This window comes from Arachis hypogaea, chromosome 14 (genome assembly GCF_003086295.3).
Source record: "Arachis hypogaea cultivar Tifrunner chromosome 14, arahy.Tifrunner.gnm2.J5K5, whole genome shotgun sequence".
NCBI lineage: Eukaryota > Viridiplantae > Streptophyta > Magnoliopsida > Fabales > Fabaceae > Arachis > Arachis hypogaea.
Window position 1 is genome coordinate 6,352,396 of NC_092049.1, and position 72,089 is coordinate 6,424,484.

A 72,089-nucleotide genomic window follows, 5' to 3' on the forward strand; every position below is an offset into this window, starting at 1 on the left:
TTATTTTATTTTATTTTTATTTATTTTTATCTTTTATAAGTCAATACTCTATATATATTTAATTTTACTTTCATAATTTAGAATTGCTTGTCTTCTTTTTTTTTTTCTGTCTTTTTCTTTAACAATACATCAAGTATCTTATAATTTGCTATATCTTTTTTTCTTAACAATGGAATGCATGGGGAACCAAAAAGATAGTAAAAATGATTTGCTACTACTTCCTAAGTCATATGAAGAATTTTGTAAAGGGAAAGTATGAGGAGCCAATGGAATATTTATACAATGTATACAATGGAGGTTTAAGGAGTATAAGAGATATAATTATTAGTGTTACATTTTTCTATTAGCTGAAATTTTTGGGATAAGTGGTATCATGACATGGTATTAGAGCATTAGATCCGAAAGCAGTGACGGACCCAGAAAATTTTAAAAGTGGGGGCAAAAATATATCTTAAAATAAATTTCGTTGAACATTGTTAATTATATTAAAAATATAATAGAGATATAAAATTTAAAAAGACTTAATGAACACTTTTATTCTTAAAATACTATTTATTATATATAATTTATAAAAAATATGTTTTTATTTCTAAAATTTAAACTTAAAATATTTTAATTAAATTATAAATAATTTTTCATCATAACTAATTTTATTCTTATGTATTTTTATATATATTTACTAATAAAAGACTGAATCAATTGCCACGTTAGCGCCTATTAATACACTAGCATTTATAATTTGAAACTATAATTGTATATAAATACCATAAAAAAATAAAACTATATATGAAAAATATGTTTATATCAAATAATAAAAACTTAATTTACAATTATTTTTTTTCTTTTTGAAATAATTATTTTTTATATATTTTTTAATTTAATTTTGATATACTGTTAGATTAAAACATTTATACATATATTTAATTATGTATTGTAATTTAAAAATATTTTTTACATTTATCACGTAAATAATTATCTAAAAGAATAAATATAATCAAATAACTATGTAAAAAAATATACATATTTTAATATATCAAAATTAACTTTCATACTTTTAAATAATTGTTCTACTACTCATTATAATTTTTAAATATTAATGACCTCACATTGAATTAGGAAGTTTATTTTTTATAATACTTATGACATAAGATACTTTTTAATCTAAATAGTTATTATAAGCAAGATTATTTAAAAGATAAAATTAAAAAATATTATATCATTTTAAAATAAAGGATATTAATTAATAGATAAATATTATTTTTTTTATCTCAACTAATTTTTTAAGACAAAAAAAATTACTGATAATTTTACTTATATTTAAAAAACAAAGATTTAGTTTGGTAATTAACGAGTTGATTGAATTTAAAAAATTATATTATCACTGTTTATTAATTTTTTTAAGTTAATTTATTTACTTATTTTTAATTTTGATATTAAATTAAATTTAACAAAATAAATATTATTATACGTTAAATTTAATAAAAAATTATTTTTAACATGAATCTCAAAATAAAATTTTATAAATTTTTATGGGACAAAATAAAATATATTGAAACAAATATATTAATTTATATAAAATTATTTTTTTTCTTAAACCTAGTGGGGGCAAGTGCCCCCCTCATCTAATACTTGGGTCCGTCCCTGTCCGAAAGGTTAAGAGTTCGATTCTTGGTGAACCCCAAAATCAGTTTATGGAAAGATGTTTATTATCGCTAGTACTCGGATGATTATTCTAAATAGTATAGGAGATGTTCATTTTGTAACTCATTGTACACATTGTACAAATAGATCCTTTTGTAAAATATTTCCATTAAAAGAAGTTTAGTTAAATATCCCACCTATTAGTGAAAAATTATTAAATCAATATCTATTACTGGATGGTAATAACTTTCATATTCCTGTATTACTGAATTTTTTCAGTTATATGCACTGTATACAATACTTTTTCTACCTAATGATATGTTTCAAGAGCTATTTTCTAAAAGAATTTTATTAGAAGTGCTTAGTGATAACGTCATCCTTAAAGTTGCTAATGATAGTTGCTAGAAGAAGAGATAATGAAGAGGTTAAAAACATCAAGATGACTAGAGGAACAGATAGTGATAATGATTTGCCACTACTTCCTAAATCATACGAAGAATTCTGTGAAAGCTTTTCATTAAAAAAAGTTGAGTTAAATATTTCACCTGTTATTGAAGAATTATTCGAAGATAATCAATATCCATCACTAGATGGTAGTGATTTCTATATTACACAGTGTATTACTGAATTTTTTCAGTTATACTCACTGTATGCAACACTTTTTCTACCTGATGATATGTTTCAAGAGTTATTTTTTGAAAGAATTTTATTAAAAGAGTTTAGTGATAACGTCACCCTTAAAACTGCTAATAAGTCATCAACCAATAATGTTACTCCAAGTGATAAGTTTCGAGAAGAAGAGATAATGAACAAGTTGAAAAATATCAAGTTGTCTTAGCAGAACAGTATTCAGCCCAACAGATATGCTTACTTTAAATTTTTGAAGAAGACGTCGAACAAAGTTATGTCAAAACTAGTTTATATGATAACAAATGAAAATTAAATCTTATTGTTGTCATGGACTAAAGTGAAATAGTAATTTAATACAGGATTCAAACACAAGGTTGCTTCAATCCTACGTAGGTTTAGGCATGTGATGAAGGGGTATATGTGAGAACTTCTACACTCCTTATACCCGGCAATTAAATTAGGTGCAAAATAGATATAACAGTTCAATCATCTTTATATCAATATTTATCTTCTATTTATACTATTTTTTCTTTGAAATAAATACTATTTTCTGTTCGTTACACTAAACCCAATTATACTCATTGCATATTCATTAAAGAAAATTAAAACAACTAATAGCTTTTTAGTTAATTTATTTTTGTGAGAATACAGGAAGGCTAAGAGCAAATTTAGGGAATAAAATAAGATTTGTAAGGAGTTTTAATAAAAGAGAACTTGTAAAGAATTTTTATAGGAGAATTTTATTTTTGTTCATTGAAATTATAGCATAGATGATACTATATATATTTTTGTAGTATTGTAATTGAAACATCATCAAAAAAATAAGAAAGAAAATTAATTCACATCATATTATATAGAGTAATCACATCATATTTTCTCATATTGGCTTTGTTATAGTTAGTGTATTATTGTGGGTAGTGTTCAATTTCATATTACTTTGTATATATCTATTAGAAGTCCAAATTCCACTGCAGACTCAACAATTGATATCAAGAGCTAATATTATATTATTCATGATTTGAGTGGTAAAATTCAAGTTTGAATACAATAGCTTCTACTAATAGAAATGTCAAACTAGGCAAATATGAAATTGATGGTTTCAGTGGCTAAGAGAAGGGGGGTTGAATCTTAGCCCCTTTTTTTGTTGCTTAATACTTGCTGAACTCAGAAGAGACTTTTCTGTTTTAGCTCGTCTCTGGACACGAGACTTTTTGTTTTTGCTCGTCACTTGCCACGAGACTTTTTGTTTTGTCTCGTCACTTGGCACGAGACATTTTGGTTTTTTTTTTTGCTCCTGTGTAGTAGAAAACAGAAATGGAGTTGGAGAGAAGAAAGATTACACCCAGATATATCCTGGTTCAGCTGCTAATTGCAGTGCAGCCTACATCCAGTCTCCATCACAAACATGATGGAATTTCACTATAATCAATCTGATTACAACTTGTAAAGTGCTAACCCAACTTACAAGGGGATTCCCACAGAATCATGAAACACAACATAGATGAAAAAAGGAACTCTAAGACATCTATGGCTTTTTCTTTTAATTTTGCACTCTCTGCCTTTTTCCGCTCTATGGCTTTTTCATTACAAACCTCACTGTTTGCCTTTTTCCATGAGACTCAAGACATGACAAAATTAAACAGAAAAATACAAAACAGAATACATTGAAGGAGAAGAGAAAACTGTTAGCTCAGGTAGCTCTGAGAACACTGTGCCTTGCACTCTCAAATTTTCTCCTTGCCTCAAACAGTGGCTGTCCACCCTTATTATAGAAGAGGGGAGCCTCCACTTATTGAAGCCAAAACCGAACCAACTTCTTCCTCATTCAACAAAACCGGTTCGGCCACATAGAGAGAGAAGAGATAATCATGCAAAACCCAACATGCAATTACCTCTAGTCCTTTCTTGATCATCACCCTTCATCAATCCGAGCTCTCCATCCTTGGCTTGCTCTCCAAGATGAAATTCTGGCCCTTGATGCTTCATGATGATGATGACTTCATCTGCTTCAATCTCTGCCTTCAACCATCACTTCGCCACTCTAGCTACTCCCTGTGGTGGTTGAGCAGAATCAAAGACAAGCCATGCTTCAAGAATCTCCCTTGCTGGCCGAGATCTTCTTCTTCCTTTTTGAGCATGGAAAGCTCAAGATAACCTCACCAAATCTGACCACATTTGGTAAGTATCTTAGCCACAGCTCATTTTTATTTTAGTATGTTTTCTTGCCATCATTAGCTTGATGGTCTTGATGCATGCAGCTTCTTCCTTCTGTTGGTTGAAGAACATTTCTTCCATTATTTCCTGAACAAGGACCGAAGAAAGAAGAAGAAAGAGATGAGAGAGAATGTGAAGTTAAAGTAAAAGTAATTAAATGAAAATGAAACAAGTTGATAGATTGCTTTTTACTTCCCTTGCTTTGAGTAGCGTATAGCATTAATCATAATGATTCCCATCAAATCAAAGTCAAGTTCTCTCTCGTGTTTCCAATGCTAACATATTAAAATTTGAAATCCATTCTTAACAGAGAGATGGAATCCGTTGGAAAGCATGAAGCCATTTAGCTTTCATTTAAACTTGGTTTCGGACCAAGCTTGGAAACTTTCATCAAAAATAGCGTTGGGCTTGGTAACATTAAGTTTTAATCTGGCCCAAATGATAACATTTGCTTTCTTGATGAATATTTGATTCGGATCAGCATGGAAACATTCATCAAAATTCAAATTGGGCTTGGTAGCAATAAAGCTTAATCTGACCCAATAAAATTTTGATTCCTTCAAACTAATTGGGCTTAGTGATACTATTTAAATTCTGGCCCAATAGTAACATTTGCTTTCCTGATAGATTTTTGGATCAAGCATTGTACACAAAGGAAAGCTTTCTTTGGGCTTGCTGTATTTCATTTATTTTCGGCCCAATAAAATCTGCATAACAAAATTATTAATTAAGCAAATATGAGTTAAGATCAAATCAATAATTTTGTAATTAAATATTTTAATAATGTTTGTTCATCATCAAAATTAAATAGGAGTTTTCCAAACTCATCAATCTCCCCCTTGATGACAAACATTATTAAAATTGAAATGGGAAAAATTTAGATATTGAGTAAAGAATACTCCCCTTGAATTTGAATTTCTCCCCCTTTCAAAATGTCACAATGCTCCCCCTTGATGTATGCTTATTTTACCAAGGGAAGCACTAACCTGTAACATTTAAATCAAGCTTCAAGTAACAATGTTATTTAGCATATTTTATGATGCTAAATACTTGATTTATGAGCAGTTTTAATTGATAATCAAAAACTCATTTGATATCATAAACTGATTTACTGCTCAAACTATTTCAAACAAAAAATTTCAAAATTTTTCAAATCCTTTCATGTTAAAGATATCAGAGCAAAACAACATGATGGAAAAGTATTTGAAGTACACATGATCAAAACAAGGCAGTTTTAATGTATTACACAATTTAAAGGAACTGCCAAAAATAAGTTTTCCAAACAACAAGTTTATCAATGATGAATCAACAGCCAGGCATCAAAAGTAAATCAAACATCATTATAAACCAAATGCAGTTCAAGCAGCAACCATAGTGAATGCAACAACATGCATTCTTTGAACAAGGGTGATCATGAATTTTCAATTTTGAAAATTTCATCCCCTGTTCCCCTGTTTCTCCAGCCCCTGTTTCGTTCCAATTTCAATTTTGGAAACACTAAATTTCCTCCCCCTTTTGTCATCATGGGGGCATCTGCACAAAGCATGATCAACACAGCAAAATATTCAAGAGAAAGTAGCAAGTGTATATGACAATATCCTAGAGATTATCCTAGAGCAGGGAGTATCAAGTCATGCTCATACAAAAAAACAGATTGAGCCTAATGAAGCCAATATCAAACAGAGTAAAGAAACAGTCACTAATCATCAGAAAAATTAATTTGTTCTTCAGCATCTCTGTCACTATCATCTCCCAAATCTTCTTTAAAATGTTCCATCATCAGATTAACCCTTTCTTTGCAATTGTTCCAAGCTTTCTCACTTTCATAAGCTTGTTTGCGGGCTTCTTTATGGGATTTATACATCAAATCTGCCATGTTTGAAAGTTCTCCCAAAATCTGTTTGATGGACTTAATTGTTTTGGAAGATTCTGGCCTGCCTTCATACTCACTATCCGATGCAGCAGATTTTCGCCCTTTGGTGTCCTTAGTTGCTCCTCCTCCTCTAATTGAAGACACCTTGTTTTCTACAGCCTCATTCAACAAATCAACTTTAAAGTACTCAAATATTCTAGTTAAAAACATACCATAAGGCAGGTTAGCCTTTCTAGTGCTTCTAACAGAATCCCACATGTGCCTAATCATAATATAACCAAAGGATATAGGAGTAGAAGTAACCAAAGCAAATAAGATGAGACAGTCAGAAAATGTTACTCGGTTGTGTGAGCCACTTTGGGGAGTCAGAATATGAGTGATGATTCGGTGAAGCAAGGAATTGACCGGTTCTAGAGCTTTATGTGTTGGAATGGTGCCATGCAATCCAGAAAGGTTCTCGCAAATGTGCTTGAGAACAGTTTTGTATGGAACGCCAACTTGTGTGTCCCATTTTTCCACCATGTACGCTCGCGGTCCTTCATCTTTGAACCCAAGGTCCGCTCTAATTGTCTCAGCATCAAGGGCTATTTGAACCCTTTTGACATAGGAATGAAGGGTGCCGTCAATGAGCCGCATATTGGCATAAAACTCTCGAACAAGACCAGGGTAGACTGGTTTCTGGATGAGAAGCAGAGGCTTCCAGTTGAGAAGTTCAAACAGAGAGGAGATATTGATACCCTTGTTGGTGAGATTTTCAAGGCTAACAAGATAGGTTGTGTACAAATGACGCTTCTCCATAACTTCTTTATGAAACTCAAAAGAGGTGCACGAGTTAAATCTGCTTGGATCAAAGTGGGAGTGAGTCTTGCCATACTTGTCTCTGAATTCTATGGATTCCAAGTTTGGAGGTTCAGTAGTGTCATTGAGTGCAAACCCCTGATTCTTTTGGGAGCTTTTTCCAGGAGTAGTTCGTTTCGGTGATGAGGGTGGAGGTGAAGGCATGGGAGAAGTATGAGATTCTTGCTCTTCTTCCTCTTGGGGGTCCTTATTCTTCCTGTTTCGTCCTCTTCCGAAACTCTTTTGGGCCACTACCTTTCTTCTCATGGCTTCAGTTTGTTTGATTGGAGGTGAGGGAGAGGATGAGGAAGTAGAATGTATATGGATGTGAGTGTGAGTTTGGGGTGTTGATGGTTTTTGAGAAAGAAGAATTCTTTCACTCTTTCTTGGCGCGGTTTTCTTTTTCATGGTAATGGGGGAATGAAATATGAAAGGTTGGGGGTGATAACCGAATTGAGAGGGAGAGAGAGACAAGGTGGGTGAACACATTTAATGGGGTTTGGAAAGAGAATATGGAGAGTAATTACCATTAGTGGACGGTTAATGACCATAATGGGTGGTTATTATCCAAAAATGATTTCCCTTTTAACTTTTGAAATCCAAAACTGAAAAGTTGTTGCCTTAAATCAAGGGATTAGATGGATATAGGGATTTGATTTGACAATAACCACTTCCAAGGAGATTTGATGACACAAGAGGAAGATTCTTATTTGTAGAAAGATAACTACCACAATTGTTAAGGTGGGGTCAAGGAATTTTTGGTGGGGCCCATAAAATTTTGAATTCTGCGCTGCCTCCCCCTTGACCACAGCTCTTCCATCATGCCATTATTTTTATCTCGTCCAAACTTACGAGCAAAAACTGAACAGAGTCACAAATTCACAGATTTTTAATAAAATTTAAATCAAACATTCCCAAACTTTTTCTCAAGCTACAGAATCTGTCTTCACAGAGGGGTTTTGTAAAAATATCAGCAATTTGGTCTTCAGATTTTACAAATTGAATATCAATAGTTCCCTTTTGCACATGTTCTCTAATGAAATGATATTTAATTTCAATGTGCTTTGTTCTTGAATGCAAAACAGGATTTTTTGAAATATTTATAGCACTCATATTATCACAAAATAAGGGTATACTATTGATTTTTAATTTGTAATCTTCTAATTGTATTTTTAACCAAATTAATTGAGTGCAACATGCAGATGCGGAAATGTATTCTGCTTCAGCTGTGGATAAAGCTACTGTGGCTTGTTTCTTGCTTGACCACATATTGAGTGAGCTTCCAAGGAAGCAACACATTCCGGATGTGCTTTTTCTATCCACTCTATCTCCCGCATAATCTGCATCACAAAACCCTACTGCACAAAATTCATCAGATTTAGGATACCACAAGCCATAATCACAAGTTCCCTTAATGTATCTAATGATGCGTTTAACAGCCGTAAGATGGGATTCTTTTGGGTGAGATTGAAATCTTGAGCATACACCCACACTTTGAACAATATCCGGTCTAGAGGAGGTAAGGTACATGAGTGAAGCTATCATTCCTCTATACTTTGTTTCATCCACATCTTGACCATCATCATCCTTTTCAAGTTTTGTGTTGGGATGCATTGGTGTACCCATTGCTTTGGAATTTTCTAGGCCAAACTTTTTAATAAGTTCTTTTGCATACTTTCCTTGGTAAATAAAAGTACCACTAGGAGTTTGTTTAATTTGGAGGCCAAGAAAGAAAGTGAGCTCTCCCATTAAACTCATTTCAAACTCACTAGTCATGAGTTTTCCAAACTCTTCACACAAGGAAATGTTGGCCGATCCAAATACAATATCATCAACATAAACTTGAACAAGAAGTATATCATTATTAGATGCTTTAATGAACAAGGTAGTGTCGGTGGTACCCCTTTGAAATTTATTTTCCAACAAGAAGGCACTAAGCCTTTCATACCAAGCTCTTGGAGCTTGTCTAAGACCATAAAGAGCCTTAGTTAATTTGAAAACATGATTTGGAAACTCTTTATGTTCAAAACCGGGGGGTTGTGCCACATACACTTCTCTATCAATAAATCCATTAAGGAAAGCACATTTAACATCCATTTGAAACATTTTGAAACCTTTATGGGCGGCATAGGCAAGAAGCAACCGAATTGCTTCCATTCTAGCTACCGGAGCAAAAGACTCATCAAAATCTATACCCTCTTCTTGATCGTAACCTTGGGCCACTAATCTAGCCTTGTTATGAACAACTTGTCCATCCTCACCAAGTTTATTTTTAAAGACCCACTTAGTACCCGTTACCTTCATACCATCCGAATAAGGTACTAATGTCCAAACCTCATTCTTGTCAAATTGAGCTAGCTCCTCTTGCATGGCCTTGACCCATGATGGATCTTCAAGAGCTTGTTTGACATTGTTGGGCTCCATTTGTGACAAGAAAGCAAAGTTGCTAGGTTCGGTTTGTCTTTTGGTGGAGGATCTTGTTGTTACGCCATGAGAAGGATCACCAATGATGAAATCATGAGGATAACCCCTCATAGACTTCCATTTTCTAGGCTTTCGGACAGGTGTAGAACTTTGATGAACTTCTGGTGGTCTCACTGTTTCAGTTGCTCGTGCCTGTTCAGGAGACAAAATGGAAGTGTCTCCTCCAATCTGACGAGACAGAACCGGGCTGACAGATTCTTCATTCTGGACAGATTTGGGATTTTCTTTGCTTGTTCCATCCTCTTCACAATCTGAATCAATATCCTTCACAATACTGGGAATTAAGTTAGAATCACAAAAAGTAACATGTATGGATTCCTCTATTATCCTATGTTCCTTGAGATAAACTCTATAGGCCTTGCTTGTGGTGGAATATCCAACAAACATTCCTTCATATGATTTTGGATCAAATTTTCCAAGATTTTCCTTATTGTTAAGAACAAAACATTTGCATCCAAAAATATGAAAGTACTTAAGATTTGGAGGGGTTCCTTTCCATAGCTCATAAGGCGTTTTCTTTAACCCTTTTCTAATGATTGTTCTATTCAAAATATAACATGCTGTGTTCATAGCCTCAGCCCATAAGAATTTAGGAATTTCACTCTCACATAACATAGCCCTAGTCATTTCTTGAAGGCTTCTATTCCTTCTTTCAACCACCCCATTTTGTTGGGGGGTTCTAGGGCATGAAAAATTATGAGAAATCCCTAAGTCATCACAGAATTTTTCAAAATCTTGATTTTCAAATTCTCTTCCATGATCACTTCTCAAATGGGCAATTTTCAAATCCTTTTCATTTTGAATTTTCTTACAAAGGGTGGAAAAAGCATGGAAGGCATCATTCTTATGAGTAAGGAAAAGTACCCAACCAAATCTAGAGTAATCATCTACCACCACAAGACCATAATGTTTTCCTCCTAAACTTTGAGTTCTAGTAGGACCAAAAAGATCAATATGTAACATTTCCAATGGCCTTTTGGTTGAGATTCCATCTTTTAATTTAAAAGAGGATTTTACTTGTTTGCCTAATTGACAAGCGTCACAAGTAAGATCCTTATCAAACTTGATGTTTGGGATTCCTCTAACCAAATTTCTTTTGACTAGCTTAGAAATTTGATACATGCTAGCATGTCCCAACTTTCTATGCCAAAGCCATTTTTCAGATTCAAAAGATGTAAAGCATGTTACATTTTGTTCCTTTAAATCCTCAAGAGTTAATCCATACACATTGTTACATCTTTTAGCTTCAAGAAGAACATTCCCAGTTTTTTCACACACAACTAAACAAACAAATTTCTTAAAGATAACTTCAAAACCCAAATCACAAAGTTGACTAACACTAAGCAAATTATGTTTCAAGCCATGTACAAGGAGAACATCATTTATACAAGAAGAAAAGTTTTTACCAACTTTCCCAACAGCCACAATTTTTCCTTTTGCATCATCACCGAAAGTGACAAGTCCTCCATCATAGTCATCAAGCTTTATGAAGAAGGTTGCCTTTCCGGTCATATGCCTAGAGCATCCGCTGTCCATATACCACATATTTTCCTTTCTTTTGGATGCTAGGCACACCTACAAAACAATGCTTAAGTAACCTTAGGTATCCAAATCTTTTTGGATCCTTTTACGTTAAACCATCTTCTATGTCCTAAGCCATTGTAATCAAAAATAATTTTATAAACCTTGTCACCAACCATTCTTTCACCGAAAAAGCATTGAATGGGAAAGTGTCCATTCCGATTGCATAGTCTACAAAACCTTGGAGTTGCCTTTTTGTTAAAGTAGGTGGGATCTTGAAATCTTGTGTCATTAGAAGATGAAGCAATATTTTCAAAATGTGAATTTTCAGATTTATAGAACCCCAACCCAGCCTTATCATAAAGAGATTTTTGACTAGCCAAGATGTGATTTAAACTTTCGGAACTTTGTGTAAACTTGGTCAAGTCTTCCTTAAGTCTTTTAACCTCTTTAAGCAACTCTTCATTTTGCTTAAAACAGTCTACATATGTAAGAACACAATGGTTACTTTCACAGCTCCTAGCTTGGGCTCTTAACTGCTTATTTTCTTCAACAAGATCACAAGCAGTTTCGGCCTCTCTCACTTTTTCTTTTAGAAAACTGTTTTCGGTCTTAAGAATGGTAATTTGCTGTTCAAGTTCTTGATTTTCTAGCAGAAAACATCTTATTTTTTCAGAAAGGTGGTCTATCATAAGATGAAGATTTTCAGTGTTAGGGTTATGAAAGACTACCTGATCTATGTGGTCTGCCATGAGACATGTTTGTGACTTGGTCTCGGTTTCTTCATCATCATCATCAGAATCATTCTCCAAGTCTTCCCATGTGGCCATCAGTCCTTTCTTCTTTCCTTTTTTCGGCTTTTCCTCCTTCTTCAGCTTGGGACAATCAGATTTGAAATGCCCCATTTCCTTGCAATTGTAACAAATTACTTTGCTCAAGTCTTTCTTCATCCTCCTTGAGCTGCTGCCTTTGCCTTTGAGCTTTGCCATTTTTCTGAATTTTTTTACAAACAACACAAACTCATTTTCAGAAGAGTTATCACTGGATTCATCATCCAGAGGGTTAGTCATAGAAGAAAAAGCAATTCCTTTCTTTTTTGAATCTTTTTTCAAATAGGTGTTTTCAAAAGCAAGAAGATTTCCTCTCAAATCATCAAGTGTCATGGAATCTAAGCTACTGCTCTCAGAAATAATTAAAGCTTTAGTTTCCCACTCTTTTGTGAGACATCTCAACACTCTTCTCACTAGCACAGAATCAGAATGTGTAATTCCCAGAGCATCTAAGCCAACAATGATAGCATTGAACCGTTCGAACAGTTCATTAATGGACTCTCCTTCCTTCATTGCAAACATTTCATACTCTCTATTCAACATGTCTGTCCGAGTCTTCTTCACAATGGTGGTTCCTTCATGGGTGATTTGCAATTTATCCCAGATTTCCTTTGCCGTTGTGCATCTTGATACCCGTCGGTACTCCTCGAAGCTTATAGCACAGTTGAGCAGATTTATTGCCTTGGCATTTAATTCTACCTTCTTCCTATCTTCTTCTGTCCATCTTGCTTCTGGTTTAAGAGAGACAACTCCTTCGGCACTTGTAACAGTTGGATATTGTGGTCCTTCCAAGATGATTTTCCATAGTCTGTAATCCACTGCTTGTACAAATATCTTCATCCTCTCCTTCCAATAGGTATAATTTTTTCCATTGAAAAGAGGGGGTCTGTTGCTTGATTGACCTTCAGTTAGATTATAAGACACCATATTTGCACCACTGTTTTCTGTCATGAGGATCTTTGCTCCAAGCTGCAAAGCTTGATCTCTTTGAGACCAAGCTCTGATACCAATTGATGGTTTCAGTGGCTAAGAGAAGGGGGGGTTGAATCTTAGCCCCCTTTTTTTGTTGCTTAATACTTGCTGAACTCAGAAGAGACTTTTCTGTTTTAGCTCGTCTCTGGACACGAGACTTTTTGTTTTTGCTCGTCACTTGCCACGAGACTTTTTGTTTTGTCTCGTCACTTGGCACGAGACATTTTGGTTTTTTTTTGCTCCTGTGCAGTAGAAAACAGAAATGGAGTTGGAGAGAAGAAAGATTACACCCAGATATATCCTAGTTCAGCTGCTAAGTGCAGTGCAGCCTACATCCAGTCTCCATCACAAACATGATGGAATTTCACTATAATCAATCTGATTACAACTTGTAAAGTGCTAACCCAACTTAGTAACTTAAAAGGGGATTCCCACAGAATCATGAAACACAACATAGATGAACAAAGGAACTCTAAGACATCTATGGCTTTTTCTTTTAATTTTGCACTCTCTGCCTTTTTCCGCTCTATGGCTTTTTCATTACATACCTCATTGTTTGCCTTTTTCCATGAGACTCAAGACATGACAAAATTAAACAGAAAAATACAAAACAGAATACATTGAAGGAGAAGAGAAAACTGTTAGCTCAGGTAGCTCTGAGAACACTGTGCCTTGCACTCTCAAATTTTTTCCTTGCTTCAAACAGTGGCTGTCCACCCTTATTATAGAAGAGGGGAGCCTCCACTTATTGAAGCCAAAACCGAACCAACTTCTTCCTCCTTCAACAAAACCGGTTCGGCCACATAGAGAGAGAAGAGATAATCATGCAAAACCCAACATGCAATTACCTCTAGTCCTTTCTTGATCATCACCCTTCATCAATCCGAGCTCTCCATCCTTGGCTTGCTCTCCAAGATGAAATTCTGGCCCTTGATGCTTCATGATGATGATGACTTCATCTGCTTCAATCTCTGCCTTCAACCATCACTTCGCCACTCTAGCTACTCCCTGTGGTGGTTGAGCAGAATCAAAGACAAGCCATGCTTCAAGAATCTCCCTTGCTGGCCGAGATCTTCTTCTTCCTTTTTGAGCATGGAAAGCTCAAGATAACCTCACCAAATCTCACCACATTTGGTAAGTATCTTAGCCACAGCTCATTTTTATTTTAGTATGTTTTCTTGCCATCATTAGCTTGATGGTCTTGATGCATGCAGCTTCTTCCTTCTGTTGGTTGAAGAACATTTCTTCCATTATTTCCTGGACAAGGACCGAAGAAAGAAGAAGAAAGAGATGAGAGAGAATGTGAAGTTAAAGTAAAAGCAATTAAATGAAAATGAAACAAGTTGATAGATTGCTTTTTACTTCCCTTGCTTTGAGTAGCGTATAACATTAATCATAATGATTCCCATCAAATCAAAGTCAAGTTCTCTCTCATGTTTCCAATGCTAACATATTAAAATTTGAAATCCATTCTTAACAGAGAGATGGAATCCATTGGAAAGCATGAAGCCATTTAGCTTTCATTTAAACTTGGTTTCGGACCAAGCTTGGAAACTTTCATCAAAAATAGCGTTGGGCTTGGTAACATTAAGTTTTAATCTGACCCAAATGATAACATTTGCTTTCTTGATGAATATTTGATTCGGATCAGCATGGAAACATTCATCAAAATTCAAATTGGGCTTGGTAGCAATAAAGCTTAATCTGACCCAATAAAATTTTGATTCCTTCAAACTAATTGGGCTTAGTGATACTATTTAAATTCTGGCCCAATAGTAATATTTGCTTTCCTGATAGATTTTTGGATCAAGCATTGTACACAAAGGAAAGCTTTCTTTGGGCTTGCTGTATTTCATTTATTTTCGGCCCAATAAAATCTACATAACAAAATTATTAATTAAGCAAATATGAGTTAAGATCAAATCAATAATTTTGTAATTAAATATTTTAATAATATTTGTTCATCATCAAAATTAAATAGGAGTTTTCCAAACTCATCAGAAATTGAGAAGTTTAATGGGAAAAATAATTTTTTCTACTGGAGGATGCAGATGAAAAATTTGCTTATATCACAAAAATTGCACAAGGCACTGGCGGAAAAAGAGAAAAAGCCAGAGGATATGAAGGATGAGGATTGGGAAGAATTAGATCTTGAACCGCGAGTTGCAATAATCTTATGCCTTGAGAGGGATGTTGCTTTCTTGGTGAATGAAGAAGCAACTGCAGCATGCGTCTGGTTAAAGTTAGAGAGTAACTTCATGACAAAGACTCTAACTAACAAGATCTACTTAAAATCTAAATTGTGTACATGTAAGATGGAGGAAGGCACCTTAATTCAAGAATGTATCAATAAATTTAATAGGATTATATCAAACTTAAAGGATATAGATGTGAAGATTGAAGATGAGGATCAGGCACTCATATTATTACTTTCATTACTGAAGTCCTATGAAAATTTGGTGCAGACTTTGATGCTGGTGGGTGACACTCTGACCATGGATGGGACGAGGACATCACTTTTGGCGGATGATCTACGTAAGGTTGCTACGAGTATAATGTCATCTTCAAATGGAAGAGAGTATAATGATCAAGTACAAGGATTGTTTGCCGTTAGAAGGAGGAGTAATGAAAGAGCAAAAGGTAAGCGTAGAAAGTCTAGCTAAAATCTAGACCTCACGCGGAGAGAACATACTTTAAATGTGGTGAGCCTGAACATTTTAAAGCAAATTATCCAAATAAGAAGATAAATTCTAAGAAACAGAATAATGACAACTCAAAAGAAAACAAGAAGCAACTTACGTCTCAAATGATGATGAAGATTGTTACTATGTAATAGATGATTCTTACGAGATATCCAGTAAGTGGATGCTTGATTCTGGAGATAGGGGTGTTCAAGGGTTCGATGAAATCGAGTTTGATGTGGCTCAAACTCGACCCGGAATATATACCGAACCTATTTGTTAGACACAAACCCGACCCTAGACCCGATGAAACCTAAACACTTTCGGACCACGATTATACTGGGTAAAAATCGGGCCGTTAACATTACATTACCTTGAAATCTTCTTGTAAGCTAGCATGTGAAAATATCCAAATTTCCAAGACTCCAACCATTATTTGACACGGTAAAATTCACTTAGAAAAATATAACAAGAACCAACTCTTTTCTAAAATTAAAGTATAACCACAATCAATACTAATATTATCTAATAACACCAAATATTTAAATCAATACAAATAATACAATATTATGCATTAGTCTAAAGTCTTATGCATTTTAAACATAAAACATTAACTTATAGTTTTATAATGACTAATAACACAAAATATTAAGGTTTACAATACTTAAATTTCACATAAGAATAGCCATCATCCATCACTAATAACACAAAATATTAATTGTGTATGATGATCGGGCCACCGGCCCGGGTTCGGGTGACCTGAGATATGGGCCAAACCGACTCGAAATAATGACCGAGTCTATTTTTTAGACCCTTACCCAACCCTAGACCCGGTGAAATTACACCAAATTAGCTCCTAAAATGTTTGGAGCCGAACCGGGCCATGCACACCCCTATCTGGAGCTTCTCACCATATGTGTCTAAATAGGAAGTGGCCTACTACCTATCAAAGCACTAATGACGGCACAGTTTTGATGGACAACAATCATGCTTGTAAAATTGTAGGGGTAGGTACTATAAGAATCAAGATGCATGATGGAGTTGTAAGAACATTGAAGAATGTGTGAAGCATATTCCTGACTTGCGAAAAAATCTGATCTCTATAGGTTTGTTAGAGAAAAATGGTTGCAAAATTGTTGCTGAAAATGGAATTTTAAAAGTTGTTCGTGGTTCTTTGGTCATGATGAAGGGGGTTCATCATGGTAATCTTTATCCTCTTTTGAGACAACTGTTACAGTTGAGCAAGTAGTTGAAATCGGTGGAAGTAAAGACCAAACAGACTGCACGAGAATTTGGCACATGCGGCTTGGGCATATGTCAGAAAAGGGTATATCATTGCTTAGTGGAAAAGGTTTGCTGAAAAATATGAAGAAACCACAAATTGAGTTTTGTGAACACTGTGTATATGAAAAGGCACACAGGGTAAAATTTTCTACAAGCAAACACAAAAGCAGAGGGTTGTTAGACTACGTGCATATTGATATTTGGCGGCTGAAGTTACTTCCAAGGGTGGTTCAAGGTACTTTGTTACGTTTGTTGATGATTGTTCAAGGTATGCTTGGGTTTACTTCCTCAAGCATAAGAATGAGGTATTCGACACTATTAAGCGGTGGAGAGCAATGGTTGAAAACAGAACACGTGGGAAGCTAAAAAATCTGCGATCTGATAATGGCACAGAGTATACGGATAGAGCTTTCAAGGAGTTCTGTGATCAGGAAAGGATTGTGAGACACTGGACAATTAGACTGCGTTTGTTTTCAGGGACAGGACACTGAAACAGGAACATGGAGACACAAAATCGTGTTTGACAGATGAGACATAGATAGAGACATTGTGTCCAGAGACACTAACAAAAGACACAACTTATTTTTTATTTTTTTATTATTCTTGTTAATTTTTTATAAATATATTTTTTATTATTATATTTTTCTTCTTAAATTTTTTAAATGAAAAAAATGAAAATAAATTGGATTTTCATAATTTGTTTTAGTTTATCACCAAACAGAATACAAGAACACAAAATTTTGTGTCTCTGTCCTTTATGTCTTGTTCTCAGTGTCTTGTCTTGTCTTCTTCTCAGAAACAAACGCAACCTTAGAAACACATCACAACAGAATGGAGTCGCGAAAAGACTGAATTGTACACTACTTGAGAGAAGGCAATATGTATGCACTCTAATTCTGGGTTAGGCAGAGAATGGTGGGCTGAGTCAGTTGCTATAGCGTGCTACATAGTGAATCGATCTCCACATTCTTCTTTAGATGGAGAAACACCTTGTAAGGTGTGGTCAAGAGAATATGCAGATTATGAGAAACTTAGAGTCTTTGGATGCACGACTTATTATAACAATAAACTTGATGAAAGAGCTAAGAAAGCAATATTTTAATTTTGGGGCATCCAAGAGGGGTTCAAGACTATTGTCTTTGGAGTGTAAGTGATTCTAAGTTTGTAATCAGCAGGGATGTGACCTTTAATGAAAGATCCATGGTAACTTTGTCTAAATTTATGATGCCAGATGATTGTGATGTTGAAAAAATTATAACACTCAAGTGGTGGAGATAGAGTCTAAAAACCAACCAATAGACTCTAGTCATGTTCAGGTGGAGCATCTTAATGCTACTTACGAAGATGAGGAGGACAATGAACTTGATCATGAAAAAATTTAGCGAAAAAATACACATGTATTACAACAGCAACATCAGAATTCTTTGGCATCTACTAGGCCAAAGAAAAATTACAAACTCGTACAAAATTTTGGGTCAGACAAGCCTCTGAGACATTATGGACAGTTAAATTTGGTAGAGTATGCACTCTCGGTGGAGGATGATGAGCCAATCATCTTCAAAAAAGCTATCAAAGATAAAGATAGTGAGAGCTAGTTGGTTGCTATGGAAGAAGAGATGCAGTCTCTTCATAAAAATAAGACATGGGAGGTAATCCCATTGCCCGTGAAAAAGACTGCTATTGGTTGTAAGTAGGTGTATAAAAGAAAAGAATATCCTACTAAATCGGATGGTACCAGATTCAAGGCTAGGATAGTGGCCAAGGGATTCGCATAGAAAGAAGGAGTTGATTATAATGAGATATTTTCTCTTGTGGTGAAACACACTTCCATTCGGATGCTTTTAAGTCTTGTAGTTCATGGCGATCTTGAGTTAGAACAACTAGATGTGAAGACAGTGTTCTTACGCGGTGATTTAGAGGAAAAAATTTACATGTATCAACATGAGGATTTTAAGGTTGAGGGTAAAAAAGGTCAGGTTTGTCGCTTGAAAAAATTACTTTATGGATTAAAACAATCTCCTCAACAGTGGTACAAGGGATTTGATTTCTTTATTTTAAAATAAAGTTTCTTTAGAAGTAACTATGATTGTTGTTTACACAACAAAACTATGATTGTTGTGTATATATTCGTAAGCTTTCTGGAGGTGATTATATCTATCTTTTATTGTATATTGATGACATGCTCATTGCTTCTAAGAGTAAAGTGGAGATAAATAGGTTAAAGTTTCAACTTGGTGAAGAGTTTGAAACAAAAGATTTGGGTGCTGCGAGAAAAATTTTAGGCATGGAGATTAGAAGAGAGAGATCAAGTCGAAAATTGTTCTTGAGCCAAAAAGCTACATTGAACGGGTTATCAAAAGGTTTGGGATGAAAAATGCTAAGCCGGTGGTGACTCCATTGGCTCCACATTCCAGATTCTCAGGTAAACAATCTCCTACAATAGCAAAAGATAAGGCTTACATGGACAATGTACCTGACGCAAGTGCTGTAGGCAGCCTAATGTACGCTATGGTATGCACACGCCCAGACATTTCACAAGCAGTCAGTGTTGTTAGCAGGTTTATGACAAAATCCAAAAAAGACATAGTGAAAAGCAGTCAAGTGGATATTAAGATATTTGAAGGGTACATTGGCACAAGTTTATACTTTGGTGGTAAATCAACATGTCAAATTAGCGATTTTGTTAATTCAGATTATACTGGTACTCTAGACAGACGATGATCTACAACTAGTTATGTATATAAAATATATGGTACTCCATTTAGTTGGCGGTTGATGTTATAAGCTATAGTGGCACTATCTACTACAGAGGTTGAGTATATGGTAGTAGCAGAAGGGGTGAAGGAGGCATTGTGGTTAAGGGGTCTTCTAGATGATTTGGGTTTTAAGCAAGATTGTGTGAATCTTAATTGTGATAGTCAAAGTACAATTCATTTGGCTAAAAATCAGGTTCATCATGCTCGTACCAAGCATATTGATGTTAGGTATCACTTTGTGCGTGATGTTATAGAGAAGGGTAACATTTCTATCGTGAAGGTACACACAAACGAAAACCCATCAGACATATTGACTAAAGTAGTGTCGAAAAATAAATTCCAACATTGCTTGAATTTGCTCAACATTATTCCATATTAAGTATTACAAGGCAAATAAAGGAACTACGTTTCATTTGATCCTGGTAAATGGTACGTAGGCCGTCATTATTAAGATGATGCAACTGGATACGACTACTACAATTTGTTTGTTCAAAATATGAGTGAGTTTTTCAAATTGTGACTGAGGTAAAAAATTGTGAGAATACAGGAAGGTTAAGAGCAAACTTAGAGAGTAAAATAAGGTTTGCAAGGAGTTTTAATGTAAGGTCCCACATCGGTTGGGGAGGAGAACAAAGCATGCCTTATAAGGGTGTGGATACCTCTCCCTAGCATGACGCATTTTGACGAGTGAGTGTGGGAGGGGGCTTCGGCTATCATCCCTATCGTCAAAGGTAAAACCATGAGGCCTTATGTGCCAAAGCGGACAATATCGTGCTAGCGGGTGGTCTGGGCTGTTAGAGATGGTATCAGAGTCGGAGCTCGGATCGATGTGCCAGCGAGGGCGCTGGGCTCCCTTAGGAGGTGGATTGTAAGGTCCCACATCGGTTGGGAGGGGAACGAAGCATGCCTTATAAGGGTGTGGATACCTCTCCCTAGCATGATGCATTTTGACGAGTGAGTGTGGGGGGTTTCGGCTATCATCCCTATCCTCAAAGGCAAAATCGTGAGACCTTGTGTGCCAAAGCGGATAATATCGTACTAGCGGGTGGTTTGGGCTGTAACATTTAACAGGAGAGAACTTGTAGGGAATTTTTATATGAGAATTTTATTCTTGTTCATTGAAATTATAGTATAGATGATACCATATATATTTCTGTAGCATTGTAATTGAAACATCATTAAAAAAAAAATTCACATTATATTATAGGAAAATTATCACATATGCCATAGTACTTTTATGGAACTTCAATGTTCCTTGTACGATCAAGTTGTAGGTAAATTTATTTGTCTTGTAGTTTTCATAAAATGACGAATATAACCCTTTAATAAAAAAGGAAAAAGACAAAAACAGTAACTTTAAAAATGACTTTACAAATAAGTGTTGAAATAAAAGGCCACCGTGAATTTAAGAGACCATTTGATATGTAGTTTTTTTTAAGATGGTTGAAAAAAAATACTGTATAAAAAATTTTAGAAGTTAATATTTTTTTATTTTTTGTCTAATTTTTAAATTAATATTATCTAATATTTTTCTCTTTTATAAGGTATTAATGGATCAAAATTTTTTTAGTGGGTGGACTAAGTGTAAAATATTTTTTATTATATATTTGAAAAATTAAAAAGAAAACTCTTATTCCACTACAACAATATAGATTATTTTTGAGGGTTATAATGTGTAAAAGAAAATTAAAATTTGTCAAAAAAATAAATTTTGACACTATTTTAACTATGAAAATATGTTAATAAAAATTTTGTCAAAAATAGTATTTTTAACATATAAGTGATTGTGAAAAAAAATTAAATCTTATTTTGATAAATATTGGCTGTCAAAAATAATTTGTTAGAAAATTTTGAGAACATATTTTCTGTGATACTTATTAATTGTCAAAAATACTATTTATTTTGACACTTATTGACTATAAAATATTTTCAACAAAAAATTTTAACAAAGAATGAAATGAGATCTTGAAACTAAAGAATAAATTGAGATTTTGAAGATAAAGAATGAGTAGTATAATCCTAAACTGAGAGCACTGTGATGTCAAAATTAACAGAGTCCAAAGAAGAAGAAAAATAGTGGAATAAATTGAAAACAAATGAGTATCAAAATTGAGGAGTGATTTTCTACGGTCAAATTATTCATCAAGAAAACATAGAAAATTTGACAATTGTGATATTTGTCAAAAATATATATTAATTTTGACATTTAATTATGGTGTTAAAAAATAAAGTGTTAAAATAACTCTATTTTCTTATAGTGTTCGTTGAAATATTATTTTTTATTTTTCGGTATGTGCAAAAAAAGTAAAAATATATATGACGGTTTGAATATTAATTTTTAATATTTTAAGTCAACTATTGATTTATACTTTGATAAATATATATATACATATATATCAATTAATATAAAAAATTTCATATTTTTAACAATGTCATAGTAACATCAGCAAGAAAACCCTTATTTTTTTATGTATTTTTCTTGTACATAATATATTTATTATATTATTTTATTATATATTTTATATTTTAATATATATTTATATAAATAGTTAATTTAGTAAATAATTTTTAATATACATATAATATAAGTATACATTTTATTCTTGATTGTTATTAATATAGTTTTGATACATTACCTAGAAATAATAATTCATTAGGAGGTATATATTATTGCTATATGGTAAAAATATTTGTTTACAAATATTAATTCATACGTTGATACATAAATATTATTCAAGTGTTATTAGTTTAAAATTGTAATGGGACACATTTACTGAATTTATATATTATGCTCTTGCGTGAATGAGGTTGATTTTTTTTGTTATGGAACATATGAGTATGTAGTGCTTCATTGTGAGATATGGGGGTGCTACACCAAAATGTGGGGCAGTTTTTTGTGAATTTTGATGTTAACAACTCGGACCATGCGAATTGTTTGTGAAGTAAAATATAAGTGGCAAATCGGACAGTCCGATTTGCAAAGAGAAAAAATTTAAATTTTAGACGGTGCAAATCGGACTGTCCGTGTTGTTTTTTTTTTTAGTAATAGAAAAATCAATTCGGAGGGTCCGAATTGATTATTATAAGATTTTTTTAAACGAATTTGAACAACTCGTAGGGTCCGATTTATGGAAATTTCGGACCGTCTGATTTGTTCTTAACTGATCCCACAAGTTGGTAAAGCTCACATGCTCTCCATATCTCCGTCCTACCCCAATCTCTTCTCTATAATAAAAATAAAAAGTGTGTGAATGATGTTAAATTTTATAATTTATTTTATTGTATAATTATCTGTTAAATTCTATAAATAAGAGTTTAATCAAGACACACAAAAAATACACTTTAGTAATTAATTTTTAATATAACCTACTCAATAAAAATAATTCAAACAAGGTATTTTTGTCATTTTATATATTTTCATAATTTTAATTTATATAAAAGTAGTTTTACCTACAATTCAAGATTTATATACGGTGATGATCAGATTTTAGTTATTATATTGTAATTTTTTTATTTTTGTACAAATAGTACATAAATAAATAGTTAGTTAATTTTGATAATTTTAAATTGATAATATTTCACTTAAAAAAAATTGATAATATCTCTCTCAAATTCATATATATAAGTATATTACTTTTAATGTAAAATACATTGTTATTGAATTTTCATCAAATTAGACTAACATTATAATTTTAAAGATAATTCTTAAATATTTTTTTATTAAGTAAGGAATGTTATATTTTTTGTCAATTAAATAAATATTAGTTTTTTATTATTATATTTTATATTAATGCTTTAAATTTAGAGTTTAAACTTTACTAAGATTTAGGGTTTAAAACTTAGGATTGAAAGTTTAGGATTTAGAATTCAAAAATTAAGGTTTATAGTTTATAGCATTTAAAGAGCGTTGCACTATTTTTTTTTTCAGAGCACAATAACATTATTTTAGAATATTCTAAATATTTTTTCCAAAAAAATAATCTAATAGATATACATCACAAACTAAATTCAAGTACGTATGAAATTATTACTCAGTTATTTTTATCTATTTTCATTCATATATATTTGTGTCATTTATAATATTTACACAATATTAATTTCCTATTCAAATTTCTTAATGATAATATAATTTTAATCTTATTAACATATATTTTAATTATTATACTATTAAATTTATTTTTAAAACACAAGAGAATTAAATCACTCATATAAAATACATATTAAAATATAAAATATGAATTAAAAATATATAAAAAAATATTATGTATTTTTATACAAATACATAGTAGTTAATTTTTAATATATATATATATATATATAATTAATATTTTTTAAAAAATAATTAAATTAAATAATCCACTCTTACAAACATAAAAGTGTTATATCTTTTAATAATATTAAAATTTTGTAAAGTTTCTTTTGCAACTAACACAGAAATTTTATCACAAAAAAATTATTTCCTTATACATGTATATAAAAAGTGATATAAAGATTATTTCTACTAAAACATTTTGTCATAATTCATTATCTTTTTCAAACATAAAAAAAAAACATATATTTTTATGGTTGCATCTAAAATATTTCGGTAAAAATAAAATTTGAATATTGGTCTTTCGGTGAATATTATTTATTGAGATTATTAGATTATGATAAATATAAAAGTTCATATTAAAATGAATGTTATAAAATAAATTTATAAAGATAATATTTTAAAATATAAAGATATAATAAATATCTAAATTAAATATTTATTTATTGTAAAAAATTGTATATATATTAAAAAAGTTTAAATAATATGTGTGTAACATTTTATTAAATAAAAATATTTCATTAAATACTATTTCAATTATATTAAAAATATAAATAAAATAATAATTATTTTGTAACAAAAATGCTAGTGAAAAAGAGACCCACTCATATAGTCATATTAATCCATCACAACGTTCAGCTCTTTCCAACACAAATTGGTTAAAGCATTAAAGGATAAGAGAGTAACTTTATCTCTCATTATGTGGGTGAAGGAAAGTGCAAGTTGCTTCTCTACTATGTGAACCGCTTCCTATATTATATAGAGTAATCACATGATATTTTTTCATATTGGCTTTGTTATAGTTAGTGTATTATTATAGATAATATTCAATTTCATATTATTTTGTATCTATTAGAAATTGCAAACTCAATAATTTTCGATTCTTCTTTTATAAAGAGAAAAGAGAACACATTTGATAGTTGATGTTTTTTTTCTTTTATATTGACTACAAGATAGATACAAAACTATTAGTCAAGTGATTAACAAGGCTCTTCGTTAAGTGTTCATAGTTCTTTCTCAGTTTTTTTTTTTTAGTAAGCTGGGGCCATAGGCCCAAGGTTTAATTGCATTCACCAGGTGGGGTAAAGAGGCCCCACAAAAATCTTCATCTAGGAATACAAAACCAGCGTTACAGAGTACTTATACCCTTTTTTTCTTGGACCTGGAAAGAGTACTGATACTTTTAAGAGCATAGAGGGATTTGAGTTTGCAACTCAATGAGGTCCACATTTAAGCCTGATCGATTTGATGTGGGCCTTCATAGTTGCACATATGGGGCTTATTTCAGTGATCCTTTTGGGCCAGTTTGTAATATTTGATAAGTTACTGAATTCGAGTGAAAATTTGGTAGGACCTTAGGTAAGATAACTTCTTTCGTCCAAAAATAAAGGGGTATGGTAACTTCTTAATTTAATAGATGTATTTTTTTTATAAATTTAATTTTGATGTCGATGTTTTACAGAATCATTTAATTATATGAGTTTAATTTTTTTAGATGACTATTTATACTGTTAATATAAAAAATATTTATTTTTACTGATGTATTGCTATTCTTTTATATCAACAGTGTATCACAATTGAATTTATTTTTTATTAAAAAAATATTAAGAGACTAAATTTTAGGTTAAAAATTAAAAAAATTAGTTAATATTAATCTAAATGCAAAATAAATGTAAGAAAAAATTACTGATTATTTAATATTTTTCACTTTTTTGTGAATTTATTATTGTTTTAGCATATTTTGATAATTAAATATTAAGATATGAATGCTACAAATAGTACTAGATACATTTTTTTTCGTAACATATTCATATATTTTAATGCTTAGATTTATAATGTACTGTTCTTTATACGGGTCATTCTACCAGTAACATAGGAACCCTCATAAAAAATGAAAATCCAGATTCTTATTTATTTATGATAGATGTCCTAAAAGAAAAACAAACTATTTGTAACAATTGATCTAAGCACTCATTGACATATTAGATGAACACTCCGATGCATTTCCCATATGCATAGTTTGAAGCATTTCATCTGACACACGACACATGCATATTGGGATCCGAAACTAAAACAAGGAATAAAATAAGGAATCACAATAACCATATCTACATCCTTAACCCCAGCAATCATATTGCATATAAATAAAAGCCTGGTGCGCCAACTATGGTCACAGCCCCAAGGATTCTCTGTTATATCCTAATCAATCAAAGGGGTGTGACGAGTATATATATATATTATATATATATGCAAGGTACAATTCTAGGTCCATTACGAAAAAGAAGATACTAGCAATAATGGTCTCCAATGAATTTCCATTATGCAATACATACACAAGAAGATTCTCTACGCAGCATGGGCAAACCCAACTCTACTTTTGCCATAATCAAAGACTGTGTGATAGCGTCCCATGAAGACATCTCCAAGGATCCTGCATTATCAAGAGATTTCATTAAGTGACAATCCAATCATAGGAATCAAATCAAATGAATCAGAATCAAAAGAAATTCAATGTAGTACCAGAGAGGGCCACGTGGAGGAGGAACATCCAAAGCAGTAAAGCCACTGATGCATTGGGCTTGAGGACCTTCCCCCACCTTGAGTATGTACTGAAGATAACAATTGCAAGAGTGGTTCAGAAAAACAGAACAATAGTGAAAAACTGAAAATGCAGATGATCAAGGTTTGAGGACACTATACATCGTGTGGGGAAAGGTCAAAAGTTTTTCCACCAATAGTGAAGGAGACAATAGGCATTGAAGAGATCTTTTCACAGTCAACAGATGATTGGCCCATTGGACTAGGCAATTTCTCACAAAGCTGCAATATCATCATTCATGAGTAAGGCCAGAATGAAGAGGAGAAAGCAGCATATTTACATTGTAGCTAGAATTTAAAGACTATCTCACCTGATTGACATAGTCTATGATCTTATCTTGTGTCTGATTCTGACTCAGTTGGTTCTGCATCCAAACAACAGCCATCTCACATGCAGAACAAGTAGCATCCCCGTATCCACCAGACAATTCTCTTTCTTTCCTGTCGACCACGCTCTCGATCCCCATACTGAAAGTATGTAAGATATTAAACATAATAATTTAAGCTTTCAAATTAGATAACAAAAATCAAAGGTTTAACATATTTGCACTCCTAACCTAACACCATGACTTCCATCAAAGGTGCATAGTCCAATTTGAGAGCAGATCTTCCTTGGGTTTGCCTACAGGTTCAAGTGAAAACCATTAAAAATAAATCGTTCTAAAAATGACTAAATCATTCATGGGCCATGACCATGAGAAAGAAATTCACCAAGAATGAGTTAAGAACTTACTTCAACCAAGAGTAAGTTCAATATTGTTTGTCCGTAGTGTTCAACGACAGATTTGCATTGTTGGCTTACAACTCCAGATCCTCCAATTGCTTGATTTATTTGTGTGATTATAGCCTACAAGAACAAGAACAATTTTCAATTTGTAGAAGCTTTTTCATTTGGCAAAAAAATATGTATTATTCTTTGCTCCTTATGGAATCATAGCAAAAGGTGTTGTATTCATACCGTTGGACCAGCCAACAAAGAAGTCCCCGAGTCTGCAATTGCTGAGCAGCCCTTTGCACAATATCCTGGGTAACAAATAGCAATATGACAGGGTAAGCACCAATGAACAAACCATGAAAATTCTATCACGTTCAAGCTATCAAAAAAAATTATCGGGAATTTTGCTCTAATATGTTGTTGTCTATACATACCAGTGGGTTTGCTACCAATAAGAACATCTCCCATGTCAAACTGTACAGAAAATTTTCAATAAATAATTATATAACAAAGAGCAATAGAAAATTAACATATGCAGCATATAAGTATAATAAACAATTTTTTTTAAATAACTAACCTGCCAATATCCCTTTTTTGTCACTGGCACATATGTATGTTCACCCTTAAAGTGAGAAGGATCAACACCACCAAACACAATCTCGCCACCCTGAGCGTCATTTGGATTACGATTGAGCCAAAATGAAAATACTGGATCCTTAACAAGACCCTGCTCAATCATATTGTACCTGTGACAAGAAAGTGCCTCATAAATGACAGAGATTAAACAAAAATGTTAGCAAAATATTTAATCAAGAGTTTAGATGTGGACAGATACCACAGTGGAACAGCTTTTCCAACTGCTATCTCTTGGAATCCAAGTCCAACCAAACCATCAAACTTAGCTGCTACAAATGTAACTCCAGGCTCTTTAGTTGCTTCAATGAATTCCTAAGAGGACCAAAACATGATTTATGTCATTTGATTTATCAATATATTATGAAAGAAGCCAATTTAACTGACACCCTCATCCTTTGAGGTGAAGGAAAAGATTAAATAAAAAGGGATTGACAATCAATTTTACCTGGTTCTTTACAGTTATGACACCAACTTTGACATCATCATAGCTAAAGAATCCAGAAATTGATCCAGTACCATATTGAATAGCAGCAGAAGTCCCTAAATAATATATAGAAAGGTAAATTATAAAGGAAAAATGAAAGGACACCATCTTGGTGTATGTGCAGTCTCCATCAACGTTCAATTGTTTGTATCGATCAAGTAAAGTGCAGACAAAGTAAGAAAGGCCCCCAAACAACTCAAAAAAATTACGAAGCAACATAAATCATGGAATTTATCATAAAGAAACTTCAAATCTCAATCAAAGCAAAGTAACAAACCATTTTCCTTATATGTACTTGATTCACTGGACTTATACTTGTTATGTACGTAGCAAGCAACCTGCACAATAATTGGAAATGTCTATGAACAAACCAGCATAACGGGGAAACAATGATAAGATAACATGGTAAGCATCTAAGAAACCTCACCGAGAAGTAACATTTAGATGATGGAACCCACATATTAGAGCTACCAGTATCAAAAATAACAGTGAACTTCTGGGGAGGGGTACCAATGCTTATTTCACCATAGTATTGAGCATCCAAGTAATTCTTCAACGCAACAATATCGGCGTCCCCGGGAGCTCCAAGGTAGTATTGGAGTATCATCTTCTTAATGGTGGACCTCATGGACTCAACATCTGTGAAGCCAAGGCGTGCAGCCAAGCGGTCATGGCCATCCAGCTTATTGAACTTTTTGAGCCCAATCCTATGCAGCCCCTCACCACCGGCGGCAGAGGAAACCAGAGAAAACAACAGGATTGACAGAACCAAACCCAGCATAACCATATTGGAGTTGTTTCCCATTTCAACCCTATTCATGATCCAAGTTCAGAAAATTCGATCAACAATGGAATAGTACAATTAATTTATTCATTCATACATAACTCTATCAACAATGTAACGCATGCCGTGAGTCCCTAACTTATTGTCATACGCGCATGTTTGCTATTTACTACTAACATTGATTAAATCAGCAGCATAAACCCCCAAAACTAGCAAATAATAACGATGCATGCAATGGGAAACAGAACTAACATAATTGGTTCCAGAGCGATAAGAATGAATGTAACAGCAATAATTAAAGAAAAAGAATGTAAGAACGCAAAAAGGAGAATAACGAAGGAGTTACGTACCAATGAAGAGAGGAAGAAAGGAATGAACGAATGAATGAAGAGCAAGAGAGGATGAAGTATTTAAAGAAGAGAAAAAGGAAGTGAGGTTGGGGTGGCACAGTTCGTGTGAGGAGTGGGACCAGCTCAGGTCAGCTAATAATCTCAACCGTTACACTTTATTGAGTGAATCAGGGCCGTTGATCGCAAAGGGAACGGTAGAGTTTTGGCGTGACGCGTTGGGGATCCATAACTGAATTTCGTTTGCGACTTACGTGCCCTTAAAGTCGAATGTGAATCTACTCGCCACCCCCTTTCTTTCTTTCCTTCACACCTCATACTTCTTTTTTACTTTTTCCTTTTTTAAGTATCTATTCTGTACTTGCCATTTTACTTTTTATTTCATTTTAACCAGCAAATAGTTTTAAAATAGTTATTGTGTAAATCGAATATGTTACTTCCAATTTCTAAAAGCTACACACAAATACACAATTCTTAACTATTAAATTACGATTGATTTTATGTTTTTTTTTTGTCATATGAAAAGTATATATCCAAGTATCTAATTAATTAATAATAATACTATTAATTTACTATTTAAATATTGTGTATAAACATTTGAAATCTTTTGGGTTTGTGTTATAATTTAGAAACTTTGATATATTTAGTTTTTTTTTTTTTTTCAAATGTATGTTTTATATGGTTAACTGACAATATGGTATCATATCATATGTAGTGTAACGTGTTTTTATATATATATTGTTACTCGGTTATCTACGACTACTAGCATGTAATATGATAAATTTAATCCCTTTTGAGTTATTATTTCAAATTCAATCCAACTCAATTTAACTTTTATTTTATTTATTTATTATTCCAATTTAAAGGAATATAAAATATTATGTTCATATAAAAAATTAATTATTAAATTAAATTATTACATATTTATTATTTTATTTATTTTTAATATATATTTTATATTTTAATATAAATTTTATATATATTTAATTTAATAATTAATTTTATATAAATAATTTAACGTATTATATTAAATTATTATATAATAATTTTTAATAATTAAATTCACATAAATACACCTGCACGACATACGCCAACTTCAACATTTAATTTTAAAATTTTGCATACGCCAACTTCAACATTTAATTTTAAAATTTTGCATTTATCCCATCGAATCGCTTAGAGAAAGACATGTTCAACGTTATTTCTTTAGCGATATACACGTTATATATGATGATGATTAATGGTTAATGATGATAATGATAAGTAATGTTAGTAACTGATAATTCATAAATGAGAAAATATTCCATAAGAAGAATGAAATAAAGAAAAAAAAAAAGAGGATAAATATTTGCGTGATAATGTCAAACATGATTCAGCGTGATGTAGATTTAAAAGGGGGCTCTATATATAATCAAAAGGCATAAGTTTTTGTTAAAATATTATTTTATCCTCAATTATTAATATATTGTTTTAATATTATTTTTTAGATAATTTTGTAGTTGTATTAATAAACACTTTAAATACTATGACCACTATCATAGTGAAAAATAGTTCAATCATTAAGTCTACAAGTTTTGTCCTAACAAGCAAAGTAACAACATATTATAAAACTAATAACAAAAGTATTTGCATGCAAGCACCGCGCTACTTTTTTTGTTTACTAAATATTATTGATTTGTTTTTAAAATAATATTTAATTATTTTATTGAATTTTATAATTTCACTAAACTTTTAATTAAGTTATTTTATTTAAAAGTTTATAATTATTCTTTAGTCTAATTAGCTAGATAAAAAAATTTTAATTAAGTCTCTACTATTAAACGTCTTTGTTAAACGATAGAAAATATTATTAGAATAGTTATTTGGTGAAAACTCAAGTGTAGTCGACTTCACGTGAAGTTGATAGCTAAGAGTCGTTACATGAAAATTTAGTCAAATCATCTTATAACTCTCAACTATCAACTTCACGTGAAGTCGACTGCACCTGAGTTTTCACCTTGTTTTTATGTTTGATATAGGATAATTTTGTAATATTATATAAGCAAATATAATATTATATAATTATGCATTTTTTAAAGATGACTACTAATAAGTGTTAAAAATAAATTTGATGGTTAGAATTTAAGAATGAATAGAAACCACAGTTTGAATAAGTTGTCTATATTTAGTTTTAATTTAAACCATTTATTTATTAGGATGTATTAAGTTTAGACGTCAAAGAAAAGTATAAATACATATATAATTATTTCATAAATAACAACACATAAATACATTCAATACATTCCTCTTCATTTTATATTCTTCGTGAGTGTGTGTGCCTTGTTCTTTTATTTTCCAACAAAGTGGTATCAGAGCCACTTATAAAATGTCTTCGTCAAAAAGAACTACTTTATCTTTTCAATATTCATAATTATCTAAGCTCAACTATGACAATTGGGCAGCCCGAATGAAAGCGATTCTCGGTGCTCAAGGAGTGTGGGAGATGGTTGAGAAAAGCTACATAGAATTAGAGAATGTGGACAAGCTAACAGAAGCTCAGAAGGAAGAATTAGAAAATAAAAGAAAGAAAGATCAATGTGCACTTACTATCATTCATTAAGGCTTGGATGATGATATGTTTGAGAAGATTGCTGATATAACTAATGCAAAGAAAGCTTGGGATACTCTTCAAAATTTCGTCATAGGAGTTGAAAAGGTGAAGAAGGTTCGTCTTCAAACTCTAAGGGTTGAGTTTGAGTCTCTAATGATGAAGGAGACTGAATCCATTTCGGATTATTTCACCAAATTTTTGACGGTAGTGCACCAAATGAAAAGGCTTGGAGAAAAATTAGAAGATGTTCAGATTCGATATAGATGAAATCGTGGAAGCGGACCTTTGATTTCCTTAGACCACGTAAGAATTCGTCGTTCGATTGAATCTTCCCGGAATGGGCGTTATGGCAAAGAACAAGAGGAAAGTGTGGAGCTTCGTGGGGATCGTATGTCAGCATCGGCCTATAGACTGCCTTAGACCGGAGTGCCCCCATAGAAATTGTCTACCTGAGACTGTCCCTTGGCCCGTAGGTCCTGGCACAAGGTTAGAATTCTAGAACTTATCTGATCTGTCATATCTAGTTGACCTGGTCGAACCTCTTTAGGATTAGGATGGCTCTGTCCTAGCTAGACCGAGTCACAACTACTTATTATATTCTAGAAGACGTGTTGTTGAGAAAATCCTTCGTTCTCTCAACTCAAAATTTTACCATGTGGTGGTAGCCATTGAGGAGTCCAAAGATTTGGATACAATGTCCATTGATCAGTTGAATGGTTCCTTACGGGCCCATGAAGAAAGAATGGAAAAAGGCAAGCAAGAACGTGTGGAGCATGTCTTGCAGGTAAAACTTTCGTGGAATGCTAGAGGAGAAACCAATGAAAGTGGAAGACAAGGACGAGATCGAGGCCGTGGACGAGGACGAGGACGTGGTTACGGAAGAGGAAGATATGAGAAAAATTATTCTCAAGAGAAAAGAAATCAAAATTTTTCTCGAGGTCGTGGAAGAGGAAGAAGAGTTGACAAAAGACATATTGAATGCTATTCATGTGGAAAGAATGGACATTATTCTTGGGAGTGTCAGACATCCAAAGAACAAGAAAATAAACTTGTTATGCACAGTGAAGATGTTGAAGAACCAACATTATTCCTTACGCTCAAGGAAGATCAAAATTCTGAAGATAGTACGTGGTATCTTGACAATGGAGCTAGCAACCATATGACAAGTGATAGGAGTAAATTTGTAGCACTCGACACCAACGTAAAAGGATACATGCGTTTTGGTGATGAATCAAAAGTAGAGATCAATGGCAAAGGGACGATTTTATTCGAGCTGAAGAATGGAAGTCATAAGATTCTTACCAATGTTTATTACATCCCAAAGATGAAGAATAATATCTTGAGTATTGGGCAACTTATGGAGAATGGTTGCAAGATAGTCATGGAAGATCGCTATCTTTTGCTTAGAGATAAAAATGAAAATCTTATTGCTAAGGTTTCTATGACAAGAAATCGTATGTTCTTGTTAAACATGAGAAGTGGTGGAGCTATATGTTTGAAGTCATGTATTGAAGATCCACCATGGATTTAGCATATGAGATATGGACATTTAAGTTTTGGTGGACTCAAAGAATTGGGAACAAAAAAGATGGTAAAAGGAATTCCAACAATTGATCATCCTCATCAGTTATGTGAAGCCTGCTTACTTGGAAAACATTCAAGAAAGAGTTTTCCAAAGCAGTCCAAATCAATAGCTACCAAGCCACTTCAACTTATCCGCGCGGATGTTTGTGGACCTATCAAACCTTTGTCACTTGGTAAGAGCGCCTATTTTTTGCTTTTCATTGATGATTATTTAAGAAAAACATTGGTTTATTTCTTGAAGCAAAAGAGCGAAGCATTCAAGAAGTTTAAAGCTCTCGTTGAAAAAGAAGGTAGCTATGAGATAAAAGCTCTCAGAACTGACAGAGGTGGAGAATTCACTTCAAATGAATTCAAGTTGTTTTGTGAAAATCATGGTATTCGACGTCCCTTAACTGTTCCTAGATCGCCTCAACAAAATGGAGTTGTTGAAAGAAAGAATAGGACAATTCTAAATATGGCAAGAACGATGTTAAAAAGTAAGTCATTACCAAAAGAGTTATGGGGAGAAGTAGTTGCATGTGTAGTTTATCTCTCAAATCGCTCACCTACCAAGAGTTTGAGAGATATAACACCTCAAGAAGCATGAAGTGGTTTGAAGCCTAATGTATCACATTTAAGGGTATTTGGATCTATTGCATATGTCCAAATTCCTGAGCAAGAAAGATCGAAGCTTGATGATAGGAGCCAAAAGCTTGTATTTATTGGTTATGAGGATAATACTAAAGGCTATAAATTCTTCAATCCCATCAATAATAAAGTAATAATAAGCAGAGATGTTGAGTTTGAAGAAAATGCAAAGTGGGACTGGAGTACACAAAATAAAGTCACTTATGATTTTCTTCCTTACTTTGAGGAAAAAGAAGCCCCGATGCAAGAAGTGTAAGGCAAAATCGATCCTTCAGCACCAGCATTAACCCCACTAGCATCATCATCATCTTCTCCATTCTCTAGTTCAAGCGAAGGCCCTCATAGATATCGAAGTCTCTCTGATCTCTATAAGCAAATAAAAAAAATTAGAGGATGAAAATTTATTGTGTTTACTCTCCAATGATGAGCCTTTAAGTTTTAAAGAAGCTGTCAAATATGAGAAATGGATACAAGTTATGGAGGAAGAAATTCAAACAATTGAGAAGAACACTTGGAAACTTGCATCACTTCCAAGTGGTCATCAAGATATTGGAGTCAAATGGGGTTTACAGAGTTAAGAAAAACTCTAAAGGTGATGTAGAAAGGTATAAGGCAAGAATCGTTGCAAAAGGGTATAAGCAGAAGCAAGGAATAGATTATGATGAGGTGTTTGCTCCAGTTGCTCGCTTGGAGACGATAAGGCTATTGTTGTCACTTGCAGCACAGAACAACTGGAAAATCCAACAAATGGATGTGAAGTCTGCTTTTCTGAACGGTAATTTTCTGGAAGAAGTTTATATTGAACAACTTTTGGGTTTTGTTGTTGAGGGTTGTGAAGATAAAGTTTTAAGGCTTAAAAATTCCTTATATGGACTGAAGTAAGCTCCAAGAGCTTGGAATGATCGTCTTAATACGTATTTTCAAGATAATGGTTTCACTAGGTGCATTCATGAATATGCACTCTATGTGAAAGAGGAAAGAGGAAATTTGTTATTTGTTTGTGTCTATGTGGATGACCTTATATTCACAGGAAACAATCAAATAATGTTTGAAGAATTTAAGAAGGTAATGGCTCAAGAATTTGAGATGAGTGATATGGGACTAATGTCTTATTATCTGGAAATTGAAGTGAAACAAATAGAGGATAGAATTTTTATCTCACAACAGGCTTATGCAAGAGAGATATTGAAGAAACTCAATATGCTAGATTGCAATCCTACCAATACACCTATGGAATGTGGAGTCAAACTTTTCAAAGAGGAAGAAGGTGTAAGAAAAGTTGATCAAACATTATTCAAAAGTCTCGTGGGGAGTTTAAGGTATTTGATCTGTACCAGACCTAACATTTTATTTTCAGTTGAGTTAGTTAGTCGTTACATGGAGAATCCAACAGAAATCTATATGAAGGCAGCCAAGAGAATTTTTCGCTATCTTAGAGGCACTCTTGAGTATGGCATGTTTTATTCAGCTTCAGATGAATTCAAATTAATGGGCTATTGTGATAGTGATTATGTTGGGGATATTGATGACAGGAAGAGTATTACTAGCTTTGTTTTCTTTTAGGAAATAATGCAATTTTTTGGTGTTCAAAGAAACAACCTATAGTCACTTTTTCAACTTGTGAAGCTGAATATGTTGCTGTCACTGCCTGTGCATGTCATGCAATTTGGCTGAAGATACTACTGAAGAAACTTTATTTTGAGCAAGTTGAATCCACCAAGATCATGATGGACAATAAGTCAGCGATTGCCCTAACAAAGAATCCAGTATTTCATGACAGAAGCAAGCACATAGAAACAAAGTATCATTACATTCGACAATGTATTGAGAACATGTATATGGAGGTTGAATATGTGAAATCACTTGATCAAGTTGCTGACATTTTCACAAAACCTATTAAATATTATGCTTTTTAAAAGTTAAGGATTATGATTGGAGTGAAAAAATTATCAAGTTTAAGGGAGAATGTTAAAAATAAACTTGATGATTAGAATTTAAAAATAAATAGAAACCACAGTTTGAATAAGTTGTCTATATTTAGTTTTAATTTAAACCATTTGTTTATTAAAATGTATTAAGTTTAGACGTCAAAGAAAAGTATAAATACATATGTAATTATTTCATAAATAACAACACACAAATATATTCAATACATTTATCTTCATTTTATATTCTTCGTGAGTGTGTGTATCTTGTTCTTTTATCATTCAACAATAAGGAGCTAATTTATAAAATATATAGTATATAAAAATTTAACTATTTTAAATTATAAAGACTTAATTAAAAATTTGATAAAATTATATGCACTAATAAGTTAAAATAATTAAACTTTTTTAAAATATAAACGTGTTGAATCTGCTCATGTTCTTTTCTTTTCCAGAATTTTAGTATATACTTCTTTGACGGTAATAGCTTTTATTAGAAGATTATACGAAGATAAGAATAAATTATAAAGTTCCAAATTATATGGGTATGTAGTAATTAGTAGTAGAAGTGTAGAAGTGTAGAAGGGAGCTTGAAGAAAAAGGAGTGGGCAACAAGGGAAAACAAAAGCAAATTATTTTAAATAAATAAATAAATAAGAAGCTTGGAGTAGAAGGGGGATGGAGGAAGACATTGCCAAGAAGCAAAGGCAATGTCACAAGTCACAACATATATATGTATGTAAAGATAAACTGGATTTGGATAGAAAAGGAAAGAGGGTAGCCCTAGTGTGGAGTGCTATGCAAGTGCAAGTAACTGAAGTAAGCAATGCAAGCTCAATCAATACATATGATTTGGTAGTTGCCGCTAAATATAATAGAACATGGATGATCAAACAAAACATAGCATTGATGGCATGCTTATTCCACTCTTATTTTCCATAACAATCCAATCAAAACCACCGTGGATATTATTATTATTATTATTATTAGTATTTGCTCAAGCGTATGGGCATAAAAAAGGGATGTATCTCAATAAGTCTTCAACGATATTGATGCCTATTTTTATCATTATATACCGAAAAGCTTCATTGAATTAATCACATAAACCCAATCAGTATATGTCTATCTACAATGCCTTTTCCATTTTTTCCTTCAAATGTGGTAGCACTTACACCAAACTCACGTTTTCTCATCGTATGATAATATTTTGGATGAGTAGGATCCCCAAAATCATTTATGATGATCACATGCAGTAGCTAAACTTTCAATTTAATTAATTATTTTTTTTACGCTTTTTAATAAGTTAATTAATTTCTTCAAAAAAAATAATTTTACGATATTTGAATCGTATTATAATTTTATGTTCTATATATTTTATTATTTTTCTTTTGATTTTACGTAAAATCTTAATTTTTGCTATCTTTAATAATTGAAAGAAAATTGCGTCATCCTCAGGTTTGAAATTAGATATTAAAAAATAGTGATAAAATATTTCATTTAAATAATAATTAACTATAGTTTTTCTTTTTGTGTGTTGGGGTGGGAGAGAAACATGCATGAGCCCTTTGTTGTTTTTGGTACTGTGAAAGGCTTCTAATTTTTGGACGTTGTGAAAGGCTTTCTAACCTATGTGAGTATTAAAAAGTTTAGTCATGTTGAGATGTGGCTGTGAAGCCCAAAGCATGCTCGTTTTTGGACTTTGTATATGGGGTGGCCCAGTAAATGACTATCTCAAAAAAAAAAAAAAAAGAATTGAAGGCATAGGCATGCTTGTAATGCTGCTATCTGATTTTATTGCAAGGATGTATCTAATTTGTGCCCAAGAGCACTGATATAGTTTTAAGAGTTTATCACTAAAGTGTAATAAATTTAAGTATCTAATGTAAGTAAAGTAAAAAATATATATCTATAATGTCAGTTGAAAAAAAAAACATATTTACTTTCTAAGTTCATTAAAAGATGTTTTTGAACAAAACATTTATCTAGATACATCAATCTTTTTTGTTCATAAAGGATATATTTATTTAATAAAAAAATATAGTAGCACAATTTGCCGATTCACCATAAATACTTGTATTTTTTTTTCCCTTCGGAATAAATAAATCATAATATAGATCCCACTAAGGCACTACGTACCCAATTTGATTCGAAAATCGACGGATAAAATCGGACTAATTTGAGTATGATTTTCATCATAAACTTACTAAAATCCAATCCGTTACATGTATGCCTTGTCCAAAATGAGTGTGTTTCTATGCCCCCTTATTCACAAGGAACATGACCTTTAAATAATTGAATGTTTCCTTCCCACTTGGCCCAATGGCCTATAGTATATTTGGTTTTGGATAGAGTCAAAAGAAAGCGCCAATGAAGACCCATTTGTACGGTGGATGAGGTACGGTGCGACCCTTTGCATGCACCCCAAGGTAACATGTCTTCCTAAATACCCTCCCACGATTGGTCCAATCTCATTTTAAAAGTGTGGCCACTAACGTGAACGCGACGCCTTCTCCGCACCATAAGTCAAATTTTGTATCCTTCTTTCTCCAATCAAAATCCACCACCCCCTAATTAAGTTGACCTTATTCTTAACTTAATTAATACAACTAATATTGGTACTAATCACTCCCTTAATTACTACTAAACTACAAGTACGTATCCCAAGAACACACGAAGCTGCTAAGAAACTCACTAGCCTTCTCCCTAGCTACCCTACCCTTAGCTAAGTCCACCTTTGGATTACTACTTCCTACCACTCAATTACGTGTCAATATCAAATAGCAGTGGCCGTATTAATTGACCTAATTATTAGAAAATTCCCAATTTTATTTGCAAACGCGCATTTTTCATTCGCTAGCTCAAGCTGTATCTGACCATCTTCTCCCCTTTTTTTTAAAAAAAAATTCCTTTCTTTTTTGTTGTTTAGGCAATCGGTCACATCTAAGTTGTTTTCCATATTTGTCACCAAGGATCAAGGCCGATATAAGAAAAGAGCTAGAGGAAGATGACACTAACGAAGCAAAATTAAATAAACTAATAAATAAAAGAAAGATAATACATATTCTTTTTTTTTTTTTCGTTTCGAGTCTTATATCTATTTACTCTGAATATTTTGAATATAATACAAAATTATTCAAAGTTGAAAGATAAAACAAAAGAATGAAGCTTTTTTTTTTCCTTATCTCCCCAGCCCATGATGATACACCTAGCTAATCCGTCCCTAATACATGGACAAAAAAGTATATGAACATAAATTTATAACTTCATTTCCCCTTTCCCCATGTACATAAAAAGAGAAAATTATACAGTAATTAACAAAAAGAACCAAAGAACACAAAGGGATTTAGTTTAATTTAATTCCCCGAAAAGCTGCTAATTGTTGTCCTGTTGCTCATACTAGGATTGCTGCCGCTGTTGTTGTTGTTGTTACCGTCTCCAGTGCTGTTTGGTTGATTATTATTATTGTTACCTCCGATGATGGAGGAGATGGCGGCTGCGATAGCGGCAGTGAAGTTAGGATCGGTGGTGATGGCTGCGGTGACGGAATCAGCCAGGGATGGCGGCTGTTGTTGTGGTTGGTTGTGGTGCAAAGGTGGCCTTGAAGCTTGGATTCCCAATTGAGAAGAGGCAGCAACTTGTTGAGACAATTGAAGACCGGAGAATTTTGATTGATTATATAAGGCTTGATTCCCAAAGTTCTGGGGGTGGCCTTGGAAATTGGGTAGCTGGAACAAAGGGACAGCATTAAGAGGATGATGATGCCTGATTGGAGGAGTGGAAGTATTATTAGTATTATTTGATGATGATGGGTTTTGTGTGAGGTCCAATGTGACAGTTGGGAATGGTGCCGAAGCTGAGAGTGTTGCCATGCTTGAAGAAGTAGAAGAAGTAGAGCACGATGGAAAAATAGCTCTTGCTAGGAGGTTTGGGTTCATGATTCCATCTGCACTTGACATGGAACCTGACAGTAACATGGTGGCAGCTGCTGTGGTGGTTGATGCCATAGCCATGGCTGCCGGTGGTAGCGGATGGCTGTGTGTTCCTTCATATGTAGTTACCAAAATAGTTCTGTCCTCAGCACAACGTTGAACCTATATGGGGAAGATTATTGTTAATTACATTATGGGGAATAATGAACTCGTAATTAATGGATTGATTATGTTAATTAGGAACTGACTTGTTTGCGAACTGGGCAACCAACTGCCATAGTGCATCTGTAATAAGCTCGAGGACATGGATTTCCCTTTGCCATTTTTTGTCCATATTTTCTCCACTGGCATCCATCACTGATCTGAAATTATACAGAGATTAATTAAGTTGAGTCTGATAAGTTAGTTAATTGGTTGATCCATATGAAGAAGAGAGATAGAGAGAGAGATACCATGGGAGCTTCTGAGCGAGCACGGACTGAGACACGGGCTTTTCTCATGGTGGCTTCAGAAGAGGATTGGTCCATGGTGGGGTTGGGTTTTTGGAGCTTGTTGGGAGCGGGACCCCAAGCTTGTGATTGTGAATCTGGACTGTCTTCCCTCTCGTTCTTTCCATTGCTATTATTCCTGATTCCAACTTGGGCGTGAGGTGTGCTGGATCGTGTTCTTTCATCAGAAGAAGAATCTGATGCTTGATTATCGTTTCCTACATCAAGCAACTGTCTGGCTTCCCCTCCCACTACTACTTTTCCCTCAACAACCTCATCATCTACTTGTTCTTGTTGCTGTTGTTGCAGTAATGTAACAAGATGCATTTGCAAGGCGGTGTAGTTACCGCTCACGTGGCTCAGCATCTCTTTCAGCTTATGGTTCTCGGCATTCATGCGTTCAAGCTCCACTTGCAACATCGCTAGCTGATCATCATCATAATCAAATATCATTCTCAATTCACAATTATCAATTATCTTGCTAATTACTAATTAGTAGCAACAGGTACGTACCTCAATTGCCTTGGCTTTCTTATCTTCACCATCTGATGATGATACTCCACCATCATCCACCGTAGATTCATCGCTTCCAGTGTTGGCAGTAAGCAGTTGCAAACCCGTCTGAGATCATATAATTAACACACAATTGTTATTACCACATAATTAATGATCTTAATTAAATGGGAAAAAACTATGTTAATTAATTAATTACATAAACTTTGGTGGAAGAAGGTATATCATCATGGTGGGGAATCTCCTGCTTGACGGATATGTTGGGCTTAACATGCTGCTGCTCTTGTGCCTTGTTCCTGTTATCGGAGAAGAAGTCAACAACCACCTTGCGGTTACTGTCATCGTTGTTATGATCATCGGCGGGGCGAGTAAGGTTGACGGGGAATCCCAACAGCGGAAACATCTTATGTGAAGAAGAAGAAGAAGCAGCAGCGGAAGAAGAATGAAAGAATGGGATGGTTGGAGAGGAACAAGTTTCAAGGGTGAGACCCCATCCCTTGTCCATATAATTATAATAAGAATAGAAAGACAGAGAGATATAGAATTGAAAGAGAAGGTTGAGTTGAGAGTTGAGATTAGAGAGAGAGAGATTTTTGTAAAGTGTGTGAAGTCTTTTCCCAGTGCTATGGGATGGGGTATATAAAAGAAAAGGGCAAGGGTTGGGGAGCGTAAACCAAGTGAGAAATTGAGAATTCTATTTCTATGGGATTTGATTCATCTTTTTCCCAATCCCAACATGTTGCGTCAGATGGTGCGTCACCGTGGAAAATGTCCGTATCCACCTACTCAAATTACAATTACGCCCACCGTTTTTCTCTATCATTACTGTATTACCCTATCCATGCAATTGTTAATTAGTATTTATTTATCATATACATAAAATAAAGTCTAGGGATTATAATGTATCTCGCTATATTTCCAAATATAAATCAATATTAGTAAATAAAATTAAGGTCAAATAATGTTTACTTGATAGATTAACTAACCCAATGCAGACACACACTTCTTCATTGAAACACCTAGCTATTTGTTTGGATTTTGCTAAATTTATTAGTAAGAAATAAAAACAGTATCGTAGCAGGGGTTATTGCATTTTGAGGCAATGAATTTCCGGTCAATGAGGGAAAGGAAATGAAATGATAAAAATGGGCACCCGACCATGACCACAATTTAGTTGGAATATACAGTATACAGTGCTTTTTTCCATTTTCTTTTTTATTTTCTGAACGAAAAGAAAAAGGGATGGAGAAGCATAGACGTGGGGGATGTTTCGTCTATGTTTCGTGAAGAAAGGGTTTGACTAACTTAACTCATTTCATAATGGAAGAAAGATATGCAGCTGCCACCGCCCCCGGTATCACACGCCCATATCCACGTGATCAAATGAACCCTTTCCCACCCTCCCCCGGCCCCTCTTAATTACCTTCCTCTCTTCACTTTAATTACCATCCATTTATATCTTACTCAGAAGTATAGATGCAGTTTAGATAATGATGTTTGTGTTATCTTTAGTAAAAATAATATTCTTTTTTAATGTTGTATACATTATGACACTCATATAGTATATAAATTTTAGAAATTAATTGAATTTAATTTATTTTAAAATTAATTTTAGAAATAAGTATTGCATGTCTCATACGTATAAAAAAATTATAAAATTTATAGACTTATGCATAATTATTAGAGTGATCTTTTATAATTATTTAATAATACAAAAATTCAGCAAATGATGCATCATGTAACAGTGTGAATTACTACAAATAGTGTGTTTAATAGTCCTACAAAATATGATGGGCATATACAACTTTAATTTGTGCTTTTTTTTTTATATAATATTAAAGAGACACAAAATACAAAGTCAAGAAAAGAAGAGAGACTGAAGAGAAGAAAGCTAAAAAGAAAGACAAGTCAACGAATTTGACGGCCATGGGTGTGTGTGTCTTGTGAATGATCACGATCATGTGGGTGGTGCGTGGGATGACCGAAGACTGGGTGGCCAAGTAACTTAGTCTCTGCATGGGCCCCACTACTTTTCATCTATTCAATTTAGATCCACGCTTCTCCCGGGAACCTTGTTGACTTGACCCTTTATTTTGTGGGGCCCTTTCACCTGCTCACAGTTTCTTATTACTGCTATTTTCTCCTTTAAATCACTCCTTGCTTCCACATTATTCTTATGATCTCATGACATTACTAATTTATTATTAGTAGTATCTAAATCACTGGTATGGTTCATGAATGGCCTTTAATGAAAAAAGTTGCATTCAGCTGTGGGATATATGGGCAGCAGAAACAATTGTTTCATTCAATCAAGAAATATATATATATATATATATATATATATATAATTAAGTATGGTTTAATATAGGCCAAATTTCTTTAAAATATAGTATATATAAAAATCAACCAGTCACTACTTTTTGCTCATATAGATGAATGAATGCAAGTATATAAAAATTATTAGGAGATCAATATTTTTGGTTAATTTTAGTTAATATTTTAGATCAAATATTTTATTTTTTATACTATTAAGATTTGTAATTTTGAATTAAGAATTTATATTTAATATTTAAGATTTTAAATTGATCAAATATTTACTAAAACTAATAAATTTATGAGCATATACCCAAATAAGTTTCTAACAAATTTTACATTGGATGTTGGTCCTTAAAAAAAATTATTACGAGGAAAGCTAGGGGTTAGCAACTTTTGTGATTTATAGTCATTAAGTAGTCATCAATGATGATTTTAATGGTGTGAGATTTTATCTAATGACTAAGAATTACTCATTTTTCTTTTGCTGATTACATGCTGACCAAAATTTAATAAAGTTGTTGGTCTCTAGATTTTTTCTTTTATTATATAGATATTCTTAAATTTTACAAAAATAAGATATATAAGTTATTTTATTATATTTTTAAAAATTTATTTGTCTAAATAAAAATAATAAATTTGACTAAAAAAAATTATTTATTTTATTTTTGTAAAATTTAAAAATTTCAATGTAATAATATTTTTGGAAGACAAACGTCTCATACAAAATTCTTCGAGGACCTATTTAAATATATATAAAAAAATGATCTTATATATTAGACTAATAACTACATAAAATGAAATTTCTGTCACTATTTCAAAAGAACCAATAGTAAAGCATACTCGTAAATCTCTGATTATTATTCTATGACTTTCTAATATTATATAAATATTTTTGGTCAGAAAACTGGTCGCTGTCTTTGCCAACGGGTCTATGGGGTAATTTGTGAGAGTCTTCTGCCAACTACCACGGCCTCACAATGATGAATAATCATATGCCAATTTTTCGTTTGCCTTAGCTTCTTGACACAACAAATTAAAAAGGGTATATTCCTTTCAAAATTTTGCATATAAAATAAAAACATAGCAATTTGTTCAAGTAAGATTATTTGGATGGGGATCGGTAGCTACTACACTCAGCCAGCTCTTATATATGCGATTGCTCTATATGGATTTAGTTAACAACTATTTTTTAAGAATAAAAATTAAAATTGTTATCAGCAGAATATTTTAAATATTCGATTTTAATAAATACATAATAATTAAATTTAAAACTAAATTTTACATATTTTTATAATCTTTTTTATTAATATGTATCCTAAAAATAGATATTAATTAATTTTTTATTTTATTTTTTATGGGAGTACATTTGTTTTTTTATTTACATTGTGATTATTAGTGGTTTTAGGGATTTTGGGATCAATCGTGTTAGAATCCCTTGCGTAATTTTGATCAATTAAGTTTTTTAAGAAATAAAATTCAAGCATAGTTAATTTTATGTAAATTTAATAATTAATAATTAATAATGACTAAATAATAATTTAATTAAATATATTAAATTATTTAATAATTTTTAACTATTAATTTTATATAAAATTAATTGCACATAAATTTTTTTTCCTTCTGAAAACCCTACATGTATGTATACCTGCTATTACTCTACAACGACGATATCGCAAAACTAAAACAACTTATTATTATTATTATTATTATTATTATTATTATTATTATTATATATGACGGCAAAAAAACCATATAATATCTAAGGAAAAGAGGATTGGCACCGGGTAAATAATGGACTTAACAGCGGTTCCAATTGGCGATTACATTGCTGAAAATTTCATATCACGTGAAATTTCTTCAACTATCGTCATAACCATCTATGGTATACAAGTTGATTAATTCATATATATACAACGTATTAATTATTATTTTCCTCCATCTAGATCTAATTCCTATCTAAATAAGTGTGTTTTTCGCTTAACCTAGTGATCAACTTACATTTGATGCGTTTTAGCTTTTGTTTTTTTTTTTAATACCCGGTGAAGTCTACGATGATGATCATTAGAGTGATTATAGTAGTTATATATAACTTTGACAATATTTTAAAATTAAGTATTGTTAAGGTTATATTTTTCTATTATTTGAGAATATTTTTTAAAATTAAAAAAGTATTTTTAAATAATTAAAAAATATTATTTTAATTTTAATAATATTATTTAATTAAGTGCTTTCAAAGTTACACACCGTGACAGATCTCAAAAGTTTTGATAATAGAAATAAGATATATATAATATGACAATAATTTTTATAAAAAAAATATTATGTGTACATAAAAAATTAACTATTAAATTATTTATTATGTATTTATGTATAAATATATATTATTTAATTTATTCTTAATATATATGTTTTGTATTTTAATGTGAATTTAATTATAATGGTATAAAATAATTTTACATGTATATCTAATTATATAATGTCACATCAATAAAAATAATTACTTTTTTATTGACGATGTGAATAGTCATAAAAAAAACAAATATAATTATACAACTGTGCAAAATGTTTTACACTATCAATACATCATTATTAGGGATCTTACACTTGCAAAATAATAAACAGAAATCAGAACAATAAACAGGAATTAGAATAATAAACACAAAAACATCAAAACGAAATTCAAAATCAAAATCATAAACAAAATTTTAAACATAGAATCATCAAAATAGAAATTAAAAAAAAATCTAAATCAAAATAGAATTAAAAAACCCTAAATTTAAACTAATAGTGAATTAAATATAAAAAACAATTAAATTTCTAATACGAACATCTAAGTTGTAAATTTTCTAATACATAATAAATTAAAATGAAATAAATTAGGGTTTAGGGTTTAACTATCCAAAACTAATTGGTGAGTTACTTGGAGACAGTGGCGATACAGATGACTTTTCTAGCGTGGTGGTAGCACGGACGAAGTAGCGACGACAATGATCAACCGATAGGGCTGCATTATGGTAATTTTTAAATAAATTAAAAAGATAGTAGGAATAAAGAGAAGGACAACATTCCTAGAGGGAGGAAGGAGGAAGCTCGGGCAACACAGAGAGCAGCGGTGACAACGATAGCAGCAGTGGTGGGAGCGACGAAACGGCGACGATAAAGCGATCAACGCGACACAATGAGTCTACGTAGTCTTTGAACGTTGTTGGTGGTGGCCGACGCTGGTGGAAGGTTGCGGGAGCTAGTTTGTGGAGGAGAGAGATAGAGAAAGGAGAAGGTTAGAGGGAAAGAGAGTAGTTCAAACATGAGGGGAGAAGGTTCACGATTCGAATTTAAGGCAAGATTATCGTCGGATTTACCGGTAGATAAATCCGATGGTAACGTTTTGCGAATGACCAAACGCAACGTTCCGTTAATTCGGATCAGTAAATCTGACGGTAATAGTCGTGTCAAATTTTCTTTTTTTCCCTCCAATTTTTACCGGCGAATTTATCGTCAGAAAACCAAATCCGACAATAATTTTTTTATCCGACGAATTTATTGCCAAATCCGCTAGTAAATTCGCTGCTAATGTCCGATGCGAAATCCGAAGGTATTCAGCATTTTTCTTATAGTGGCTCTTGATGATATTCATAATTTAGAAAGTTCTTTTAATTAATGTAGTTGTTTCAGGAAAAACTAAAACTAACTTTAAAAGAAGAAACATCAATGGATTAATATTATTCTTTCGAATTGATTTCTAAAAAAAAAAACACTAATATTATTTAAATTTAAAAATTATTCATTATAATACATCTCTAATATGAAGTTTCCAAATTGAATATCAAATTCCAAAAGTGAAGTAAAATATTATTGTGAGGTTAAAATTAATAATTTAATAAAAACAAATAAATGTCATTATCATATACTATTAAAAAATGTTCAAATTGTAGTGAGGCGCTTGTTCCCATACTAATGCAAGTAGAAGCATTCTGGTCATACAGTAACTATAACTACTTACTTATATAAGTAAATGGTTAAATTAGTCCCTGAAAAATTATTATTTTTTCAAATTGGTCATCGAAAGTTTTTTTTTTTAATCAAATTCGTCCTTTAAAATTTTAAATTAGCCATATTAGTCCTTTCGTCACTTTCATTGCTAACGGCGTCAGAGTTTGTTGATGTGGTACATTAAGTAATATCATAGCACACAGTAGTCCTAATTGACTATTAACATGATTAGTTTATAAAATTAGATCAACTCAATCCCAAATTGAGAGATTTTAATCCCTTGAGTTCTCCCTTCAATTAGACTTTGATTTGATTTAATTTCGTAAACTTATTATGTTAATAATCAAGTAAGACTTTAGGCACTACACCAAATTAGTCATATAGCTACACTTGATTTATGACCCTTATTTTAAGGGTCTCTATTCATTAATATAGTGACATTTATATATGTAATTTTTTAACTGTCACTGATCTAATCACTAATCACAGTCTCACCTTTTTTTTTTATCCTATTTTTTCAAAAAGCATATTCACCCTTTCACAGTGAGAAAGAGAAGAGAAACTAACAACCTCACCGTGCTACAGTTCCCGTTTGCCATCGCGGTTCAAGTTTGCCATTCGCCATTCACCGTCGCAGTTCGAGTTTGCCGTTCACCCTTCACCGTCGCGGTTCGAGTTCGCCATTCGTTGTTCACCGGCGCGCTTCGAGTTCGCCATTCGCCGTTCACCGGCGCGGTTCGAGTTCGCTGTTCGCCGTTCACCATCGCGGTTCGAGTTCGCCATTCCCTATTCTCCATCGCGGTTTGAGTTCGCCGTCCGGGTCCCCCACGCTGTTGTTTCTCTTTCCCTGTTTCGCGAGTGCAAACCCTAATTCCCTCCTTTCGGCGACCATTTCTTCTCTTCCAACCACAATATTGAACACCAGTAGTGAGTATTTGATTATTCTTCTACTATATTTATTTCTCCTACAATTTCTTTGTTGTTCATCTGATAATGAATAACCTATACATGATTGTTATTCTTTGGTACTGTTACTTGTGATTTTCAATTGTTCATTGATTCTTCATCTAAGAGATTATGCTTTATATCTTATTATATGGAGGATTGTTTTGTTGGAAGCTTTAAATTTTGTTTGTCTTAAAATTCATTTTGATTTTACTTGCACACAACCTGCTCGATGAAATGTTTCAACTAAACACTTTGATCTCTCTCTGATATTCTATTTGACTATGGTTTCTGGCAAAATGTTGGCACTGATTTGAAAAGTGTGTTGTTGGTAGTTGTAATGAGGTGAAGATTTTCAAGTTCTGGTATTTAATATCTGTTTTTTGGTTTTTGACGCAATAATGGAAGCTCAGGTAGACAGATCTGTGAGCTGTGGGAGGAAAGGAAAGCACTTGAATTGTGAAACTGAAAAGCATCGATCAAGATAGCGGGTTTATCTTGTTTCTTTTTGTGTCCTTGGTTGAGAGCTTAACACCTGTCACGGAAGCCCACCCAACATTGTTCAAAGTAATGACACTCTCGAATCCCTCTTTTTTTTAATCATTTTATTTTAAGCATTTCATGGATAGCGCTTTTATTAATTAATGAACAGTGACAATCAATACTTTTTGCAAAGCAGCTAGCTACTACTAAGCCCTAACTAACAATTTGCATAATGTGTATGTGTTAGGGAGAAAGAAGAGAAAGCTACAAGTACAGGGAGAAGGAGAAGGTAAAAGGTAAAAGGGAGGGGTGTGGCTGAGATCGAAGACGCTTAAAAACAAATTCTGTTCAGATTAATTTTTTCTTCTAGATTGTTTAATTTTATAATCTCCCATTGATGTATTTATTCTAAGTATTGAAAAAGCAAGAATAGCATTATGCTGAATCTTTTAATTATAAGTACCAGTGGGTGAGCAATGCAGCCGAGGAGACCGTGAGCCTTGCATTTTACATGGTGATGTTCTATATGTTTAGGCCTGTGGAGAAGAATGAGTACTTTGTGCTTGATGATGAGGAGGAAGAGGCTGCCGAAATGGCCCTTAGGGAAGAGAAATTTGAGCTTTGAATAGGGAAACTCAATTTGGCTGGCTCTTCTTTTGGTTTTGGTTTAACAGTTGAACCTCTCTATGCCACAGATTTCAGGACGTTCGGTGAAGCTCTTGTGGTTCAGGTCTGTTGGCAGCAAATGCTGTTACTCCCTTTTCTCAGTTTTTTTTATCATGTGTAATATTAGCATACCAAGAAAATTCTAATTTTCTCATCTTGTAGGGACGAGATTTCTTGGTTAAAAGTTTTAGGGAAATTGAGGGTCTTAAAATATTAGAACCCCAGGTTTGAGAAAACTCAATTATGTTTTTGTTAATTCCCTAATAGTTATTCTCTGTGTTTTGTCTCTTCCTAATATGTTTGTTGTTCTGCTTCATAAATGTGTACTCTTTCTTCCCACATGCAGGGGGCATTTTATCTATTCATTGATTTCAGCTACTACTATGGAAAAGAAGCTGAAGGATTTGGTAGAATTGATGATTCGGAGTCCCTTTGTCGATATCTTCTGGATAAGGGCCAGGTAAACTCTTTTAATGGCCTTTATTGTTTATTTGAGGAACATATTTAAGGGCCAGGTAAACTCTGAATCTGAATCTCTAGGAAGTTAGCATTTGTCATTCGCCACCTCGGAGCTCGTCTCCGATCTGCTCTTTTTTGCTCTTTTATGCCGCTTTCCGCCGTTGCTCTGTTTTTGCTTCAATTGAGTATTTAACAATACTGAAATTGAGTGATTTATGTTTAGTAGTTTAGTATCTGAAAAGCTTAGGATCTGTTAGATTAATAGAAAGTTAGAAGCATAAGGAGAGACTAGTAATATTTCACAGTTGAAGAAATCAGTTGGATTGGTTAAAAATTAGCTAATTTTTTAGTTAGATTGGTTAAATGTTAGTTCATTTGTCAATTAGATTGGTTCAGCATTTGCGAGCTTCATCACTGATGACTTTGATTTATCTAAGATTGGTTTTAGTCAATAGTAATGTGGAAAAGTGGTTTATATTTACTTAGCATGTGTTTAATTCTGCTTCTGCAAATTTAATTACTCATTACTTTCATGCATCTATGATTGATTTTGCTTAGTAATAATGTTTAAAAATGTAAAAGTAGAGATGCTTCAAACAAATTCCAGACTTGTCACATATGTTTTTGTTGCTAATTAATCTGTTTCTGGGCCATGAATATTGTCCTGATTCCTTGTTATGCCCCAAAATTGGGAAGGAATTTGAAATTTCAAATCAAGCATTGAGCTTCATTATCATTTTGTGATCTTTCTTCATTGACTTAACAGCAACTTTGGAATGTGGAAGTTGAGTCAAAAACTGTTAGTCGTGTATGTAATTTAAGGCTTGATATTCTTTTAATTAGTTTGGTTAGTTATTTCATCTGTGATATATGAGTGTTAGCACAGTAATTTACTTATGTTTTTCATTTATTTTTGTGAATCAACCACTACATACATTTTGGAATCACGTGATGATTTCTTGGAAGACTTTAGCTATATGTGGGAGGGTAATTAAGTTTAAGTTTGCTTCATCATGTAAGGATGAAAACTATAGTATATTAAAATAGTACATTACATATATACTTTTGTTCATATTATATTGTGAATTAGCTCTTCAATTGAGTATTTAACAATGCTTTTAGTTGGCTCTGAGTTTATATTGTGGATTACTCATAGGTAGAATTTGTGGTTTCAATCTAATCTTTGGTCATTTCATATGATTTGTGATTGCACTATTTTTGGGTTTTGCTTGCTTTCCTGGTAGTATTTGGCATGGTTAGGAGAAGGGAGCATTGATTGCCCTTGGATAGAAACAAGGCCGCTAAAAGAGAATGAATCCGGTGAAACACTATCAGCTGCAACGTGGGAGGTAAGCATGTTTCCTTGCCACGCAGCCATTGGTTTATGTCTAATTGGTTATGAGTTGAAAACTTATATATGCAGATACTTTACTTGCTGGAAGTTGAAACCACCTTTTATGTCCATTGGATTGTGTTTTGCCAACTTCAAGTTTGTTTGTTCTCATTTTCATCTTTTCCCCTACTTTAGTCCCCTTTTGTGAAGCAGAATTTAACCGTGTAAGCCTATAGCATATTTAATTGAAGAGTGATGTGTACAAATTGAAAAGTTCATTACCATATCATGATAGGATGTAGTGTAGGTCCCACTCAAGGGTGAAGCCACACTCTCTCATTTGATGAACTGATAAGGTCCCAAATGAGTGCGTCCAACATGAGTCAAATCAATTCTTTATTATTTTTAGGAGTAATTCTTGACGAACTAAACTTTAAGGAATAATTTGCAAGTAAATATTGGTGATAAAAGATTAAGTTGTGTAATTAGCAAATTGATTAAGTCTTGCTAAAGCACATTTCTTCTTGATGAACTACTAGTAGTATACAAGTCATACCAAATGTGCCGTTTTAATTTATATTTATTTTTTCTTTTATTTCTTTGATAAACTGTGCAGTGTGCACCATTTATTAACATGGAACTCTTTAATTATATTTTTTATTATGTTTTTACAGGTATGAAGAGAAGAAGGCTAATAAAGAAGTATCAAAGTCCTAAAAAATTTCTCAAAATTGTTGAAGATGCTAAATTAGTGTTATTCCCTAATGCAAGAGGAAATGATCATATCTCAATTTTTAATTTTACCAAATTCTTAAAGTGTGAACCTATACATGATTGTTATTCTTTGATTTAAGTAATGTAATTTTCTTTTATTTCTTTTATGTTTTTACAGGTATGATGAGAAGAAGGCTAAGAAAGAAGGAGAGTTGAAGTGGAATTATGACTATGTAATCAGAACTTGTAGAATTTAACTTTTGAAATACATTGTTGCTATTTTTGTAAAATTTGTGGGATTGAATTTTGATTTGTTGAAATACAATATCATTTCTAGAATTTAACTTTTGATAATAGAAATCTTTGATGTTGAAGAGATTATGACAGTTTAAAACTGTCACTAAATATAGAAAAAAATTGTCACAGGAATAAATAACTTGGTAACGGTTTTAAAATAGAAAAACTGTCACTAAAAATATTGTGACGATTTAAATAATCACTAAATATGCCTAAAAACTATCATAAGAACTAGTAACTTAGTGACGGTTTAAAATAATCATGAAATATAAGAAAAAACTGTTACAGAATTTAGTAATTTAACGACAGTTTCAAAATGTTGCGAAATACAGTATAAAAAACACCTTTACAAGTGTTACAAATTAGTGACGGTTTTATATTTTAAAAACCGTTACAAACAATTTAGCGACACTCCTTACCAACGGTGGTCCAAAACTGTCACTATGTCAGCTGGCGACGCTCAAATCTGTGACGCTTTTTTTAACCGTCGCAAACCATTTAGTGACAGTTAAAACCATCACCAAGCATTAAAAAAAACCGTCGCCAAAATGCTATTTTGTTGTAGTGAGGGGTGTGTTAGAGTGTCGTTTAACGACGTGTCACATTAACAAATTTTGACACTATCAATAAAAAAAGTGACGGAAGAACTAACATAACTAATTTAAAATTTTTTAAAAGACAAATTTAATTAAAAAAATCTTTCAATGACTAATTTAAAAAACTAATGATCTTTCAAAAATTAATTTAATTATTTACTCTACTTTTAGATATATATATATATATATATATATATATATATTGGAAATTACGGTCCAACCATTGTCAAAAAGGAAGCTATTAAGACGAGAAAACGGAGCTACCAAACTGGTTTGAGTGTTCCAAACCATGTGCAAACAGTAATTAATTGGAACATACTGGTTGGTAAATATAAGAAGAAAACAATTGTTAATGATAAATTGATAATGTTCTTTCCACACTATTTTTTCTCTTTCCAACCATTGTGGTACCCCATATTTCAAATTCGTGCGACGTTCTTCTTTAACTTTAGTCTCTTTCAAACGGCCTTTAATGGCTTCCTTTTGAAAATTATGCTAAGTTTGAGGGAAAAAAGGTTTCACCTTGTCCCTTACCAAACAAAAGGGGAAAAAATCTCACACGAACCGCCGTAGCTTCCATTTTTTACCTTGACTAGGAAGAGTTCTTCTTTGAAACAAAATCGTTCACATGCAACTAATATTACAATATCCTAAGTAATAAATAAATAAATAATATTAGAGGTCACCAGAATTTATTATTTTAGTCGTAAGTTAATTATTAATATTTAAAAATATAAAATAAAATATATTATTAAATTATTAAATAAAAAATAAAAAAATTAAATTAATAATTAAAAATAATAAATCCAAATTAGGAATGCAATGGGTAAGAATGTAAGATATAGTAGAGTTTGAATTTAATATCTGTGGGGTGAGATTTTTATATAAACTCAATTCTATTCTATCTGCGAGTTGAGAATATCTCAATCCTAACTTTATCTATTATTAATTTGCGAATACCCGATCTTTTATAAAAAAAGATGCAATATTATTATATAATTTGATAATAATAATTTAAAATAAAATTAATTTTTATGTAAAAAAATATATTAAATTATCAATTAATAATTTTTTTTAATAATTAAAATTTTTTTATATTTAATAAAAAATATTTAATTTAATATCTATTTAAAATATATTTATATATATATATATAAAGGATGCATATTAGTTAAATATGATTGAGAGTCAATTTATATCCTATCTAATCTGTACAAAATTTTACCCACAATACTTTACCTTATTCGCTGCAGCTGCAGATCGAGTTGGCAATCCAATTCGGTCTAGATATTTTTCTAAATAAAAACTTCATCAGCATTGAATGTAACCCTACTAAAAGCGCTCCGCTGAACGTTGACTATATTTAGTACGTGCGCAAGAATATTATGATACATGGTTTTAAAAATAAAAAACAAATATAAGTAGTACGTAGCATGATAACTCATACGTGTTTGATTTTAATTTGATTAAGTTCCTTGCACATTATATTAGCCAAGCATACATGTCATGGACTCGGAATTAATATCTTAGGGCATTCAAACAGTGGATAATTTTTTCTCTGTGGCCTGTGGATGTGCATCAACATGTTTGGATTGGTTAATTGAGAGGAGAAATGTCTGCGTCCAAATTACTGCGGCGCCCAAAGATTAGGACACGAATATTGGATCCATGTGGCTGCCAATGCAAATGGTAGAAACTAGAATCAGTCTTGTACAGGAATTCGTTTTTCAAATGCACAAGAAAAGGTTAATTAGATTGAGATAACAAGTTTAATAATTTTAAATGTAGTGATAATATAAACCTTTTTATGTAGTTATTAAATACAGTTTTACTATACATATAAATTTTTTTAACAAATAAATTTAAATAAATTAATCATAATCTAATAAAATTTACTTATATAATGCACATAAAATCATGTTATTTTTCTTCGAATTCCTTCTTCTTTTTTTTTGCGTTCTTTCTCCAACATTTGTATCCCACATTCCTCCTCATTCTCCTCCTCCTCCTCTTCTTTCTTTGTGTTCTTCCTTCTTTTTCTTCATGTTTTTTCTTTTTCTTCACGTGTTTCGTCATCTTTGTCGTTCTTTTTACTGCTACTGTTATTGCTGTATTTTTTTCCTCCTCTTTTTATTGATTTTGTAATATTATGAATTTTTTTTCTTTGTTTGATTTTTTTCCAAAAAAATTAATAAAAAATAAAATAAGAAGATAAAGAAGAAAAAGAAGCAGAAGATGAAAAGGAAAAAGAGGAAAATTTTTGAATTATGCAGAACTTATCAGAATAAAAATACACCAAAATTTCTTAACAATAACACATAAATTTTTTGGTTTTTACACCAAAATTTTGCTATAAATGCACAAATTTTTTAATGTATTTTATTCTTATTTCTTTCTTTTTTTTAGTTGAATGAATGTAGGTTCATCATTTTTCAAGTAATTTTAATTTGCAGCATTATGTGTTTTTTATTCTTCTTTGTTTGATTTTTTTTATTTTTATTTTTGTTAAGAGAGTAAATCAAGAAGAAACTTGAGAAAGTAAAACAAGAAGGAAAAGATGAACAAGAAAAAAAAAAGATGATGATGATAAAAAAGAAGAAGCAGTAGAAGATGAGGAGGAGGAAGAGGAAGAATAAGAGTTTTGAATTATGTAGAATTTATCAGAATAAAAATACACCGAAATTTTCTTAACAATAACACGTAAATTTCTTAATTTTTACACTAAAATTTTGCTACAAATGCACAAAAATATTTTTAATGCATTTTTTCTTTTTTTTTTCTTTATTTCTTTCTTTCTTTTAGTTGAATGAATGTAAGTTCATCCTCAAATTCATCCTCTTCCTAGTAATTTTGCAGCATTATGTGTTTCTTCTTTTTCTTTTTTTGATTTTTTTTATTTTTATTCTTATTAAGAAAATAAAACAAGAAGAACACTACAACAATATAAATTATTTTTTAGGATTAGATGTGTCAAAAAAGAATTAAAATTCGTCAAAAAATAAATTTTGACACTATTTTAATTATGAAAATATGTTAATAAAAGTTTTGTCAAAAATAATATTTTTAATATATAAGTAATTGTAAAAAAAGCTTAAATCTTATTTTGATAAATATTGGCAGTCAAAAATAATTTATTAGAAAAATTTGAGAATATATTTTTTGTGATACTTATTAACTGTCAAAAATATTATTTATTTTGACACTTATTGGCCATAAAAAATTCTCAAAAAAATTTTCAAAAAAAGAATGAGATGAGATCTTAAAACTGAAGAATAAACTGAGATTTTGAAGATGAAGAATGAGTAGTATGATTTCAAACTGAGAGCAGTGTAATGCTAAAATTGTCGGAGCTCAACAAAAAAGAAGAATAGTGGAGTAAGTTGAAAATAAATGAGTGTCAAAATTGAGGAGTAATTTGCTATAGTCAAATTATTCATAAAAAAAACATAGAGAATTTGACATTTGTGATATTTGTCAAAAATATATATTAATTTTTACGTTTGACTATAGCCGTTAAAAAAAACGTGTTAAAATAGCTATCTTTTCTTGTAGTGGAAAAAGATGAATAAAAAAAAAGATGATGATGATGATGATGAAAAAGAAGAAGAAGCAGCAAAGATGAGGAGGAGGAAGAGAAAGAATTTTGAACTATGCAGAACTCATCAGAATAAAAATATACCGAAATTTCTTAACAATAACACATAAATTTCTTATTTTTTACACCGAAATTTCGCTACAAACCTCAATTAACTCAGAAATACACTAAAATTATTTAATGATTGTGACACACAAACTCAGTTTGAAAACAACACACAAATGATCGAAATTATCAATAAAAACACATCCAAATCAATTTTGGATCAAATAACGTCATCAATATGACAAAATTTCTATGATAACGATAACAATAATAATGATAACGATGATACGTATAAGAAGAAGACGACGATGACTATAACGATGATGATCATGATAATAAAGATGATGGAGGATAAGGAGGAAAATGAGGAAAAGGAAGGAGGAGAAGAAATTCCAATGAAAAAAGAAATAGGAAGAGGAGGAGGAGGAAATGGTGTTGGTGATGGCGTTAACAAAAGAGAAAAATAACGAAAAAAAAGAAGGGGGCGAAAAAAAATGTGCGCGTGAGTGTAAATGATTTAATTAGACTTGTATGTAGAGATTAATTATATTTCATAACGGTAAATAATAGATATTTATTTGATGATGTAATAATGCATAATTAAATATACATGAGATTTATTTATATTGACTGTGTATTAAAATTATATTTTAAAATAAATTTACATGTTTAAAATGTAGATATATTATATAAAAAAAAGTTTGAAAATCAAAATTTTTCAATTATAATTAACTAAAATTTTCTAAAATTTATTTTATTTATATAATTTAATAATATTTTAATTTTTTTATCTCACTCGATATCACTCCACTTATCATATTCGTAACGGCTCCATATATTAATCATATTAATTATAACATCATATTTTAAACTATTAAACATCTTTTGAATCATTACTTAATGTTTTTTTTTATAATTTAAATTTTATATTTAAAAATATAATAAAAATTAATGATAATAAAGAACTGTAATAATAATATTTCATTAAGTAACTTTAATAATAATATTCATTAAGTAACTTTAATAATAATTGATTTATAATTCTTTTGTTTCATTTCATCATCGTCGCAGGGACAGAAGAAACGTAAAGGCCTTATTTTATTTCATTATCATTGCTAGAAGAAACATAAAGGCCGCATAGACTTAGAAGCAAAAATCACTTTAGTGCAAATGAAGCACAATCAGGAGCAAGCGTCGATAAAGAAAATTATACTAGTTTTTATGAGGCATGAAATATCATTTATAATTTGTGAATACTATTTATAAGTTTATATAGATAACATTTACCATAATTATATATAACTAATATTTAAAAATTAAATTAATATTTATTAATTATTACATTTGTATACATATTATTTTTTAGTTATTACATAAATAATTATTCAGTTAACATAAATATTTTTAAATTTTTTTATAATTAGATTTGAAAAAATGGCTAAATTTTAAATTAATTTATTCAATTGATAAATTTATTCATAACATTCATAAGTTCATACACCTAACATCTATAATTTCATATTAATAACATTTAAAATTTTGTACTCATAACATTCATAATTTTATACATATAATGTCTATAATTAATAAATTTTTATAATTAATATTATCAAATTTTAAACCATGTGCCTTATTCTATTATTCAAAATATCTCATATATTCACTAATGAATCATGATTTTAATTATTTTAATATTTTTATTTAATATTTATATATATTTTTTTGTTGATTTTAATATGATGAGTTAATAATTACTTTTAAAAATTTATTTTTTAATTTTTGTTTATATTTTATTTTTTATTTTTTAATAGTCTATATGTAAAATATGAGTTGTAAAGTAAAAATTGTTAAAAATTTTTAATTTAATATATATCCATAATTTTATATGTATAACATCTATAATTTTAAACACATAATATTTATAATCAATGAATTAGCGCTAAATTATTACTTATTATTTTATTTTGATTCAAAAACTAATAATTTTGGATGTTTCTGAATTTTAATAAATAGAGACCAATCAAATTTAACATATTTTTATTTTTTATTAAATGTATTGAAACGATTTGAGATTTTTTAGGATTAAAAATTTCAAAATTTAAAATTTTTATTTAAAAAAATATAGAATTATAAATGTATAATAAAAAATAATTTTTTGAGATTTAGTTCACATTAAATTTAAAATTGACTTTTGATATAATTAAATAAGAGAAGATAATTATAAAAATAATTAATTATGTCAATTAAGTTAATAAAATAATTTACACTCTCTTATATATTAATATAAATATTATTAATTATATATTTTTGTTTATTGTCTATAATGTTTTAGTTATTTAGCATTACTCTACTGTATATTACTAATTTACTATGTATATTACTAATTTACTGTGCACTTTGTAGTTTTACCTTGAAAATACGGAAACGATATATTGAAATTTACTCTTCTAAACGTAATTTATGTATATTTTGTATCTTAAGCTTTTAAGATGCTTGCTATTTAATTTAATATTCTGAGACGATCAAACGTTATTTGAAAAAAAAAAACATTGGACAACTATTCATAGCTTTTTCTTTTGACAATTATCCTTTAGGAAAAAAAAGTATGATTTTTATCTTATTATTTATGATGTTTAAAAATATCTTTAATAGTTAATTTTATTTAATTTTATCTTTAATATTTTTTATTTGTATTAAAATTATGTTAAATATTAATTTTATGTAAAATTTTAGGGACAAAATTAAAAATTTTTAAAAATAATTTTGACACAAATTAAAAATATTATCGACAAAATTAAATAAATAAAAAATAATAGAGACAAAATTGAATAAAATTAAATGTTAAGAATATTTAAAAATCACAAATATTAAAAATAAAAAATATATTTTTTCTCTCCTTTATTAATAGATATAACAAAATTGTCATATAAAAAGGTATATATAGTATAATTTTGACAAAAATTGTTAGAAATATAATTATTTATATTGTTTTTTTTATCAATTTAAATTTTTGAGAGAAATTATATCATGATATAGTATTAGAATTTTTATGACTGAAAGATATATAATTTAAACTTTGTTAAATTAAAAAAAAAAGAAATAACATAAAATAAATAAAAAAATAAAAAAATTATACAAAAAATTAAATAAATCCAAAAAAATATTATTTAAAATTATATTAAAAATATAACTATATATATTATCTCTTCTATTATCGGTATAATTTTTTTAAAAAAATTATATCACGACAAAAGTTAATAAAAATATTCTTTACACCGTTCTAATTAGTATACTAAAGTACTATTATTCTTCTCTAGAATATACTTAAAGTATACTATTCTTTCTTATTTGTGAAGCAAAATACTTTATTTGATTCAGAGACTTTTTTTTTTTTCTCTACTATTCATATATTCTAGAAGCATATAATAAGAATTGATTTCTAGTTATTAACAAACGTTTTTCTAAACGGTATACATTAATTGGGAGGCTCGTTAATTAATATATAGTGCACACTCAAACCATTATACTAGCCACTAGCTAGTTAGGCCAAAAGTTCATCAGAAACATAAAGCATTTCAATTTGATGATCAGGGACCTCATCAACCACATCCTACTTGGTAGAGACTAAAGCTATATTCACAAGCGAAGATACCATTACATCGCTGATGACTAAGCTTGAAGACAATTTTTATAGTTTCAACGAAGAAGGAGAAAAAAAAAATTTGAGAAAATTTATTACTCTCTGATTAGTCAGACATACATATATTCTTGGTCGTTGGTCAGCAAATGCAGGTAATATATAGATTTATTTTCAAGAATTATGGACAGCCATTGAAAAAAGTCAATGAACTGCTATGCGTGTTTAATAAAGAATAAATATAAATTAGTAATATTTGTTATTTTAAAATATAAATTAAGATTTAAAATTTAAAAATTAAAATTTAAAATTAAAAAATTTTAATTGATATTGACTAAAATAAACTGACCCACAAATTAATAGACGTGTTCATGGATCAGATCTGATCCGCATATTTGCGGTGTTTATCCGAATCCGAACCGAAAATTGCGGATATGAATTCGATCCGCAAGGCTTTCGGGTCGGGTCGGGTCCGCACACTAGTCGGATCGGATTACGGATTTTGCGTTGGTATTCACATATCCGCGCGTCCGCAAAAATAAAGAAATAAATAAGTAAATATTTTTTATATTTTATTTCAACTAATAATTATTATATATGTTGTATTATTTTAATTTATTATTTAAAAAAAAATATATTTAATATTATTTTAAGAGTAAACATATTTAAAAGAATAGAAAAATAAATTTTATTGATATTTTTTTAATAAAAATAAATTTTTAAAAATATTATTGTATTTTGCGGATATATCCATATCTGATCCGCAAATGTGCGGATCGGATCGGATCGGATCCATCCTTAAAAATTGCAGATATTGAATCCAATTCGATGATTTTAGTGCGGAAATTGAATAGAAATTTTGGCCATATCCAATCCGATCCGCGTGCACCTGCAAATTAAATTTATTTATTTAGTAATTCCACCCTCGCTAAATCAGCATTATATCATGCTTGAATACATAGTAGAAGATAGAGGATGTGGACGTATTTCAGAATCATCGGAATCAATGACTGGAGATATTTTTAACATTTTAGTTGAATTATTGATGAAGACCCTGAAAAAGATTGCATAAACGGACGACACTATGAGGAGGCATAAACTATAAAGAACAAGAAGAATAAAATACTAATACGATTATAAAAAGAATAAAAGTATAATAATATATAGTATATAACTTACAAGCCATCATTCCAAGACTTTCAAAGAAAGACAGAAAAAATCAACAAAGGAGAAAAAGGGTAGAGTTGACTGGGATTTATGTTGACGATTGGATCCCGATCCACGTGGCTTAGTTGCATGACGTAGAAAAATATGGTGTAAGGTTAGGTTGTGCCAGCAGGGAGATGTAGAAAAAATAAGCACAAATTAAAAGCCTTTGGCCATTGAAGAGAGAAAAATTAGAGAGCCATGCGGTGAACGGCATTATTGATAGGTCCCGTTGCGTGCGCTTCTAAGCAAACTCACCGATACTTTTCACATTGGAATCATCACAATTAATAACTTAGTTAATCCAAAGTTTTTATTTAATTAATTATGTGCTAATTTGCAAGATATATAATATTTACACATATTCTTAGGTTATTTCAAGTTTGTTTGCTTGCTATTTGCCTTAACTTGTTTAATTTTTAGTGGTTCAAACTTCAAACTTATTCAAACCCTTTTTCTCTCTTGTTTCAAACCCAGTTAAGACCGACAAATCAGTGATGTTCACCACTCACCAGCGTCTATATTAATTAAGGATATAAAAATTAGGGTTTTGAGTCCTCTTTTGCGTGTTTTATCCTCCTTTTATTGTGGTTCCATTTCTAATTTGTTACGTGCCATTGTCATCCATTTTCTAGTTTTCTTCTTTATAATAAGTAGCGGGGGAAGAATATAAGAAAAGTGACGTCATTATATTTAAATTCCGCAAAGATTTCTATATATTTCAAATCTATATCAATTCATGGTGCACCTAATTATTGAATTTAAGTATTTCCATTTCTCTTATTTGATCAAGCAATATAAGTAACGTGTAAATATGTACTTTTCCTACTGGTGATAAATAATGTAAAGTACGTATATACTAATGTATGTTGTCCAATTTTCTTACATAATTATTAAGTTAACGCACTTTTTGGTTTATCATATACTGCCGTCAGTGTTTAGTACCATACATATGGGCCTATATGTCTTCCATATGTTTTTATTTCATTTAATTCACTATCCTGTTCTGAATGAGTGGAACAGTAACATAAAAAAAACCATAAAATTAGTAAATAAGATCGAATATTTACTATGAAATTATTAAAAGTTATTGCTATTAACCAATTATGTATAGTTCTTAATATTTAAATTTATTTTATTATTATATGTTAGATACCCAACAAATGATGCAACAAAATATATAAATAAAAAATAAAAATGTGTATAATTAATTTTCTTTGAGAATTACAACTACTTTTTATTATAAGGAGATTACAATAACGCTTTTTCTTAACAAAAAGAGGATACACCTCTTTTTGTAATCTAGGAGAAAATCTCTCAAAGAAAATATATACTCTCTATATAACTCAATGTTATTATTATTATTCTTATATTATTGGATGAATTGATTGAAATGAATTAAGGAAAAACTCAATTTATAAGTGAGTCTCTTTAATATAAATCATTCATCAATTAGAGGTATATAATTTTTCTCTTTTTCAACCATTAAAATTCTATAATTATAAACTAGGATTGTTTATTAACTTTCATTTTATTTAGCTACTATTTATTTATTTATTTTCTAAAATTAACTTTACTAATTTTCACAATCTCTCACTTAAACTAATTTTGGTAAATTTTTAAAAATTCAATATGCTCATGTATTCGATAGGCCATACGAGGATCTACACCATTCAAATTTTTTTAGTGTTGATCGATTTTGTCATGATATCTGCTGGATTATCTTTAGTGTGAATCTTCTATATATCAACACTTCCTTCTTCTACTACTTTTCAAACAAAGTGATATTGTACTCTAATGTGTTTTGTTCTCGAATAAAAGACAGGATTTCTTGCAATGTGCAAGGCGCTCTGTGTCCCGCTTGCTCCCATTTTGCATTTGATCTTCAATGGTAGATGTAAGGATGGTGGTTTTATCCCGTTTGCTCCCAGATGCTGACTCTCCATCGCAAGATGTGCCCAAACACTTAGACTTTTTTGGATATTATTCTTCCAAGAGATATGAATCCCTCTTGAGAGATGCGCGCACGCAGGGACTATCCAGGGTTAGCTACTGGACATGTCGAGTTTGGTTGTATAACCGACATATAAGCTTATTAGCTATAGGTTAGACATGCATCATTTGCATTTATGTGTATTATTTGTGTGTGTATCTTGTATTTGGTTTGCCTAATTAAATAATTGTATCTATCTGCTATTTGATATAATTGCTCTATCTGTACTCTCTATTTGTGTATGCTTTGTATTGTTTTGTCTATGTTTGAAAACTGAGAGAACTCTCATGCTGGCAGTGGTGATGCTGAGGGTTGTTCCTAATATGGTGATGGATGATGAGGTAGAGTGGACTTGGTATTACCCTGATACTCTAGATTTATGTATTGGATGGCTTGGAATGAGCGATGTAAGTTGGTTGGGTAGGAAGCCCTTAGGCATGCCCTTGGTCTCTTCCCTTTTTAAATGATTTACTTTATGAATTTGTAAACTAAAAAATATTCTTTATGACCTTTTTTAAGTAAGATTTTTTATAAAGCTTTTTCAAAGTGTATTTTAAAAAGAAACTGTTTTTGTAATGAGATTTTTTCTATTTGCAAGTATATTATTTGCTTTGATGGTATTTCCTTCCTTACTGAGAACCTGCGAGGATGATGTTCTCATTTTCAGTGTCAGGTTCAGAAAGCTTTGGCGCAAAGCCGCGACTGAACTACAGAACTATATGTATTTGTATTTTCTGTTTTTGATTTAGTTGATATTTTTTTTCTCGTCAATTGTCATTTTGGTTTACAGAGGGGTAGACTTGTATTTGAGAATTTTTGAATAAGTCTATATATATAATGCTATGTGAATATACTTATGTGATTAAGTGGTTTAAAGTAAAGGCTTTTCGCTTTTATAATTAAAAATCCAATTGTATTTCACAAATGCTCAATATTAAATAAATATAGTACTAAATAAAAAAGATCAGATGTAGGTAACACCTGGACTTTTAGTGCGATCATGAGGTGCTAAAAATTAGGGTGCTACACTCTGACTATCACAATATACAAGAATTTTCTGTTGTTTGTGGCCGAGTCTTCCATTAATCTTTGGCTCCAAATAGCTTCCTTGCGTGCTTGTGTAGCTTCCATATATTCAGCTTTTGTAGTAGATAGAGCTACAACAATCTATAACTTAGATAGCCAACTCACAACTCCTCTTGCAAGTATGAACACATATTCTATAGTATATTTTCGTTTATCAATATCACCTGCAATGTCTGAATCGACATATCCATTGGCAATGAATTTCAATCCTCCAAAACATAATGCAACAGTCGAGGTCCCTTTGATGCATCTCATGTAACACCCTACCACACAGAGCTTTACGCTTAAATCATAAAACAGAGGTGGTGTGGTATTATGACCTCTAAAATAATATATATATATATATATATATATATATATATATATATATATATATATATATATATATATACACGTATAATAATTGAAAGAATATAATATTCGAGTAGCCTTGAAGGATAGTTGAAGCAAGATCGTGAAACTAAAAGCGCAACGTTCGGAAATAACGTTTACTTGCGTACGAAGAAAGTATAGGTACATATTCAAGGATACAAAATATTCAAACCCCGAGCTCAGGCTGAGAAACTAAGGCTGGCCGGAGAATATTTTCATACATACATATAAAATTCGAGTCCCAAAATACACAAAAAGGAACCCTAATTCTCCATAAAACCTCTATGAAGTGCAAAAGTAAAACAAATTTATAAGGAGAGTCTATACATATGGATATATCTAAACAGAACAAAATATAATATCCAAAAGTCCCACTTCGCTATAGAGAACTCCAGACGCCTAGTGGGGTGGCTTTTGACCTGCATCTGAAAATACAAATATCCGTATAGAATGGAACCAGAGGTTCTCAGCATGGTAATGGTGCCGCATACATAAGATATAAAGTCTCGAGAAAGCCAAAGGCAATCGTAGAACTCCGACACTCAGACTATAAAACTTAAAGATTTAAAATGGAAACCATAAACGGGGTGATCCTCTAAGGTTCTTAAACTTAAGCAAACCGTAACTAAAACCCTCCATCTTCCGCATTCCTCCAATCCTCCAACTCCGGTGGAACTATACAGACAAACAAATAGACAATGGCAAACATAATTAGAGTACAAGTAATGCAGTTAGTAAGTATAGCAATTAGGCATACTACACAAAGGCACTCCCAATTAATGCACAAACAAACAAATCAAGCATATGTATATGATGTGTGCCTGTCCTATGGCTGATGAGTCTCATCTGTTGTTTATAAAGCCAAACCGACATGTCATTGGGGGACCTTCCTGGGGTGTTAAAGTTCCCGGTCACCTCTTGCGATGTAGGGTCAACAGAGTATCGAGTATTAACCTGGAACACGTGGTGGCAGGCCACTGCTCTTACCCATGAAAACTCGTATCTCAGATAAAAGAAGTGCATAAGCCACATTATTATTCTTATTCATTCATAATCATTCTTTATGGCCATAAACATCACATATACATCATATCTCTGCACTTCTCATACATAATTCACCATATTTCAAGCTTACTTCACTTCTAAGTTATCCCTTTTCATAGCTTAATCTATTCACTATATTTAGGACTAATAATTATGATATAAAAGAGTAAAAATAGAGGTTTAAAATTATGTGTAAAACACAAAAATTTAATTTGATGAAAACAGGGTCCTGCGTATGCGAATCATGTTCCGTGTACGCAGGAGTGTATTTTTCCCAACTCGCGTACGCACCCCTTGTCCACGTACGCGAGTACACTGGACAGAGGCGTATGACCGCGTAAGCGGCCGTGTTCACGCATACGCGAGTGCCTTATTTGGCCTATGTCGCGTACACAGCACTTGCCCGCGTGCGCAAGGGCACCAAACAGAAGCGAATGGCTGCGTACGCAGCCGTAATCCCGTGTACGTGCCACCTTCATTTTTCTTAAAAGCTGGTAAAGCGCATATTTTATATTTTACATCTCCAACTTCTGATGTCCATAACTTCCTCTATAAAATTTCGTTTTTTCCACAAAATTTATACCGTTTTAAAGCTTTTGAAAGTATCTTTAACTTGAAACAAATTTCATTTTAATGCAAAATTTGAGACTCCAGTTATGGACCGTCAAATTTCGTAAAAATCAAGTTTTTCATCTAAAATACCAACCTTTATTTTTACCACATTTTCCAACTCAAACCAACACTCCAAGTTTCAATCAACACCAAAACATATCAAACCACATATTATTATTTTACATTTACATCATACACTCCCATACACAATTTCACCAATTTCAACTCCAACCATCCATATTGGACACCACATTTATACTCAAGCATTAATATATCATTGTTATTCATAATAATCATTATTTCATCAACCATCCACCACAGGGACACGCATACATATAAAATATAAAGTATTTTTTAAATAAATCGTAATGATATTTTCTTGATATTAAAACATAAATTAATTTTTTTAATTATTTTTAATGTCTTATTTTAATTATATAAAATATTTAAAATATTTTTTGTTTTAATAAATAATAATATATACTATTTTTAAATTTATTTTAAGAATATATGTTAAGAATAAGATTGGACATGTTGACACGTGATGGTATTTAGGCGTGTCTGGAGAAAATTTTTTTATTTTTTATTAAGACAGGGTTAGACACGACAGACACACGTGTCGGACAAGTGTCGGTGAGTGTCGTGTACGAAATGTGTCCGATACGCGGACACAACAACTCAATAAAGTGTCCGTGCTTCATAGATATCAACACTCCCTTCTTCTACTACTTTCTAAACAAAGTGATATTTTACTCCAATGTATTTTGTTCTCGAATAAAAGATAGGATTCCTTGCAATGTACCAGCGCTCTGTGTTCCGCTTGCTCCCAATTTGTATTTGATCTTCTGGGGTAGATGCAAAGATGGTGGTTTTATCCCGCTTGCTCCTAAATGTTGACTCTCCGTCGCAAGATGTGGCCGGACACTTAGGCCTTTTTAGATATTATTCTTCCAAGAGATATGAATCCCTCTTGAGAGATGTGCGCACGCAGGGACTGTTCAGGGTTAGCTACCAGACATGTCGGGTTTGACTATATAATTGATAGATGAGCTCATTAGCTATAGGATAGACATGCATCATTTGCATTTGTGTGTATTGTTTAGGTGTGCATCTTGCATTTGGTTTGCTTAATTGAATAATTGTATCTATCTGCTATTTGATCTAATTGATCTATCTGTACTCTTTATTTGTGTATGCTTTGTATTGTGTTGTCTATGTTTGAAAATTGAGAGATCCCTCATGCTGGCGGTGGTGATGCTGAGGGTTGTTCTTGATGTGGTGATGGAGATTGAGGTAGATTGGACTTGGTATTGTCCTGATACTCTAGATTTATATACTGGATGGATAGGAATGAGCAATGTATGTTGGTTGGGTAGGAAGCCCTTAGGTATGCCCTTAGTCTCTTTTCTTTTTAAATGATTTAATTTAGGGATTTGTAAACTAAAGAAGATTTTTTACGACCTTTCTGAAGTAAGATTTCTTATAAAGCTTTTCCAAAATGTATTTTAAAAAGAAATTGTTTTTATAATGAATTTTTTTTCTATTTAAAAGTATTTCTTTGCTTTGATGGTATTCCCTTTCCTACTGAAAACCTGCGAGGATGATGTTCTCACGCCCTACAGATTTTCTTTTTCAGTGTCAGGTTCAAGAAGTTTTGGCGCGAAACCGCGACCATACTACAGAGCTATATGTATTTGTATTTTCTGTTTTTGGTTTAGTTGAAATTTCCCCCTCTTCATTTGTCATTTTGGTTTAAAAGGTGTAGGACTTGTATTTGAAAATTTTTGAATAAGTTTATGTGTATAATGCTATGTGAATATACTTATGTGATTAAGTAATTTAAAGTAAAGACTTTTCGCTTTTATAATTAAAAATCTAGTTGTATTTCACAAAGGTTCGGTATTAAATAAATATAGTACTAACTAAAAAGGATTAGAGGTAGGTAATGCCTAGACTTTTAGTGCGATCATGAGGTGCTAAAAGTTAGGGTGTTACACTATGACTGTCACAATACACAAGAATCTTCTGTTGTTTGTGGTCGAGTCCTCCATTAACCTTTGGATCCAAATAGCTTCCTTGCATGCTTGTGTAGCTACCATATATTCAGCTTCTGTAGTAGATAGAGATACAACAGTCTGTAACTTAGATAGCCAGCTCACAGCTCCTCCTACAAGTATGAACACATATCTTATAGTAGATTTTCGTTTATCAATATCACCTGCAAAGTCAGAATCAACATATCCATTGACAATGAATTTCGATCCTCCAAAATATAATACAACGGTCGAGGTCCCTTTGATGTATCTCACGAACCTCTTAATATCAATCCAATGATCTTTATCTGGATCTACCATAAATTGACTCACCACCGCAACTGCTTGAGCAATATCTGGTCTTGTATAGATCATGGCATATATAAGACTTTCCACCACTGATGTATACAATACTCGAGACATTTTCATCCTCTCTACTTCACTACTAGGGCATATACTTGAGGATAATTTAAAATTCATAGGAAGTGAGATTGAAATTGGCTTACATTCTTGCATGTTGAAGCGTTGCAAGATCTTCTTCAAATAATTCTTTTGTGATAGCCAAATCTTCCTATCCCTTTGTCTCGATGGATTTGCATACCTAAAATCTTGTTTACTGGTCCCACGTCTTTCATATCAACATCCTTAACCGACTGTGCCTTCAATTTTTGGATTTGATCTTTATTAGGACTTACCACTAACATGCCATTCATATACAACAGCAGAATAATAAAATTATTATCATCAGACCTCTTGTAGTAGGTACAATGATCTGAAGTAAGTCTGTTGGATCTAAGGCTAATAATGAAAGAATCAAATCTCTTGTACCAATATATTGGCGCCTGCTTTAGACCGTAAAGAGATTTAGTTAACATGGAAATCAAGTTTTTTCCTTTTCCTTAAAAACTTTCTGATTTGAGCATATATAACTCTTCTTCAAGTTCTTCATAAAGAAAAATAATATTTACATCTAATTACTCTAGATGTAAATCAAATGCAGCACACATAGTCAAAACTATTCTGATAATAATTAGTCTCACCATTGAAAAAAAATATTTCATTGAAGTCAACACCTTCTTTTTTAGTATATTTTTTAACAACCAATTATACACAATATCATTCTACCTGATCATTAATGTTGAGTTTAGAAAAATAAATAACAAAATTGATGAGGACAAACATATTGAATTTGGGTTAATAACTCAAGTGAGTGTGATGATGTTAACTTAGTATGCAGGCCCAAATTGTTTGTTGCAGCCCAAACTTATAGAACCAAATGGTCCAAAGCAGCTGAATGGAAAATGAATCAGAAACCCAGTCCATTAGTCTTCATGCAAAAGTAAAACAAACCTAAACTAAGTCCAACATGTGTTCATTTCGGGTGTTGGTTTGATATGAAAGAGAAGTTCACTTTTCAATTCAAACACCAAAGTAGAAGAAAGGAAAATCTAATCAAGGAATCTAATGTTAAATCAAGTGAATTAAAAGCAAGCCAAGCAGAGTTTAGAGAAGTTAAAGGTAATTAGTTTCCTTTAATATGCAAGTTGCTTCATATTTTCTCCTTCCCCTTGTACCACCATTTCGGGCAAAATAAAAAAGTGGTGGCAAAGTCTCTCTGCTGTGAATCAATGGTTGAAAGTGTTTCTTGGAGATAAAGCATAAATCTAAGGATTTGGATTTTGCTAAGCTCTTTAAAAATGATAAATCTTTTTGCTGCTATGTCTGCTATGGTGCTAAGCCCTAATTCCAAATTCCTAATTTTTTGAATTGATTGAAGAAAGAGAAGAAGAGATTTCAGCTAGCTCAAGAATCAAGAAGTTGACTTTCTAAAGGAAATCCTAACCATGGCTCAAGGAAGATAAAAAAGGGAAAATGCTTTTCATTTGAAGATAAGGAGAGAGAACCAGAATCTAAGTTTCATTAAGAGCTTTCATGTGAGAGTTCAATGTTTTGGACAGTGTTTCTACGTCAAAAAGACATTCTACCAAGATGGAGAGCTTCATCAGATAGAACTAAATCTGGTTCAACTTATAGCGTAAAGGCTGTGAATCATCATCTCCTTCATGGTTTAATGTTTATATTTCTGTTTCAATGTTGTATCTTTTTTTGTATTCAATCAATGGTAAAAGGTAAGAAAGAGAGACATTGAGAAAAAACTATTGAGAGAAAAGGTTGACAGAAATACTTGGAGAGAAAAATCCATTCAGATTTTTTTGGTTGTATTTCTATTTTGTGTCATGTACCTGAGATGTATCTCTTGCTAAATTGAGTAAGCACTTAGTGTGTAGAGTCTAGGTAGTTACATAGCCAAGTCAAGTTTATGTTGAACTTTGTGTATCCCAGATAGGATTATGTTGAGTCCTAAGAAATTGGTGTAAGTAATACTTGAAAAGATAGTGAAAATTCCATCAACGTTGTGGTGGAGACTGGATGTAGGTTGCATTGCATTTGACAATTGAATCAGGATACATGACTGTGTCATCTTCTTCCTCTTTGCTCTGGTCCTGTTTTTCACGATTTATGAGACAAAACGAAATTGTCTCCTACATAATCATATACGTAGACCAAACAAAAGCTATGTTAAAAGTTTTGGTTTAAAGCTTTATTAATCAAGTTTTAAAGAAGGCCATAGATTCAACCTCCCTTCTCTAGGCCATCAAGAAGCTTCAATTACTATCTGTTTGATCTTGTAAATCCATTTGTTACCAATGATTTTTCAACCTGCTGAAAGTGCAGCAAGTTTTCAGGTATGGTTTCTATATAATACCTCAATTTCTTCTTGTATTGTTGTTATCCACATAGAAACGTCTAGATTGCGCATAGTCTCCATAAAAATTGTTAGCTCTTCATCTTCTGTCAAAAGATAATATGCATCATGGCTTGTCAAAATATAATTTGAGTGTCATGATGGTATTTTCTTTGTTGAGTGGATTGACGAATTTCTATGTCATGGGCCTCTGCTTCTTGTTCTTTATGCTCTGGTTCTACTTCAGAAAGATCACCTTCTCTACATTTCTCATCTATTTGAATAGCGGTTATTTCTTTAATAGTGATGTCATTTTCTTGTTCTCTTTGGAATCCATCTTCTGCAAATATTACATCTCTGCTGACAACTATGTCATTTTCTTGTTCTCTTTGGAATCCATCTTCTGCAAATATTACATCTCTGCTGACAACTACCTTGTGGGCAGTGGGATCCCACAGGCGATACCCTTAACTCCACCAGCATAACCCAAGAATATAATATATATTTTTTAGACTTTGGGCCCAATTTTGTTCTTTCTTGAGAATTGTACATCATGTACATAAGACAACCAAATATATATAAAGAAGAATAATTATGTGGTTTACCTTACCACATTTTCATTGGTGTCTTCAATCCAATTGCAGTTGATGGTGATTGTACTGATTTATC

The 72,089-nt window shown here is 31.7% G+C and overlaps 2 protein-coding genes and 1 non-coding gene across 5 annotated transcripts; 1 reads left to right on the forward strand and 2 right to left on the reverse strand.

The window, feature by feature from the left end:
• Nucleotides 1-25,919: 25,919 nt before the first annotated feature.
• Nucleotides 25,920-29,738, reverse strand: LOC112741236 (aspartic proteinase A1). The gene is made up of 14 exons (XM_025790125.3): nucleotides 29,600-29,738; nucleotides 28,893-29,277; nucleotides 28,743-28,803; nucleotides 28,427-28,521; nucleotides 28,181-28,293; nucleotides 27,923-28,091; nucleotides 27,780-27,819; nucleotides 27,589-27,653; nucleotides 27,364-27,477; nucleotides 27,188-27,252; nucleotides 26,942-27,098; nucleotides 26,733-26,852; nucleotides 26,553-26,641; nucleotides 25,920-26,463 (listed from the first exon to the last, which is right to left on the reverse strand). The coding sequence occupies exons 2-14, from the start codon at nucleotides 29,268-29,270 to the stop codon at nucleotides 26,379-26,381; spliced, it is 1,551 nt and encodes a 516-aa protein (XP_025645910.1). The 5' UTR covers nucleotides 29,271-29,277; nucleotides 29,600-29,738; the 3' UTR covers nucleotides 25,920-26,378.
• A 9,627-nt stretch (nucleotides 29,739-39,365) lies between these two features.
• LOC112741237 (probable WRKY transcription factor 31) lies at nucleotides 39,366-42,010 on the reverse strand. Its single transcript, XM_025790126.3, has 5 exons — nucleotides 41,452-42,010; nucleotides 41,253-41,360; nucleotides 40,704-41,165; nucleotides 40,500-40,613; nucleotides 39,366-40,413 (listed from the first exon to the last, which is right to left on the reverse strand). Exons 1-5 carry the CDS (start codon nucleotides 41,755-41,757, stop codon nucleotides 39,676-39,678), a joined length of 1,728 nt encoding a protein of 575 aa, XP_025645911.1. The 5' UTR covers nucleotides 41,758-42,010; the 3' UTR covers nucleotides 39,366-39,675.
• Nucleotides 42,011-48,017: 6,007 nt separating this feature from the next.
• Nucleotides 48,018-52,497, forward strand: LOC112741239 (uncharacterized). 3 transcript variants are annotated; one of them, XR_011871618.1, is made up of 8 exons: nucleotides 48,018-48,485; nucleotides 48,917-49,070; nucleotides 49,234-49,282; nucleotides 49,521-49,716; nucleotides 49,815-49,877; nucleotides 49,999-50,112; nucleotides 51,356-51,460; nucleotides 52,337-52,497. It is a non-coding gene; the product is annotated as an uncharacterized protein (transcript). The 3 variants fall into 3 exon arrangements; XR_011871616.1 differs by lacking the exon at nucleotides 52,337-52,497 and adding an exon at nucleotides 52,119-52,311 and having other exon boundaries at nucleotides 48,031-48,485; nucleotides 48,912-49,070; XR_011871617.1 differs by lacking the exons at nucleotides 49,815-49,877; nucleotides 52,337-52,497 and adding an exon at nucleotides 52,119-52,311.
• Nucleotides 52,498-72,089: the final 19,592 nt, after the last annotated feature.

What these genes read in the sequence shown, in the direction of transcription:
- LOC112741237 (XM_025790126.3), bottom strand. Translation starts at nt 41,757, where the DNA reads ATGGACAAGGGATGGGGTCTCACCCTTGAAACTTGTTCCTCTCCAACC. An exon ending in CTTCTTCCACCAAAGTTTAT is followed by an intron (nt 41,361 to 41,451) that starts GTAATTAATTAA and finishes ATATGATCTCAG; the next exon opens with ACGGGTTTGCAACTGCTTAC. An exon ending in GTTGCCCAGTTCGCAAACAA is followed by an intron (nt 40,414 to 40,499) that starts GTCAGTTCCTAA and finishes TTCCCCATATAG; the next exon opens with GTTCAACGTTGTGCTGAGGA.
- LOC112741236 (XM_025790125.3), bottom strand. Translation starts at nt 29,270, where the DNA reads ATGGGAAACAACTCCAATATGGTTATGCTGGGTTTGGTTCTGTCAATC. An exon ending in CAAAAAAGGGATATTGGCAG is followed by an intron (nt 27,820 to 27,922) that starts GTTAGTTATTTA and finishes TTTTCTGTACAG; the next exon opens with TTTGACATGGGAGATGTTCT. An exon ending in TCATAGACTATGTCAATCAG is followed by an intron (nt 26,853 to 26,941) that starts GTGAGATAGTCT and finishes ATGATATTGCAG; the next exon opens with CTTTGTGAGAAATTGCCTAG.